We start from the raw sequence: 71,909 nt of genomic DNA on the forward strand, positions 1-71,909 counted from the left end.
TTGTGTCGCCTGTGTTCCAGGCTGGAGCAGCAGTGGGAACAACAGGTCAACTTACTGCGCAAGTGAACGGATACCTGGCATAAACTCAGCAGCCTCTGTGTCCCCGAAGCGCGCGCGCACGCGCATACACACACACACACACACACACACACACACACACACACACACACACCCCTTCGACATCTTGCAAAACCCCTTCCTTACAGGCTTGCACTGCTCTACTTCTCTGAGTGGAAAGTGGTGCTCAGAAAAAGTGTGGGGTCTACTCAACGCTAACACAGTAGCTAATGAGGATGGTGACCTGTCTGTCTGACTGTTGCTTGCACGACCATGTCTAGAACGGAGCCGCCCTCTAAACAGTTACCACGGGGATAAAGTAGAGACAGGAATGTGTGGCTTCGGGAAACGTTCAGAGCATAGACGCAACACCTTCTTCCCATCCCTGTGAAAAGAGCTTGAGGATGGAACTTGTGAACCTCTTTGCCTGGACTCCCGTGCTTACTGATAATTTCTTAAGAATTAAATGAGATGTTTATTTAAGACTCGGGCACCAGATATGGACTCAGTCAGCCCTTGGTGGCCAGAAATTTCTTCCAGGACCAGTTTTAAAAGAAAAAAAAAATAGTAGTTTTGTTTCCATGCGAACCACACACCACACTGAATGCTCGCATTTTCTCTAAATAGCCTAAGAAGCTCTCCTAATTAGCCAGCATAAATCAGATCTCGGATTTGGGTGTACTAGTCGAATGATTGACACAGATGCTCCTCCGCCCGTTCTCCCAGTTCTGCCCTCCCACTGACAGCCTTGCTGTCACACACAAAGTTCCACAGACTCGTGATCAGACATATAACCCATGCCTTAAGAACAGAGGTTCTCAACTTCCCCAATGCTGTGACCCTTTAATACAGTTCCACAGGTGGGGAACCAACCATAAAGTTATTTTGTTGCTGCTCCATAACTAATTTTGTTACTGTTATGAATTATAATGTAAATGTGTGACGGACTATCTGATATGAGCCCACCCCCAGCCACCAAAGGGGTCAAGATTCACGAGTTGAGAACATCTGCTTTAGAGTCAGTTCAGTGTAAAACCTGAGGGGATTCTCACCACACACACACACACACACACACACACACACACACACACACGGTGTGGCAGTTGCTCTCTAAGCGATTGGAGCTTTATTTCACCGTACTTCTTCATTTTTCACCAGCAAACACAAATTAAAAGAGTCAACAATACAGTAGCACTTAGGATTGTAGAAACGGAACCTGGGGGTGACCGTGAGGGCAATTTGAGGAGTAAAACTTCCCCTAGTGACTTTTGCTTTGGAGAGGTGTCCCCAAGTCTCTGGGCAATGGCCACTGCTCTTTAAAGTAGGATGCCAGCCATACTAAGGCTGCCTCGGGTGGCATCGCTTTGCCTGCAGTGCCAGTCCCCAGCAAAAGAATTCATATAAAGTGGGAGGAAAGGCTAATCGTGGGGCACCTTGGTTCCTTCCGACACTGGCAGCTACTCAAACAGAGAGATGTGATTGGAAATGCCTCTAAGTTATTAAAACCAGCCCAAACCCGTCTTCATCTTCTTCGCTGTCAGTTATCATTTTGCTCGCGATGTTTCTCCACCCCAGGAAAACGTCAGCCATCTTGATTGCCTACTTTCCTGAAAGAAGCTGGCGGGCAAATAGAAGATGCCCGTGAACAGCAGAGACGAGAGAAGGATGAGATGGACTCCTAAAGGGTCGATTTATCTCTCCTCTGTGGGAAACAAGAGTGTTGGATTGTTTCTCTAGGATTCTGTAATCCGGAAAGAGACACTCAGGACCCTTTCCGGTCAGGCTTCGCTCACTGGCATGTGAACACAGTCACTAGGAGGACCGGAAAGGGTAAAGGGTAGCTTAACTCTCAGGATTTCAACCATGCGCGGTGTGAACATCAGGGGGATCTCAAATTATGACTAGAGATTTGGTTTTTGTTTTGTTTTCTGCCCCCTGTCCCCCCCTTCTTTGGAGTCAAGGTGAAGCAAAAACCTTCCAATTTATTCTTCAAAACTCCCCCTACAAACGGTAAGAACATGAATATAAATGCAAGCAGGTATTAGCATTTGATCATGCCAGAAATGTAGACACAAACACAAAAGCATCTTTGTCTCCCAAATCAGCATGTCTTTGTCGGTATGCTGTGATTTATGCAGGGCGAGGAGGTAAAGGTTAAAAAGATGTTTTCAATAACTTTCTTTTTTATTTTAGGATCGTAAACGTCAGTGAATATAGAAGGCACTGTCAGACAAGCGCACTGTCAAGTGTTCTCGGAGGTTGCATGTAGGCAGTTTCTGGGATTATTAAAACTGGCTTGCTCCCTAAAATGGTTGCTTGCAGCGTTCGAGAAGAGTGTCGAGAGCTTGATCGTCAGCAAGGGACTGCGTTGCTCGGTACAGACAGTAACCCTGAAATCCCTAACCCTGTGCCCTGTTTTCGCCTTCGGTAGCTACCATACCACTTGAAATCAATGCGTACCCCTTTGGGTAAAAACTGACAGCGAGAGTGCCCACCGTATTTACTATGCTTCTGTTCTTCTTCCTCTTTTATGGACTTAGGTAAGGTTTGGTTTGGGGTTTCTTTTTCTGAGGTTGAAGTTACAACCTCCCCACACTGAGCAAGCACTCTGCCCCGCCCCCTGAGCTGCACTCCACTGCATCTCCTCTACCACTTAATCCTGTTATTCCTCTCTAACCTTTTAAGTTCACGATAGCTTCCTGGTTTGCACCTCAGAGAGAAGATCTTCCCACAGCCTGCCTCCAAGTGATAGGTTCGCCCGTATATACCCAGGAACATGATAATGGTATTCCTCCAGATCTCCTCAAAGGTTTACACCTGAAGAGTTGGACCTTTTTCTAACTTCCCGGGTCCTGTACAGATGCCCAGAAACCACGTGGTCTCTTCAGATCTTGCACTGGAAGTTTATTGAGTAGAATTAGACAATGTTTGATCTGAGGCTATTTTAATGTAACTGAGAGGGACATCTGAGTCCCTCTGCCCCGTGTGCAGTGAGTGATGGGGTTTTCTCGTCTGGCTGGTGAGAACAGGTACTGTCCATGGCCCTTACTCCATCAGATTCTTCTCAGTTGCATATCCTTATTCTTAAGGGGGGGAGAGGTTAGTTCTCTGACAAGCTCAGAAAAGATTCTCTAAAGCTATCACCATTCTTTCCCATTCTCGCTCTCTTTCTCTCTGTTTCTTTCCCCTTGCCCCCATCTCGCGGTTTCTAGCTATTTTGCTCTTGAATTTCTTCAAGTCTTCAATTTGGAGAGTCTCCCAGACTACACCATGGGTGGGAACTTCTCTTGAAACAGGAAGTAGATGCACCTGTCCAGTTCATCTCCCTGGTTTCCCATCATGGGGGAATCAGAAAGCAGGAACACCTGTTCACTCTCCACCCTGGATTTCGATCTGACTTTAATGTCCTTTGTTGCTTGATGTCAAGAAGTCAGGAAATATCTCAACTTTTACAATTTATCCTTGACTTTTTTTTTTAATTTAAAGCTATAATATCAAACCATTCTTGGTAGGCAAGTAGACCTGGAATAAAGGAATATGGGTATATGGGTATATGGGTGTATGTGTATGTGGGTATATGAGTATATGGGAATATGGGAATATGGGTATATGGGTATATGGGTATATGGGTATATGGGTTCTCTTCTGGATTTTTTTTTCTTTTAACAAACACATTTCTTTACATTCATTTATGTGTGTATGCAGATGCACTCATATGCCACTGCTCACATGTGAAGGTCAAAGGACAACCTATGAAACCTTTTTGTTCCTTCCATGATGTGTAGCATCCTGGAGATAAAACTCAGGTTGTCTCACTGAGCAGCAAGCACCTTTTCCCTCTACGCCATCTTGCTGTCCCATGGACTTTCTTTTTCTACTCAAACACTTCGTCTATCTCATGATCCTGGCCTGCTATGCTGTAGGTTGGAGTACTGGCCCCATCTATGGTAATGGCGCCCAGGTTCTCCTTTCTTCCATGAAAATCCCTTAGTTTTGAGAGGTGCAGGATCTGTTTGGTCTAGGCTGGCTTTTTGGGGTCAGGAGCATAGCTAATTCTTTATAAGAGATGCAATCATTGCGAATGTGACCGCGCAGTCTGTAAGTGTTTCTGAGTGTGTTACTGGACAGCTGCTAGTCCATGCGCTAAGACCACGGCCATAAGAAAGGAAGCATCTCCATAGTCAGAGACTTGGTACTTCAGTGTTAAACGATAGCTGTGTTTTGTACTGTGTAGTGCGGAACTGCCGTGTAGTTGATTTTTTGTTCCTGTTAAAAACAGATGAGCTTACTAAAAACAAAAAGGAAGGAAGGAAGGAAGGAAGGAAGGAAGGAAGAAGGAAGGGAAAGGGGAAGGAAAAGAAGACAGAGGAGGAGGGAAGGGAGGAAGGAAGGAGAGAAAGGGGAGAGGAGGAGGGGAAAGAGGGAAGGGAAAGGAGAGAAGGAAGGGAGGGAGGGAAGGGAGAGGAGAGGAAGGGAGGGGAAGTAGGAAGCCTAAGCCAGGCCAGAGGAAATGTTAATTCACAAAAATTATTTACTCTATATTCAGAGAGAGGTTTTTTGTAGCAATTTTATGGACAACATAGTAGCAAGAGTCTTTGAAATATGTTACTAAACTGGACTCTTCAGACTGAAAATGCCTGCTCTGTGGAGAAACTAAAGCTACAAGCGCTTCGGCTGGGCCCAGAAGATACATGACTGACCCCAGAGGGAACCTTCAGTCCAGAAGTAATTCCTGTGCCTAAGCCCATCCTGCTGTCCTTTCTTTGGAAAAAGCTAGAACCTTAGGAGGCCGAGTTTTGCTGAAGGAAGTAGGTCATTAGGGGTAGGCCTTAAGGGCTTAAAACTGCTTTCGCTCAGGTCTGCTCTGTTTCCTGGTCCCTGAGACCAGCAAGCAGCTGCCTCACATTCACACTGCCCTGCCTTCCCACCAGGATGAACTATGTCCCTAGACACCACTGGCCAAAATAATCCTCTCATTCCTCAAGTTGCTTCTCCTCGAGAATTTGATTACCGTGATTTAAAAAAAAAAAAAAAAAAAAGTAACTAGCTTTGGTGATTTGAATATGCTTTCCTTAAGGAGTGACACTATTAGGAAGCAGAGCCTTGGAGTGGGTGTGGCCTTGTTGGAGTAGGTGTGGCCTTGTGGGCGTGAGCTTTGAGAGCTTCCTCCTAGCTGCCCAAGGATGCCAGTCTGCCTTCAGATCAAGATGTAGATTCTCAGCTTCCCCTATACCATGCCTGTCTGACCACTGACATGCTTCCATCATGATGATAATGGACTGAATTTCTGAACCTAGAAGCCAGCTCCAATTAAATGCTGTCCTTTATAAGAGTTGCCTTGGTCATGGTGTCTGTTCATAGCAGTAAAACCCTAACTAAGACACTAAGACATGGACCAGCAATGAACAGGCAGACCTAGGGTTGAAGACTGACTTCATTACCATCTGCCTGTGAGAAGCCAGGTTTCTTCATCCTTCTGGCACCTTTACCTATACCTGAAAATGCTATTTACCACACAAGACTGTGAGGAGCAAATGAAGTTCTGTCCATGGAACACCAAGGATGTGGGAACCAGCCAGGACACATCACTTCCTAACACCCTGTCTTAGCAAAGGCTACTTTCAAGTGACCATTCGTTGAGTTTGGGGCATCTGGATGCTCCTTACTGAATAAATTTTCTTGATATGATAAAGTGGCCTGCTTAGCCTCGCTGTAGGGTAGACATGTGAGCTGAGGTTGAATAGCCAGGTGCTTCCCCCATGAGAAGAACAGGGGAAACAGAAAAATTTGAATGAGAAGCCATATGTCCCACCGATGTCACCCTGACCAGACTGCGTCTGCCTGGGGAATCTGCTTGTGGCTTGTTTACAGACACTCTGCACTCTGTGTGCTTTGCTTCCTGTCCACTCCCAAGCCACGCCCTTCAGCCAGGGTAGCCATCTTTGTGCTTAGCATAGCTAAAGTGAAATCTGTGACTCTTACCCAGGAAGCACTCTCTGATCAGAAGGAGGAGGGAGAAGGGTACATTCCACGCTTTAATTTTATTTAAATGAACTGCAGACGCAGATTTCATTTGCCTGGGCAGCAAAGAAAAAATAAAATCAAATGCAAAGAAAGGGTCCCAGGGTTTTCCCCTTGCAGACTAGCCTATGTAACTTACACAGTAAATATAAAAGTCACCTTCCCAATGGCCTATCTCATTTATAAACTTCCATTGTTAACAGTAAACATATGCAGTAGATTAAACAACCAAGTGGTGTACCATTTCCTTCCCTTGACCCCCTTACACAGCTACCACAGTGGAAAGAGAGTTTTCATTAACAGAGTTCTGTGGCGGCTGGTAGCGATGAGTCCACCGTGGCATGAATGTGCTTCATGTTGCAAAAGCGTGTGCTTCAAACATTAACATAGCGAATGCTGTGTTATTTTATCACAATAAGAAAAGCAACACAGAGGTGGTCAGGCAGTTCAAGGCCAGCATGGTCTACGGAGTGAGTTCCAAAGCCACACAGAGAAACCCTGTCTCAAACAAACAAACAAAGGATGGGGGATCTGAACCAGCAACAGTGGTCTGCAGAGCGACACCCCCTGCCAGGTTTTGTGGCTGCAGCCCACCCCCTCCACATGTGCACCCATGCTTTTCTGCTAGTCTGAAAGGCCTGGTGGACCAGCGCTCCTATCCTGCCTGCCGACTCCTCATCACCTGCACAATGAAGCCCTCTTGTGGCCTGAGACATCCAGTGTGAGCTCATTCCCCTGAAAGAGCTTCAACTGAAAAACTGGCAGCTGAAAGGTGTGTGGGAAGCTGCAAGCGAGGAGCACCCTTACTTCACTCTGTGCACCAAATAGTTTCTGCGGTGTGCACTCTTCCCAGGTTCCGTTTGTACGAGTGCTTGGTACCTCACTCCAGGTCGCCCCGTCTGTTCAGTCCCTACACACTTAAGACTTCTCGGAAAGTCTTGTTACAGTTTTGTTTGGGTTTCTTTGCAATACTCTCCCTGGGTGACAGGTATGCATGCCCCGGAAACAAGTCAGAACCACCAACAGGCAAAGTCCTGGGTTTGGGCCATGATGTAATATTCCATATGAATCTTGCCTAAACGGAAAGATTGGGGAAGAAGGGGGATGTGTTGGACGCATGGAATGGAGTTGCCGGTTGCATCCTGTCTAGTCCTTTCTGACTGTCCAGGCTACAATCTCTATTTGGTGAAGTGGGGATGTCAGTCCATCTTCTATTGCTACGATAAATCGGGACAATCTGATTTGGTGAACAGGACAGAGATCTATTCCTCTCACAGTCCTGGAGATTTGGGAGCATGGGCTTGGCTCTGGGGAGGGGTAGCCCCCCACTCTATCACAATGTGACAAGGTGTGAAAGAGGGAGTGTGTACAAGAAAGAAAGGTCACATGATGAGACAGAAGCCAGAGAACCGAGACCCAGGCCTGCTCTTTTCCATGTTCTTTTTTGCAGAAACTTAGAGGGATTTTCTAAGAGCCATGTTAATCCTTCCCAGGGTGATGGCCTAGGACCCCCTGACTTCTACTAGGCCTCATCCCCCCAAAGGTTCTACTGTCTTAGCACAGCACACTGGTGACTTCTAACACATAAACCTTTGGGAACACAATAAAGCCATCTCTACGCAAAGCTTAACATCCACTATAACAGAGTAACTATTCTGTCAGGCACTGGCAAGTCAAATCTGGCTCCTCAAATGGACAAGGACTCAAAATTACTTTAAAAAAAATAGAATTTTCTGACAAATGAAAGTGTGGAAAACAAATTCATAAATTAAAACAAAGCAGTCTTTATATCACCACATATTTTTCTTAAGTCTATATTGAGCATAAAATCACTGCGTAAGATTCAATGGCAGGACAAGAGGTCATTAAGTGAACTTATGAATTATAGAATTAATTAGTTGTGTCAAACTACATCGAGGCAAAGCCAGTTCCCAAAGGATGGGGGTTTCTGAATCAAAGTCAGTATAAAAATGCTTTATTTTCATTTCAGTGTGATGAGTGTCATTATTACTGTTTGAATTTGTTAAATTGAAACATACAAAAGCAAAATCAAAAAAAAAAAAAAAACACCATGGGAAGTGAATATCGTCTCATTGGTGCCCTCTATGGGCCAACTCTGATGCAAGTTTTATCAGCCTGTTTCAAACAGGAAGACACTAATATTTATCAACTGGCTTGATATTACTCACTAATAAGAAGCAGGATGGGGGGAAAACTGTCTTTCTCTATGGTCCTTCATTAATCTACACACACACACACACACACACACACACAAGTGTGGATATTTATAACTTGATTGCAATTGCTGTGAATTTCTTAAAAGAAAATATAAGAAAACACAACTAGGAATAACTTTGATCAGAGAGAACATTCACAGCTCTGCACACCTGTAACAGGATCCGTAGCCAAAGAAGAAAACAGGTTCAAAATATCACTTTGAAGCTCTGGCCTACTCAGGACAACATGGACGCTTCGTCTGCCACAGGCATGTTGGAATTATATGAGGAACTAACTGAATATACTCATTCCAAGCCTCTCCTGGTTTTCTCCCCTGTTCTTTAGGGGATCCGAGTTACAAAGCACATTCCCCAGATTACTTTGCAGGAGAGCTACCAGTTCTAGCTTGTTTTATCCACACGAAACTGGGATGTGATCCTGAACAATCCCGATCCAATGTGAAACTCTTCAGTGATGCAGGCTGACAGGCCAGACACCTGGTGCTCAGTGATGATGGTGACAGCAGCATTGTTTCCATTAGGAAACAATGTATCAGCTTGGATACAAGTGCTTCTCTCACCTGTATGAACATGGTTCCTAATCACTATGTAGGTTTGCAAAATATCCTTTGGCAAACTCCATTGTATCTACCTTGGGAGAAGAATCTACTGTTGTACTAGAGAACTCTGTAGGGTGATATGGGCTAGAGGACACTAGACAAAACCGATGGATCTGTGTGTTCAAAATAAACGGCAGATCACTAGGACACGTTCACACGGCCCTGCACATTCTAGAAGCCTCTGCAACATGTACATACAAGTGTGTGTGTGTGTGTGTGTGTGTGTGTGTGTGTGTGTGTGTGTGTGTGTGTGTGTGGGGGGAATGGATCACACACACACTGGGCAGGCAGTCAAGTCTACCTAGAAGATGGCTTGAAAAAAGTCAGACTCCTCCCCCAGCATTATGTAAATTAGCCAGCCACCTTCCAGCAAAACTTAGACACCATTGGACATGTTGACTACCTTAGAGACAGCCTAGGAAAACTGTTTGAAATTTGAGCTCCTTTAGCCCCCCTCCTTGGGAGAAGGGATACTTTGTTCTTTTAAAAATTGTTCTTCCTTTCTCTTCCTTACCTAAGAGGCCAAAACAAACCCAGTACCTCAGGGACTTCCCTATGGAGCAGACAAAAGGAAGGAGTTGACCCCTCAGGCTTGACTTGGCTACTTAAGACACATCCCCTGCACTTAGGGCTGCAGTAGGGCAGAAAGGCAGCAATAACAGCAAGTCTCATGTTAACAGAGGACCCTGAGCCAGGGTCTTGGCCCTACTGCTGAAGGCGACTGCCTTAGAGTGAACCTGTCCCCTCCTTGGGTCTTTTGAAACCTGCTTCATGGGGGTCATCGTTAGGGACCTGGAACTGGGAAAATGAGATGCAGGAAGCTGAGCAGAGAGACTCAGAAGGGCCATTTGGTAAGGAAAAGCTTCAGGGGTTCCTTCTCTAGGAACACGTTCAGGCCCTGAGTAAAGTCTCCGTCCTCTCTGTTTTTCTGAGAGAACATTGCTTTGAAAAGGACTTCCTGCTCCCACGCCTGCTGCAGGTAATGAATACTCTCTGCCCTTTCGTGCCATGGCTGTACGGACTTTGGTTTCTGATTCACCAAGGTGGGACACCCTACCACCCATTATGTTGACTAACAGAATGACTGGATTGGATCTAAACAGCAAGTGAAGTTGGGCATTCTCCAAAGAGTTAGGGAAGCACAGCAACAAGTGCTTAGTTAGCCACAAACAAAAAAATCTGAAGTACGGGTTACCGGAATTCCACCCAATTCATTAAGATTCATTTGGCTGGGCAGCAAAGATGGCTCAGTTTGCTGCCAAGCTGGGCAACTTAAGTTCAATTCCCAGTACCCGCATGGCAAAGGAGAGAACCAAATCCACTCCCACAAGTCATCCTCTAACCTGCTTCCTATGTGCCCTGTGGCATATGCACATGCTAATGTGGGTACACACACATACTCATACATACACACACAAATGTACATGCACATACACACAGATACACACAGACATAGACATGCAGAGATACACACACTCAAACACATACATGCATATACATACACACACAAAGATATGCATACACACAAACATAAATGCATACATACACCTAAATGCACACACAAAAACATGCATGCACACAGATACACACAAAACACATACATGCACACATACACACAAACACACACATAAACATACATGCACACATACACCTAAATGTACACACAAAAACATGCATACACACAGAGATACACACATATAAATATACATGCACACAAACATGCATGAGCACACACAAGCACATATATAACAATTTTAGCAACTTATTTTACTGGTAGATCAGCTCCCTCAGAGCCCATAATGGATCGGGTTCAGTTTCTTGGCAAAGACACCATCAGTTTGGCCTCTAACCTGTTTAAAAGACACAGGGAGCTTATTTCATTCTTCTTGTCACTTTTGCTTTCAGAGAGAAGGTCTCACTGTGTAGTCCTGAATGACCTGCAACTTGCAGTATGGACCAGCTGGCTTTTAGCTTGTGCATATCCTCCTGCCTCTGCCTCTTAAGTGCTAGATGATGAGCTCATGCTGGACTCAACCTCAGTACGACAAATTACTTTATTTTTAAAGGAAAAGCCACTCTGGGGGCTTTGCACAGGAGCCCTGCTAGACTTCCACTTGAACACAAGACTGTGTGTCAGATTATTGTGTGTTTGGCAAACAAAGGGCTTGCTCGCCAATCTCCGATACCACTAAGGGAAAAATGGCAGGTCACCATGGCCACTACTGTTAAGATGGTACAGAAAACCAAGACACACAACTCTAGAGGGATGATTCCCTGCCATCCATGGCTCCCTTCATTTCAGAGCACGCAGAATCCAGATTCTGGATTCTCTATTTGGAGAAGAAAGGGGAGTGTTTCAGCGTCTCCTAGCTGGTTGCAGGTGGAGCTAGTGCGGACCTGTGCAATAACAGTAGAGTCCCAGTGTCCACACTTCTCCCGGAGAATGACCTTGCTGGTCACATTGACAGTTTGCTCTTTCTCTCAGTTTCAAGTTCTCCTTCTGACCCTAGCTATGGCTCCAACCCCTTTATACCTTCATTGGTAAAGGAGCCCACACTGGCACCCCAGTATCCTTTACCTCAGCCCCACTTGAAGGCAGGATTCCTACCTGTCTTCTAGCTATCCTGCTTGGCAGAACTACACCCGGCCCTCCCAACCACCCAGGTCCACCTCACGCCCAGCATTCCCAACTGCTGCAGCTTCCCACCCACAACTGCCTGGAGGGGTTTCATGCAGTCACACACACTGGTCCCTCTCCACACCTCTTCTCCCAATTCACCCTTTGAACCTCAGGAAATCTGTCCCCTCTCCCTGAAGCTTCCCCAGTACACAACCCAAATGGACCAACTTTCTTCTCAGAGCCTGTCAGTTGCTGAGATGACCTGCTTCTTCCTTCAACCTGAAGATCTTGATTTGGATACTTTGAAACTCACCCCAGTATCCCCAGTACCCTCGATGAACTCAGCCTTCCCTAAGATACACATCTGAGAACATCGTGATTGCCATGGGGCACAGGGAACCAAGAGTCTGGAGCCTAAGGTGTAGACCAATCTCCATTTAACTATAAGCAGTCATATTCTCACAAATTTTTGTTCTTAATCTTCCAACGTAAAAAGTTATCAGGATACATATGTTATGCAGTCAACTTCTATGTGCAAGATGTAGAGAGACTCTCTTTTGTAGTGTATGGATGCATCATCTGTCAATAAAAGAATTGGAGGCCTATAGGAATTGGTAGAGTAGAATGTGGGACTTCCGGTAGACAGAAAGAATTCTGGGATAGAGTCAAGGGTTGGAGGATTCACCCTGGGACATGACGGAGGACAGATAATGAAGGCTGAGCAGAGTTGACCAGCCATGTGGCAGAACTTAGATTAGAATAAATGGAATATTAGGTTATGACGTAGTTGGAGAAGTAGCCAAAGCTTAGGGCCAAGGTATTTGTAAACATAGTTGAGTCCCAGAGTGGTTATGTCAGGGAACTTATGCGTAGATGGGAAAGCTTGCAGTGACAGCAAGGAACAAATTAGTGCCGAGGGTCACAGCCCTAATGTGTGACAACTTTGGGCTGTCTCACCCTTTGCTTAATAACAACTTAGTGACCAGCTTTCAAAACATTAGAAAATTTTGCATTAAAAAATCATCCTGAGTGAGCTAACTCAATCACAGAAAAACACACATGGTATGCACTCATTGATAAGTGCTCGAATTACCCTAGATGCACAGAACACATGAAACTCAAGAAGGATGAACAAAATGCGGATGCTTCACTCCTTCTTTAAAAGAGGAACAAGAATACCCTTGGGGGAATAGGGAGGCAAAGTTTAGAACAGAGGCAGAAGGAACACCCATTCAGAGCCTGCCCCACATGTGGCCCATACATATACAGCCACCAAACTAGATCAGATGGATGAAGCAAAGAAGTGCAGGCTGACAGGAACCGGATATAGATCTCTCCTGAGAGACACAGCCAGAATACAGCAAATACATAGGCGAATGCCAGCAGCAAACCACTGAACTGAGAACAGGACACCCGTTGAAGGAATCAGAGAAAGGACTGAAAGAGCTTGAAGGGGCACGAGAACCCATATGAACAACAATGCCAACCAACCAGAGCTTCCAGGGACTAAGCCACTACCCAAAGACTATACATGGACTGACCCTGGGCTCCAACCTCATAGGTAGCAATGAATATCCTAGTAAGAGCACCAGTGGAAGGGGAAGCCCTTGGTCCTGCCACAACCGAACCCCCAGTGAACGTGATTGTTGGGGGGAGGGCGGTAATGGGGGGAGGATGGGGAGGGGAACACACATAGAGAAGAGGAGGGGAAGGGATAAGGGGGATGTTGGCCCAGAAATCAGGAAAGGGACTAACAATCGAAATGTAAATAAGAAATACCCAAGTTAATAAAGATGGGGAAAAAAAATCATGACTTACGGCTTCGGTTGGAACACATCAGAAGAGGGGACCACATGGACCCCTTACCCCCACTGTGACAATGTGCTAAGTAAGCTAGGCAGACTCGGCCTGTGGGTGGCAGATGTGCTGGATGCCATCTTTACTTGGCTAAGCGCCAGCTCCTCTGTGTCTCTCATTATGACCCTCCCAGCCTCTGAGCCTTTGACCTCCAATCCATGGTATTGATTAACTTCATGACTTATATGCATTAATTAATATGAGAGCTACCCTGTGCTGCTCTGGACATTTAATACAATGAGACAAACATTTTTAAACTTTACCACAGACCAACCTTCTCAGAAAGTCAAATTGCCTTAAATCAATGCACTTAAAAAATCTTGGGGTTGGGGATTTAGCTCAGTGGTAGAGCGCTGGCCTAGGAAGCGCAAGGCCCTGGGTTCGGTCCCCAGCTCCCAAAAAAAAAAAAAAAAAAATCTTTATGTTTTGGTTGTTACTGACCTAGCTATATTAAGTCTGACAGCCAGTGGACATAGAGACTCTAAATTTAACTATCTTTGTGAGATCTTTTTATGAAAAATACTGATTCCACATTAATAATTTTATAGCATATATGTGCATACCAACCTATATCTTAAAACATCTAGCCTCATGGCATCATTGATAACAAAATGCATAGTCTAATAGCACTGGATTAACATGAGTGACAACTTTATCATTCCTGGAGGAAAAAATAACCTATCTCGACATTGACAAGATCTACATCTATTTTCTATGGCGAAAAGCCCAGAAGCAGTGTAAAGCCACTTCTACATATAGACCAGTTCTTCAATCTTTTTTACCATGGCAAACGGCCATGTTACAACTAGAGAAAATTGCACATTACAGCACATGCTCAGCTCATGGCGGGCATCCAGTTATTGTTGGTCTTCTCCCATCTGAAAGGCTCTGCTGAGTTGCTGAACCCAGAAGCTTTAGGCTTCCCCATCACTTAAGGGAAAACATCCAACCAATCAACAAAGCAAACGCAGACTCAGCGCTCAGCAACATCTTTGCTCAGAGCGCCAAACTTTCAGGATGCTCAGAAGCGCGCTGGGACTGTTGCTGACTACACTGTAGCTTTGTTCTTCCTGTCCCCTGAACGACTCAAAGTCCACATTCAAATGCAAAGTCCTCACAGCTCTCAGCAGGGTTAGGGAGCAAAACTCCCCAAGCATTCTGTTTTTTTCTGTTTCAATACGGAACAAAGGCCCCTCAGTCCCCAGAAAGCTACTGCCCTGGGGAAAAACAAAACAAACAAACAATAATGACAAAACCCATCTATTTAAAGCAATGGTGCAAACCCACTCTCTCTTTTAAGGCCTCCTCTCTTTTCTTCCTCCTTTGTTCACCTATGCCTTCTACTTTCTCAATAGTTCTATTCGACTTGGATTTTGCCATGAATTTCCTGTCAACTAGGTCTGGAAATCCAGCTCAAAAGATATGCTTGGGGTAAGGGGCTGTGGTGGTTTGAATATGCATGGTCCGGAGAGTAGAGCTATTAGGAGGTGTGGGCTTGTTGGAGAAAGTGTGTCACTGTGAGGGTGGCTTTAAGGCTAGAAGAAGTTCTAGCTGCTTGGAAGACAGTCGTCTCCTGGCTGCCTTTAGGTCGAGATGTAGAATTCTCAGCTTCTCCAGCACCATGTCTGCCTGCACGTTGCTATGCTTCCCGACATGAGCCCTAATAAAATGTTTGCCTCTGTAAGAGTTGCCTTGGTCATGGGATCGCTTCATAGCAATAAAACCCAAACTAAGATAGGAAAGGACAGATTTCTTGTCCCTGTAACTAGAAGCCCAGTGTTGGCTTCAGGATTGGCTAGGCTCAAGGATTGACATACCCTTCAAATTCCCTCTTTCTGCTAATTCACCTCTGCAAACTGGCAAAAAGGGGTTACTTGGCTTCTTTGACTGGAATCCTCTTAGCTTAGCACCCTCAATCTGTGTGTGGCAAAGGAACTAGATAGGATTAATGTCTCTTTTCCAGTGTTGACGAATTCAAGCCAGGAGTCTGTTTGACCCATTGTGGGCCATGTACCTGTAATTGAGGCAGGTCTAAGAGGATAAGTGATCATCAGACCATCAGATCAAATGGAAGGAGGGAGAGAGTCTATTTCCAGGAGAAAGGACAAAGATGCATATGACAGAATTTGGGGGACACCCAAGTCTTCACCTGCACAAAGCTGCTTGGCAGCTCCTGACCATAGGGATGTGATCTCTTCCTCCTGGTGACTGATGGTTTTGCCACTTGCTTGGACCCACAGAGTGCAGCAGAAAAGGAAGTGTGCCTGTTCTAAGTCTTGACTTCTGTCTTCCATCCCATCTGTTTCCCTGCTATGCAAACATGCCCAGCACAGCCCATGGGAAAAAAAGAAACCAGGGCAGAGCAAAGTCCCCCAACTGTTTTACCTAAGGCCTCCCTCGGATGCAGAGATGAGTACAGTCATCAGTCATCTAGGGATGAAGGAGCAAACTAGCAGAGAGCAGCTTAAAGAAGGGGAAACGCCCAGCCAGCACAGACTGGGAGACAGAAGACACAGTTACAGTTGTACCGCCTGGGGTTTTAGAGTTACGATATATGTGGTTACTGTAGCAACAGGAAATGGATGAGTTGTATCTACTAGGCCTTCTGTTCTGCTGCCAACGGGTGACTTGCATAGCACTTAGTTACAAATACTGTTGCAAAGATGTTAAGTTAGATAGTCTACTGTTGCAAAGTTCACAGTGGATTGATACAATTTATCTTAAATACTTGTCTACAATGTCTGTTTCCCCCAACTAGCACTTTGTAGAGTCCTTTTGTGTTTTGTTAATTATCTTATAGTTACTATTGCAGTGATGAAACACCAGGACCAAAGCAAGTTGGGGAGAAACAGATTTATTCGGCTTATGCTTCCTCATTATTCACTGTTCATCACCTAAGGAAGTCAGGACAGGAACTCAAACAGGGCAGGAACCTGGAGGCAGGAGCTGATGCAGACAGAGGCCATGGAGGAGTGCTGCTTACTGGGTTGGTCCTCATGGCTTGCTTGCTCAGCCTGCTTTCTTAAAGAACCTAGGGTCAGATGCCCATGAGGGTCATGATCCACAATGGGGAGGGGCGGAGGCGGGGGCAGGCCCTCACCCATCAATAACTAATTAAGAAATTAATTAGTGCCACAGGCTTGCTTGCAGCCTAATCTTATAGAGGTGTTTTCTCAATTAAGGTTCCTCCTCTCTGATAACTCTCATGTGTATCAAGTTGACAGAAAACTAGCCAGGATGTTGGGTCTTTGTTTTCCTTCTCAATCCTCTTTCAGTCTGTTTTCGAATCAGATTAGGGACACATGGAAGTTCTGCATATAATGAATACCACTCAAAATGTCTGGGAAATATTGCTCCAAGTTTTGCTCTCCGTGTTTGTTTTATGACTTCACTTGCAATTGAGTTCGTTTTATGCTGTCTGAGGCAGTATGTTGAGTGCATACCTAGCCTGTATCCCAGTGCCTTGTGATACAGTATATTCAGGAGCCACATATATGGTGGGGGATTGGTGGTCAGTAAAAGAATTCATGAAAGCCAGTTCTAAGTAGAAGGGACACATTTAATGAGCATAGTACAATGGGACAAAACAGTAACAGGCAATCTTTTTGGCTTAGTTTTGGACAGCCTTGGTTTCTTTTTCTGTTGCTGTGATAGAACATTCCGGGAGAGGTTTGTTTTAGGTCACGGTTCAAAAGCACAGTCCATCATCCAGGGGAAGTCAAGGCGGCTGGAGCCCGAAGCAGTGGGTCACATGGCATTCGGTAGGCTTCAAAGCAGCATCTCTTTTCTACCTATTAGTAGCTAATTGATCAGTGTGGGCTTGGGCACATTTTCCCCTCCACACTGAGAAGGAACACCGCTTTTCTTTACAATGTTATTTGGGCCGCCTTGGACTGGCCTCCCACAGTAGAAGCCCCTAACAAGAAGCTCCTCCTCTCTCTCTCTCTCTCTCTCTCTCTCTCTCTCTCTCTCTCTCTCTCTCTCTCTCTCTCTCCCTGGTGGCCTTTTTTCAGCCTGGTCTGGCATGTCTGGCTGGCTGAATGGAGCTCCTCATTGACCCTAGTACAGACACATCCTTTCTCCATTACCATTGCTCTGTGCCACCTTTTGTAACTGTAGGACGAGCTACTCCTTCAAAGGGTTTTCACTGTTTCAGGCTCTTTATTTTCTTAAATACATTTTACAGTCACCTTGTTGGGTTACAGACAGACAGACAGACAGACAGACACACACACACACACACACACACACACACACACACACACACAAACACATGCACATGCCACACATCAGAAGCCATACACGTACACAGTCCAAATTCACTTCGGAAATTCATTGCTGGTAGAGGTTATTTGAGGGAGAATTTGTGTCTTTAAAAAGTGGAATTTTTCTACCTATGCCCAGAATATAATTGGTTATTTGTTGTTTTGTGCTGGCCTTCAAAATTCAAGATTCTATGCATCTCTCCACATAGTCCAACCTGGTCTAACCAGGTCCAACCTGGCTAAGCTCACGATCCTCCAGAAAAGACCTCTAATCTGCACCTCCCCTGTGGTCCGTCTCTGTCCAGCAGCCAGTTACTCTTTCGGAGGTGGCACTGGTCTAGTTTTTCTTATAGCTCTGGCTGTGCCAAGCGCCACATTAAGAAGCATTAGCCCAAATGAATGGAGAGCAGTGGTGGTCTAAGGAAACCAAATTGGAAAACAGTGGCATTGACCTGGGCCGCCGCTAGGATGAACTTAGGCGTTCTCGGTGGGGTCAGAAGCAGAGACGCAGGCACAAGGGGCGTGCGCAGACTGCGGAGTTCAGCAGCCAAAGCAGTGAGTGACACCGAGGCAGAGGCAGGAACCTCTGGGCGGGGCCGCGCGTCGTGAGCGCGCGTCGGGGCCGCGCTCCTGGGGGCGGCGCGCGGGACCGTGACGCTTCCGGCAGCGGGAGGCGGCGCGGAGCGGGACCGAGAGGCGCGGGTGGCGGCCGGGGAGGCGGTGAGTGGCGGGGGGCTGCGGAGCGCGCGCGGGGAACCGGGGACGCGCGGGCTGGCGCGGTCTCGGGAACTGCGGGGGACCCAGCAGGGTCTGCTGTGCGCCCTGGAGTGTGCCTGGGGCGGGTACCTAAGCCGGGGGACCTCGTGGGTCCGCAGTTCTCGCCTGGGGCTAGGGAGGCCCCAGTTTGGAACTGATCTTATGGAACAGATGTGAAGGGGCGCGTCACGCACCGTGCCACGCGTCCCTGGCCACCGCATGACGAAACTTGCTGGGTGCAAGCGGCCAAGATGGCTGCCAGGGGACTGTCTCCACGAGGATGGGCGCGCGCAATTGCCAGGTGACCAGGTGGCTCTTGGTAGCTGCGACTCGGAGGTCGGCAAGGAGACCACCTGGTGGCTGACCTCCAACTCTTAATCTCTTTTAGGGACCGAAGTGTCCCAGGTAGGGCCAGGGGACCCGCACCCTCAGCTCCTACATCCCGTTACCTCTGATCATCTCAGGTCCAACCGCCCCAGAATGACAATGACCACACTAAGGTCTGTGTCTCCGGGGTTAGATCTCTGACTTTTGTGTTCACCAATGCCGCCAAATCCTTAGTACTGTCTCCATAATCCAGATTTGGAGTTGAGTCACTTGCCTGAAGTGTCACAGTTGATTGTTTCCATCTGTGTACCCTTACTGAAAATTTATTGAGAGACCTCATGGAAAAGCGTAGTTCTGCTGGACTTCAGCGTTTGAGCACTTACCCAGAACTCTTTATAGTTTTCTCATACTCCTGATTTCCTCCTCTGCTACCTACTTTGGGCGCCTCTAGACAGCAGCTCTCAACCGTGGTCACATATCAGATATTTATATTGCAATTCATAACAATAGCAAAATTATGGTTGTGCAATGGCAACGAAATAATTTTATAGTTGGGGGAATCACTAAAACCACGAGATGCTGTATTACATACAAGTTGCAGCATTAGGGAGGTTGAAACCCACTGCCTAGATTTTTTTTTCTTTCAGTCTGTGCTCCAGGCAGAGGCCGGAGTTAGGGAGGCAAGCACTCAGGTAAACAAGGTGATTTTTGTGGCTCTTAGAATGTTGGACTCAGGCTTACTGTGTGAAGGAGAGCTGTTTGGAGGACAAATGGAAGCTCGGCAAGAAGTCCCAGTGCCCCTTCCTCCCTTTTGGACTGAGGCTGTCACGTTCACAGGGATGACAGTGTTTGGGAAGAGTTTGTTAGTTCCCACCCAGCTCTGATAAGGAATTGCTCCATCTGTGTATTCAAGGGTTACGTGAAGGGTGCAGCCAGAGGTCTGCAAAATGGAGAGTGCACTTAGTTTTTTCTGTGAAAGTTTGGTGAAACACCTCCCACCCCCACCCCAGGTCTGCAGCAAAAGTTGGCTAAGAGGAAACATCCCCTTTCCCCTCCTTACTTCCTGCCAAGAAGGCTGTAAAGACAGCCAGGCCAAAAGGACTCTAAAAGCAGTGGGCCATGGTCTCTTTTATCTAAAGTGTGTGTGTGTGTGTGTGTGTGTGTGTGTGTGTGTGTGTGTGTGTGTGTGTGTGTGTGGATATGTCTGGGAACGGCCTATGTGCAAGTGCCCTTAGAGGCCAGAAGAGGGCATCAGCTCCCTCTGGAATTGGAGTTGCCCACGGTGGCAAACTGCCAGACGAGGACTGAGGAACCAGATTCAGGTCCTCTGAAAGAGTGCCCAGCCTGTTGACCACTTGGCCGCCTCCCAGACCCTCACCTTGTTACTATCGGGGTCTGAAAATGAAACAAAGTGTCACTGCAGAAATGAGACACAAAGTGTCACTGCTGAAATGGCTTCAGCTGTGCAAACAAGATGCCTTTAGCTTTGTGAAGTTGTGGAAAAGTCCAATTTACAGTTAGAGCCCAAGGTAAGATATCTAGAATGGTTTGTAATAGTATATTTTGGGTTTTTTTTTTCCTAGCTATTCATTTGAAAGTAAAAACTCATTGATAGGACTCCATCATTGTGCAAACTTCATATATCACTTAATGAGGGAGAGGGAGAACACCCAGGTCCTTTCATCTGTACAAAGTTCAAATTTATTGTTTAGTTGATGCTATTAATTGGTAACATAATTTTATAGACTTTGTTATATACAATCTATGAGTTGATTTGTTTTTCCCAGAGCTAAGGACTAAATTCAGGGCCTTGAACTTGCTAAGCAAGCATTCTACCACTGAGCCAAACTCCCAACGCCAAGTTGTTGCTTTTGAATGGCAAATCATTGGACTGAATATGTCCATAATATTCTGTTCATGGTTGAGTAGTATGTTACCATTTTTGCAGGCTAATGCCACCATCTCAAAGGCAAATCAATACAATTTTCATATGGTTTCACCCTATTCTGATATATATATATATATATATATATATATCATTTTAAAGAATATTATTTTAAATTTAATTTATATATAGGGGTGTGTGTGTTTTAAAATATATATTATAAAAGCATGTCCAGTTACAATGGGTTTGTTCTACAAACTCCTTGCTTTCAAGACACAAACTATAATTTTCATATCTATGGTTTAATCTCCTCAATGACTGTGACCATAAGGAGGGACCACTGTGGAGCAGGTGACTAGCTAAAAAAAAGCCAAACAGAAATTAGTAACTAATTGGCATTGATTTCATGTGATCATCCATTGCAGACACTTCACCTCTTACATCCAAAACTGTGGTAAGTACAGAACGTGGGGAGATACCTTAGGAGGCCATGAGGACTCAGCAGTCTGATGCTGCATGGAAACCCCAGTATCTGGACCTGAGGAGCCCCAAACAGTGGACCACAGTGGTTCTATTGGGCTACTTCACACCTGCTCAGCCCCAACAGAGCCAAACTGGATAATAAGCCCCACCTCCCTTTCAGTACAGGGACTAGAGCCAAGGCAAGTCTCAGCCAGGGAGCTATGTCCCTGCCCCAGACCTTTGCTTAGCTTCTCCAAAGTACAGTTGTTTTAACCAACGACCTGCCTTCTGGTTTAATAATATAATTACCATTGTTAATCGTTAGCCAGGGTTAAAGGTTTGTCACAAATCACTGAGGAAGCTCATTCCGTGTTCATTTTCTATGAAATTTCTAAGAATTCCTTTTCTAAGCCAATAATTGGACATTTTCTGGCATGTATCTAAAGGTTTGGAATTTGGTTTATTTTGAAGAAGCTTCTTTTGCTTAGGAACGTGTGAGAATCTCTGGAAAGTGAGTGCAGCCACTGCCAGTGAGGACAGCATCTTCCGCTCTCCATCATGGCTTGTTCAGTGACCCTACCTTTGCCACTTTCCATTTATGAGGTCAATACCGCCTTCCACAGGACGATCTTACCGGCTCTGCGAAATAGCTCCAGTGTCCGGTTTCTTCATCAGAAAAATGAGATTCAGGATAAAAAGTAACTCCTTTTTGGTGGGGTCGTAAAGTCCACGCTTTGATCCAAGTCATGTTCATTTGGCTCACTTCCCATTCTGTTAGTTATCAGAGTCCATCCGGCTCCCAGGGTAGGTCACAAACTTGGGGTCCTCTCTAGATGGGAGCCAGCCTGGAAAAAACAGGCCAGTAACAGCAGGTACAAAGAGTGGGGCATCATTGGAATATTTAGACTGCTCTAGCTCAGACCTTGAAGGTCTTCCCTAAGTCTGGGTCACTTGGTTGTTGTTTTAATTTTTCTCCAGCCGTGTTTGCCAGCTTGCTGGTCTTAGGAATATTCCCAGTGTACCTCTGACAAACTAGTTTTCCCTCAGCTGTTCTGTCAGACTCTCTACATCGATGCTGTTCCCCAGTCACAGGCATTTCTCAAGGGGACAGAGATTTTTGGCAGTAAGTGACAGGGGCTCACATCTGGGCGCTGGCTGAGTTAAGGAACTGCCTTCCTGTGCCGCATGAGGCTGGTGACAGGGATAGTTTAGATGGGGATGCTGTGAGGACAGCTTTTTGAGTGATTAGCAAATGTTAGTACTTAATGGTAGCTGGAAATCCATGTTTATAAATCTTTTTAAGACATTGAGTAGCACGGTTCAGTTCTCCAAGTAGTTAGCAGAGCTGAGGTTTGAGCTCTGCCCACAAGCATAAGTTTCTGCCTTTAGCTTTGCAGCAGCTCTCACGCATATGCCACACCCCTCCATCGCAAGCTACAGAACATCTGGCCAAGGTGGGTATGGCATCTCAGGTCAATGCAGGTGACTAGCCCACTGGTTAACAGTGCCCAATCATAACAAACGTAACTTGGAGTCCCAGAGGAGGACCTGGGAAGGAAGAACCCCAGGGCCTAAGTGTCAAGGGCTGGACCTTTCCCTTACCCAGCTATATGGTGCAGGGAGGATTCTCCCTGCCAGAGGAAGGGCTATGGTATTCTCACCGAATTGCTCATGAAGATTAGGACATGTTGTGTTGTAAACATGAGCAATCTGGTTCCCCTGTTACCTAGTGAGGCTAAGACCAGGAGACAGCGTGACCTCACTAGCAGCAGCAGTGAGTTTCCACACACAGGCCTTCCTGCCAGGGGCTTCACGTACAAGACTTACTTGGCATTTCTAAGGGGTCTAGTTTTTCAGCCAGGCGAGTGCCCAAGTGGTTGCTAAATCTTCCACTAGCCAGTTTTCTCGATGTGGTTTCTGAATTGTCAACTAGTCCTCAGGGATCCTCGATGCTTGGTGTGGGGGTGGGAGTAGGGGTCCTATAACACCTAAAGGAACATGGTCAGGTGGGATGAGGAGTGTTGTTCTTTGATATTTTCTTGTTTTCAAGTAAGAATGGTTTTCTTGGTTAATTATAATTTCTTTGGAGAGAATAGTCTTGACAGAAATGTGAGAGTAAGGCTTCTAAGTACCAGGAGCAAGTTAATTCAGTCATCGCTTCAGTTACCGTATGCGGTGCTGGGAGGGAGCCGACCCAGCCATTGGCCTTACGGTATAATGTTCTGAGGAGATACCGTCTTCCTGTTTTGCCTTGCATGTGACTTAGCTGTTGTGAAGTTTAAAGCAGTTTGAGCCCATTGAAATAAAGACTATTCTGACCAATGTGTGGATTCAAACACCAGTCAGTGCCATCCCAATCCCAGACAGGGTTTGCTGGGTTAGCGGTCTGACAACGCCCCTCCAGCAAGCTTGGATGAAGCCTGTGCATAAACAACTTGTTGTGTGATGGGTCTTTGTATGCGCACTAGAAGAGATTAATGCAGGATATGTTCCGCTATACTCTGTTTGCTTTTCAACCTGATGCTTTGCATGTTGAGAACGTTGGAAACAAGCCTAAGCCAGGGAAACCGCCTTAGTGTGCACTGGCCGTGTTTGTTAATGAATGTCTACAGAGACTAGAGAAATGTGTTTGGATGAGGCTCCCCGAGACTTGGCCAAGAGATCAAATGTTAGCACTAACAGAGTGTCCCTGTCCTCTTGGAAAGCTGCTTCGAGGTCTGACGCAATGATTCATCAGGTACCTGGTGCTGGGCCTGAGGTAGATCTCCAAGATCTCCACCTTCAGGAGAACCAACTATTGCGAGTTTTCCTCTGACTTGTATGTCATGGCACACATGCACACCTGTGCACATGCGCATTTACACACGCATGCACACGCACACATACACACATGCAAAATGGATAAATTTTTTTAAATGGGTGCCTCTATGGATAAGAGTGCTTGTTATGGGGGTCTCTGCTAACACCAGGGACAGCAGGGTAATGGTCAGTGAGAGCCTAGAAGGAAATTGGTTCAACACAGCTCAGTACCCAGGGTTGGTTCAAAATTTGCAAGTCTGGGGCTGGTGAGATGGCTCAGCGGTTAAGAGCCCCGACTGCTCTTCCAGAGGTCCTGAGTTCAATTCCCAGCAACCACATGGTGGCTCACAACCATCTGTAAAGAGATCCAATGCCCTCTTCTGGTGTATCTGAAGACAGCTACAATGTACTTATATATAATAAATGAATTAAAAAAAAAAAAAGGAAAAATAATTCGCAAGTCTGATACCAGGCAGTTTGGTTTTTTTTTTTTTTTTAGGCATATTTAAGGACAGCACAATTTGGGGAAAAGTTTCCTGGTGACAATGACCTCAATCCCATGTGCACAGAAAAGCTTAAGGCACGGAATGACTACATCAAGATTCTTTGTAACGCACATATGACATCTTCCGTAAAGATGAGTTCTATAGCCTGACTATATGTGCCATCCTAAAGGTCGGGGGTTGGGTGGGGGTGGGGGTAGGATCTGGTGTGGTCTCAGTCATTCAGAGAGTGCAAAGTCTCCAGGTCATAAATCACTCCCACTATCTGCCTTCTGGACAGAAAACAGGATCTCCAGTCTCTTCTTTTGAAGAGACCAACCGCGTGTTTCACATTCCTGGCTTTCCCTGGTGCTTCCCTCTGGACCTTCTCTCTCAAGGACCTCCGTGCCTCCTGCAATTCATCGCTCATGCAGAGCGCCTGGGTTTGAGTCCCAGCACCCACAGCGGCAGCTCACCACCATCCATAATTCCAGTTCTCAAGGCAGCATAGGGCTATAATTATTAATTACCCTAGTGGCCAACATCCTAAATTGTCTATGAGACTGAGAGTGGATGACTGGGAAAAGCTCATAAGCACTCACAGACAAATGGCTCTAAATCTCTTTGCTTCTTAGTAAGCTGTAGAAAATGCTTTACATCTCACCTCCTCTTCTTGTTGGTTGGACTCTTACAAAAGCAGGTGTTTTAAAAAAAAAAAAAACACCACGGTGCTAACTCTAAGAATTAAAATCGCTCAGAAAAAAAGATCCTTTAATAGGAGTCCATAGCCCAACTAACCTGTGGAATGAGGCAGCAGCGGGACAGACTCGGTTCAGAACTAACCCCCAGATGGCCCAAACTCCAGGAGTTACAGTTCAGTGTTTGAAATGTACAGGGAGACCTCTTGCCCCAAGTCTGTTTTCTGGTGTGTCAGCTGCGGGCAGGCTCGTGTGGTTGTGGCACTGGTTCCCTTTGGTCTGTGAAACGGGAGAAATCCGCCGATGTGCTATGTGAACCCCAGCACCGCTCCCCTGCAGCTGGTAATGCTGTGAATGCCTCCTCTGGCTGCTGTATCTAGTACGACCGACATGGGGTGTGACCCTGACGGTCTAGCACCTTTGCTGGTTGTCTGGAGGGAGAGCATTTTAACAGTCTGGAGAATGGTCAAAGCCTCAGGGAGACGTGACGAGAAGGTACTCCCAACCCATTGTCTCCTGTCTCTCTGGGGTATTTCATTTGCCTCTGGTGTATCCAAGCCGAGATGTTCTTGAACATTCTTGGCTATTGTGTGCCACTGACGTATGGCATTTTTCACTATCCGTGCCTCCATCTGCAGTTGGGAAGGTGTGGGTCCCCTCCGACATCTTGAACTATCTGTGGCCGTATGACATCGGTGCCTTCCCCAGTATCAGTGTGAGGCAGAGCACTGGAAGGCCTTTCTGCTGGCAGCCAGCAGCCTCTCCCAGCTGACTCATCGGATGGGGGACCCACACCAATGATTATCACACGGCTCTTCTTTTCTTTCCTGCCTCAAGAAAATCTCTAAAAACGTCAGTTTGAACTCTGCCCACTCTCAACCTTCAGGATGAGTCTGTCACTAAAGCCATTGGACGCCTGCTTGCTCCCTGGATGTTAACCAGACATTCATGAATCCGAATCCATCCTTGTTACTTCACCCATCCCCCCACCACAACCTCACATCTGAGATGTGTGTGTGGCATTCCCAGCAGGCTGACTAGTCTGTGCCAAGCAGGCACCCCATCTCTGTATGTCACTCAGGCCGGTAACCCGGGTAACCAGTGCCACCACCATCCGGCTGCTGCTTTGTTCACGATGCAGCGGTTTGCCCACAGTCCCGTGCAGCAGCCCCTTCCTTGGCCCCATGCTTGACCCAAAGTGAAGCTGGCCAGGCATCCTCTCAGCCTTGCTTCCTCTGTCCTTCCTCCACCTGACACATACATTGCTCCTGAGTACCCAGTACAAGAACAACCCTGTTCCTGCCCATGGCTGACCCAAGTGAACTTGGGAATCAGGGTGGAGGAGGGGCCGGAGGGGAGGTAGGCTTTCCAGTTTTCTTTTTGTTTGTCTGTGTTTTTTGTTTTGTTTTTTTAAAATAGAACCAGTCAGTTCCCGAAGAAATCAAAAGTGGAGAAAGTGAAAGCCCGGCTTGCTGGTGGAGATTCATACTTTAAAAAGGGTCTGGGCATCTGATCGCAGTAAAGAGTTAAATTTTATCTGGCTTGCTATCGGCAGTCGGGGTGCTGATACCGAGTTACTGATGAATCTGGTGGCCTGGGCGTGGGAGGCACAGGTTCCTGCATCCAGTTTGTGTCAGTAGAGAGCCACTTGAACTCACAGTGAGGGAATGGGGCCCTGTTTGTTCCGTTTGCCACACTAACAAACCACACACTTAGTATCTAAGTCAAGTTTATTTATTCTCTTAGTGTGCTGGAAGTCAGACGCCTGACTGGAGGCTCTGGGAAGAGTCCCTTTCCCTTTCCAGTCACCGGAAGCCCCTGAGCTGCTCAGCTGTCCGCCCAGCCTCACTCGGGCTCCAGCTCGGGACTCTGGACCCACTCGGATAATCACATACAGCATTTCCCCAGCTCCTGGGTACATGGTGTGCACATCTTGGGTGGGAGATCATTTTTCCGCCCCCAAGGACAAGGCCTTCCAGTGGGGCTTTGTGGTTTCTGAGGTTTGACAGTTTAGCCTGGGGTATGAAGGTCTCTGTGCAGGCAAAGCTGCCCCTGCTTCCTTCCTCTGCAGGTTGGGAATGGCCTCTGAAAATCTTTCCTGGGGCTGGAGAGATGGCTTAGCGGTTAAGAGCACTGACTGCTCTTCCTGAGGTCCTGAGTTCAATCCAGCAACCACATGGTGGCTCACAACCATCTGTAATGGGATCCGATGCCCTCTTCTGGTGTGTCTGAAGACAGCTCCAGTGTATTCACAAACAATAAATAAATAAAATCTTAAAAAAGAAAGGAAGAATGAAAATCTTTCCTCATCTGTAAGATGTCTGCTGTGTAGAAAGGACACAGTGGTTGTGGAAAATGGGCTGTCTTACTTCCGCACTGTCCTGAGGGGAGAGCACATCCTCTCAAGGATCCAGGGTATCCCTGTGTTTAATAGAAAACTGTTCACTTCCTGGCCATCTTTTTCCCTTAGAAGGGATATTTCATAAGGCCTCTCAAGTGTTCCTGTGGCTCTGTTGGGCTATGCTCTATGAAGTTTTAATGTCCATTGTACTAGAAGTTTCTTTCTAAGAAGTTTTCTCTTATTTAGAGAAAAAAGGGAACCTCAGAGACTCCATCCAGCTCTCTATAGATAGTAACTGATTTTATCCTTTAAAAAAAAATGCTTAAAAAGACCAGAGAGGAAAGGTGATGTGCTGGGGTCCCCTTTCACCTTCAGCTATGTCCCCTGACAGTATTTCCTTCCCTTGGGTCTCCGTTTTCCTGTCTGTATGATGACCTGGTTGGATAATGCATTTGTAAGGTCCTGTATGGTTCTTATGTGATACTACCACAAGGTATTCAGTCTGTTATAATGGCATAATGTTGGTTACAATTTAGCCAAAATGGTGCTTGCGCTTGACACATTGGACAAAGTGTGTTGTTAACTGGAGTTTTATGAAGGCTATATTTAAAATGTTGCCTGTTATCTGGCATAAAGGAGAAAGAATGCTCTAGAGAAAACCTAGGTATCCTGTGGCCCCTGGGGAAGAGTTTACTCTAGCCTGAGGAACATCAGAGGGAGGGCAGGAAGAGGACATCAGCCATATAGCCGCGTGTAGAGCATGGTTCAGTGTCCGCCCATCAAGCTGAAGGTTTGTGCCTAGTCACATGTCCTGCCAGCCTCGGGCAGGCCTACTGTGTGAGAATCTCTTGAAGGCATGTGTGTGTTTTTAAAAGCTCACCTCCACGTGATGCATCCTGTGCTTTAGAGCTTCTGTCTTTGACGGGGCCTTTGTAGGAAAAAACCGAGCCTTTGATGTGATGGCCATCTTTGCTTTTGAGTTTCTCTGGGCTTAGTGCCATCCTTCCATCCTTAGCTGTAACTCTGACAGTCGTTATCAACTGCTGCTGCTGCTGCTGCTGCTACTACTACTACTACTACTACTACTACTACTACTACTAATAATAATAATAATAATAATAATAATAATAATACTATTTGCCTAAGCAGTAAAAATTCCTTAATAACCGTCATCTGCAAACCGAAGGCAGGTCAGACCAGCTTGAGGTGTAGACAACCTTTGGGTTCAGGACTCACGTTCCTGATTCCCCTTCATTACGGAAATGCCTTGGCTAACTCTATGGACGAGTCTGGAAGCTTCCATACATATGAACTGCAGTTTTGATTTTACTGTTTGTAGGTTGCGTAAATAATCCATGTTTCCACACAGTGACACAGCCTTTCGATGTCCATGAGCCCCATTTTCCTGCTAGTGACCAATGATCAACCATGGTCCAAAAGCATTGAATGAAAAATTTCAAAAAAAAAAACAGCAAAATATTTTGAGAGGGAACACAGTCACACAGCTTATATTGTCGTGTGTATTGTAACATTCCTAAGTCGTGCTAACTTCTTGCTGTGCCTAATTTATTGATTAACCTTATTCTGATTATAAATATATAGAAAAATATATAGGGGTCCATACAGTCTGCGGTCTCAGATATCTGCTGCGGAATCCCACAGATAAGGGGAATTACTACGTGTCTCTGTCCCTGGATTTAACATATACAACTGTTTATTCTAATTTATACTTTGGGTCTGTTCTGCATTATAACCTTATCAGGGAACAGTCAGCTGCTGTCCAATGAAGGTGTACTTCCGGGCTCACCGTGGTAAGGGAGATCACTACCAGGGGAGTTGTGTGGTCTTGAGCCAAGCAGAGAAGGATGGTCTACCTCAGTACTGTGGAGAACAGTGGAGTTTATTGTGGCAGCATTAGGATGAGCAGAAACCATGACTGGGGAACGAAGCTTGCACTGTGAAGTGGACCCATATCCTTGTTTCCTTGGAAACGGCGATGTTGAGACGGACTTAGGATGCTGAGTCCAGAATGTCCCTAACGTGAAGCCCCGTGCCTGGGCTGGGAACTCAGTGACTCTCGTGCTGGGAGCAGAGGAGGGCGGGGTTGGCTGGTCCTTATGTTTCCAATCACAACGTTTGTGAGCATCTATGATGATACAGAGCCAAATCTGCCCGCTAGGATGGTGTCACTCAGACATGGAGCTGTGGGTTCTTCACAGATGGGAGGAAAGTGGTTTTCTATTGGCTCTGCGCCTGCTTTCATCTGGGCCTGCTGTCCCAACCCGCTTTATCAATAGCGAGATTTTACTCTCTTGCTTCACCGCCACTCTGCTTCAGGCTTGGGTGCCTGACTGACCTGTTCGATTTTGACCCAGTGGTCAGTGATGCATTATAACGAACAAATGGTAGGGCGACCTGACATTTGCATCTGATGCCTTGGTGCTCCCTAGAATTCATGAAGCATTAAAGAAAGTTGCGGTTAGCACTAAAGTTAGAAACAGAAATTAAAAGGTGTAAGATTATATGAGGCCTCCGTAGTGATTGGATCCTTTGACCCATGGTCACCAGAGAATTCAGCTGAGAAAATCACCAGATAGAACAGAGGAGAGCCCCAGACAAGGCTGTGGTGTTCTGTGTAGAGAACTAGCACAAAGCAGGACTAAAGGGTTATCGCGGGCCCACAGTCATGAGCTGACACCGCTGGAGGACTTTTATGAAACGACTATAAGTGGACATCCAAGAAAAGGGTGGAGAGGTTGTAAGAGGCAGCAGGGGTGGGCTGATCTGCTAGGAAACAGTGTCCTCTGGGTGGAATGGGCAAACTGCACCCACTTACTCTTAACAGTATGGGCTGCCTGAGTGAGACCATGCCAGTCCATATTCCGGATGAGGGAAGGACTCTGTCAGCTGCTAAGGAAGGAGTTTTCTTCAGGGTGAACCATCTGATAGGCTCCCATGCTGAAGTGGTTAGTATTACACCTATGTACATACCTGGACTTGAGATGTGTGTGTGTGTATATGTGTGTGTGTGTGTGTGTGTGTATGTATACATATATATGTAATATATACATATATAATACATATTTTTAGAACAGGTTATAAATTTGAGAGGGGGATGTAGAGGGGACACAGGACTGTTAGGGGAGGGATAGATACAATGAAAACATTATATTCATGTATGGAATTCTAAAATAATAAATAAAATTTAAAAGATAGCATATCAAAACTTTATATACTTGTAGACGTTTTCTACAAGGAAAGGAATGTCTAAAGGCAGCATCAATTATGGCAGAAAGGCTGGATTGTGGGAAAATTTCTTTATTTACATAGTAAGGTGGTGGTTTTCAGCAAACCAGAAGCGTGTGGTACAACCCTTCAGTGCAGTTCTGAAGTAAGCAATATTCTTCAGAAGTAAATGAGCAGTCATGGACCAGAGAGCAGGCATGCTGTGAGGGAAGGGGAAGGCGCCATCTTTGGTCTGTGGGGCAGTCAGCTTGTGTTGCTTATCTCTGTGTTTCTGGTAAATTAAAGAAGATGATCTTTAATTTTAGATGAGTGGTTCTGTGTTGAACGGGCTGAGAGAACCTGTCTTTTTCAGTTTTATAATTGTTAGCATCTGTTATCATTATTCATTATTGATAATTTTACAATCTTGTTATGTCGTCCATTACGTCCAGCAGGAATGACATTCGTTAGGCCAGAATGTGGTAACTTCGACATCAGCTGCTTTGCTCGGGCACATGCCTAGATCATTCTCCATCCTATCTTTTGAGACAGGGTCCCCTGCTGAACCTAGAGCTGGCCAGTTTGGCTCAACTCACCGGCCGGGAGCTCTAGGCTTGGTCCACAGTGCCGGGTGGCAGGCAGTTTACTAAGTGAGCCGTCCCCTCCCTGCCCCCAGTTCCCGTTATGTTAAAACTTTGTGTGTTTCTGTCTTATCTAGAGTCATTCTGACTTTCCTACAGGAAAACAATGATGAAACACTATGTCCTTTAGAGAGGAGAAAGATGTTGTAAATTTCTGACGTCTGTCTGAAATACATTGAGGTCTATAAACAGCTTGCTTTGGTTCAGAACAGTTTCCACCTTGCCAATTATGGGCCGCATGCACCCCATGATAGCTAAGAGTGTGACCAAACAAATCAAGACTTAAACGTGAAATTTTTTTTTGTGGTTTTTGGTTTTTTTTATTAACTGCTTATTGGTATGTGTGGAAGAGAAAGTGCGTGCTCTGTGTGGGGGAGGGAGTAAGCAATGGAAATCAGGGGACAAATTTGTGGAGTTGATTCTCCTACCTTTGATGTAGGTTCCAGGAGTAGAAAGCAGGTCACCCTGTTAGCATGATAAGCCTTTGCTGGCCGAGTGTCTTTACATGCGGGTTAAGCGTCGACTGGAAAATGGCTTGTAGTAACCTCACCTGGCTTGTCTTTCCCTTTTCAGGATCTGGGACAATGTCTGGGGAAGTGCCACCCAACATTAACATCAAGGAGCCTCGATGGGACCAGAGCACGTTCATTGGCCGAGCCAGTCACTTCTTCACGGTTACTGATCCCAGAAACATCCTTTTAACGAACGAACAGCTAGAGAATGCGAGGAAAGTGGTGCACGATTACAGGTAACGCCACCCCACCCAGGCTGCGCTTCCCGGCTTACCTTAACGCCACCCACTCTTGCATGGTGCGCGATTGCAGGTAACGCCCCCGTGCGTTTCTTGGCTTACCATAAGATAACGATTAATCAAGTTAGTTGTTCTCAAACTGCTTCGTGATTTTGTAGAACATTTTTTCCCAGTAAACGGCTGCTTACCAAAACAAATCAATAAATAGGAAGACTGAGTAGAACCACAAAGAGCCGGTGTTCGCTGTAGCTGTGAGGTTTCTTCCCCCAGAGTCCTGTATCCTTTTCTCTAACACAACTGTGTCAAGCATCCTTCTGTCTTTGCATAGAAACAGCCTCATTCAGGAAACTGGCTCCCGAGACCTGGGCTAGGGCCACTGCTGCTGAGACACAGCCCCAGTGAGAGAGACTTTCTGGGTGTGTGTTTAGATGGGAAGGAATCTGACTGCAGTCCAGGGATGCAGATGTGAGATGCACCCGGTCCCTGAGAGAGCCACACAGGAGTTTAAGAGGACAGCCACCCATGCAGAGACCATCTCAGCTACTCAGGAGACTGGGGCAGGAGACTCATCTAGCCAGTGTCCAAGACAAACCTGAGCAGTGTTGTAAGACCCCATCTCAAAAATTAATAAGGAACGTATGGAACTAAATGCAAATAAACATCATGCATTCTATAGGAAATACCCTAACCTCAGAGTTTGTATCCTTTGGGACGGCTAATTCAGCAGTAGGTGTATTTTCCTATAAGAGACTGAATAAGAAATACTTTAGGGGGCTAGAGGGTAGCTTGCATTTAAGAGCGCTCCTGTCCTTGTAGAGAACCTGCGTTCAGCTCCCAGCTCCCACACGGTAGCTTCAACTGCCTGTAAGTCCACTTCTAGGGGATCTGATGCCTCCTTCTGACTTCCAAAGGCCCAGACACACATGTGGTGCGCACACACATGCTCTTATACACACAGAGAGAGAGAGAGAGAGAGAGAGAGAGAGAGAGAGAGAGAGAGAGAGAGAATGTTTTGAAAGAATAAATTCTTCAGGCTTCGTTCACCTCAAGGAGCCTCAGTCACATCACAATTGTGTTAGCTCTTTTTATAATGTAAGAGCTCCATGATCCAAGGAACATCCAGGCCCTGGACAGTCATTGGCTGACTTCTGCTCTAGGGAAAAGCCAATCAGATACAGGGAATTGGACCATCAGGAGCTTTTCCAAAGGTCTACCTTTGGCGAGGCAGTTAGAAAGGGACCAGCACATAGTAAATAAAGTCTGACCGGATTCTGCAGGATGTCAAGAGAGGGAGGAAGGAAGGTAGGTTGGAAGCTTGGTCATGGAGCCTTTTGGAAACATACTCAGAAACAGTGCAGAGGAAGACCTCCCACATAAGCAGGAATTTGGGGAGTTCAGTATTCTTTGTGAGACTGAAACATGAGACAGAGAGATAGCAGGCTGACCACTTGGACAGAAGATGCCAAGACGAAGAGACCAAAAACTTTAAAATCCCATGGAAAAGTTCAAACCTCCGCTGGAAACAACGTTCAGGAACTAACAGCAGAGGAAGTAAGCCCAGCATGAGAGGTCAGCAAAGCCTAGCAAAAGGGCCAGCAGGCGTTTTCAGGTCTTGACATAGTCTCTCTCGGGGCTGTTCTGAAACTGTGACAATTGCTCTGATCACCTGAATCAGGCTCAGGATTGTCCTTGCCCTTCCCTGAACACGAAAATGTAAGGAGTGAAAGGATGTCTTTGTTACATTAGTAGTTCCCTTGGTGATTTTTCTGACCAAAATACCTGACAGATAACCCAAAAGAAGGCTCATTCTACTCACCGTTTCCATGGTTACTACAGAGAAAAAGGGAGGTCGGCTCTTCCCTCATGCATTCCTGTATCCCATCTCATTTCAGGAGACTGCTCTCTCTTCCCCAGGCAGCAGTGTTAAGGCTCTTATGACAGAAGTTCTCAGTGGACGGAGTACTTCTCGAATACCTTTAATCCTCCTGGATAGGATTCTTATAAACAGTTTTGGGGTGGGTCAAGGTCTGACAGCAGGTACTCCCTATTGGCTTGGTCTGAGAGCTTGGGAAGACCTCATCTATATATGGGAGGGCGTGGTCTTGCTTCTACTGTCTGATAGCCACAAGCCTCTCTACAGGGGGGTGGGGTGGGATGCTGTAGCTAGAGGGGTCTGGCCTCCTGGGAATTTAGGGGACCACCTACTGTCCCTTAGGGTCACCGGGGTAATGACCTTATCTCCACCGGGAACCAGGATACCTTTCACAGCTCCCCGCCCCACAGTGGTTAGTGAACATCTGGTTTGTATCATACCTTAAACACCTAGGAAGACTGTATTTGCCCAAACGTTTCCAGTAGCAAACAGTAGATACGCTGTGGGCAATTTCAGAGCTCCACTGAATTTGAATATTTTCTAAATTTCTGAGGAATATTCCATTGATGATAAAAATACGACAAAATGTGCACCGAAGGGACCCTAACCCGTTCGCCAACTACAGGCTTAAAGCAGTAGCCTTGAGTGCTGTAGTGTTGGTCTGATTGGCTGAAAGTGGTTGGGAGTTTTCCGAATTCAGATGACACTTTTGACACGTCATTTAAAACAACGAATGTCTTCAGGCTGAACACTCCTCGGTAGGCATGTTACTTCCTGTCATTTTCCGAATTACGGATAATTGAGAAGAGTGGGTTTGAGGAGTTCGCCGTCACCAGTTTCGTCCTATGCTCTAGGCTGCGAGCGTAGGTGGGTCAGGGGCAAGGCGCATGCTCAGTATGCAGGAGGCTCTGGGTTCAATCCTGAGCACCCAAAACATAAATATTTAACAAGACAATGATTACAACCCACGCTCTAACAGGCCTGCCAGGTCCCATAGGCATAATAAAGTGTTGAAAACCACATAGCCCATGGTCAGCGACGCCTGAAAGGCAGTTGCTGGACCGACTGTTGTCATCTTCCAGGCAAGGAATCGTTCCTGCCGGCCTCACGGAAAATGAGTTATGGAGAGCGAAGTACGCGTATGACTCGGCCTTCCATCCCGACACGGGTGAAAAGATGACTCTGATAGGAAGAATGTCGGCTCAGGTCCCGATGAACATGACCATCACGGGCTGCATGATGACCTTCTACCGGTACGTTCCTGCAGGATGGTACTTATCTCATGTTAGTCCGTGCCCTATTGCAGTCGTCCAAAGAGCATTTTAATATGAGTTCTACTGAAATGAGTGTCACAGTGACTATGTTGACACGAATGATGAGTTCATCCCTACAGCGTGTCAGAGCATGGTGTACCCCATAAATATAGTCAGTAAAAACATAAAAGAAGGTGTAGGGCGGGCGAGATGGCTCTTTGAGTCAAAGGGCTTGCCACCGAGCCTGAACACATGGTTTCATTTCTGGGAACCACTCGGAGCGAGCCGGGTTGTTCTAAGTCATCCTCTGACCCCCATGTGCGTGCATGGGCACGTGCATACAAAATAAGTAAAAATTCAAATTAAAAACTTAAAATAAAGTGGAACATATGACAGCCGGAAATAAGATGGAGGTGGATAGAGTGGTTCACCCCTGCAAGCATGGCTCTTGGGAGGCTAAGACTTTGAGTGTGAGGCCAGCCTGGCCATACAGTTGACACCTGTCTCAGACTAACAAGCACAGCAAACAAAAGTAATTACGAAGACAAAATGAGGCAGTGTTGCTTTTACATTAAGATATCATTTTTGCCAAGCAACCAGAGCTTCCAGGGACTAAGCCACTACCTAAAGACTATACATGGACTGACCCTGGACTCTGACCTCATAGGTAGCAATGAATATCCTAGTAAGAGCACCAGTGGAAGGGGAAGCCCTGGGTCCTGCTAAGACTGAACCCCAGTGAACTAGACTGTTGGGGGAGGGGCAATGGGGGAGGGGTGGGGAGGGAACACCCATAAGGAAGGGAGGGGGAGGGGGATGTTTGCCCGAAACCAGGAAAGGAATAACACTCGAAATGTATATAAGAAATATTCAAGTTAATATAAAAAAAAAAAAGATATCATTTCATCTTTACTTCCGCTCTCAGCGAATGCTGCTGCTCTCTTCAACAGCCTCTAGCATGAAATTTGCAAATAGACATCCGTTTTATCTGGACACGGAGGCTCGTGCCTGGGATCTTAGCACACAGGAAGGAGACTAAGGCGCTCAGAGGTCACGAGTTTGACATTTGTGGCAAACAAAATAAATTAATTATAATGATGATAATAATAACTCAATCATTTTATTTAAATGTGTGTTTTGCCTCGAATGATGCAAAGCGAGGGGCCAGAGAAGTGGCCCCGTGACTAAGTGCACTCCCTTGCTGCACTTGACACTAGCTCAGCCCCTAGCAGCTCGGGCAGCTCACAACTCTGCAATTCCAGTTTCAAGGGACTAGCACCTTCCGACAGGCACTGTACACACATGGTGCACACACATACAGGCAGGCAATATACTCATACACCAAAGATAAAAATAGAGATTTTTTTTTAAAAGATACTAAATAATACCTTTGTGTAAAAGGAAGTTGACATTTTCCCCAAGTCTGAAGGTCTTAAGAAAATGAGATAGGAAAAAAAAAAAAAACCCAGAAACAAATTCTTCTGCTCTTTCTCTCTGCAGATTCAGAGGGGATTAGGCATAGCGATAGACAAAAGATACAGCGTCTTCATGGATTAAATCCATAAGAGCCAAGCCTGCTTTGCTTGCAAATGGTTTTGTTTTACCCAAGAAAAGAAATCTGTTTATATCTACTCTTTGCAAGTCTTTTTATAAGTTTTATTTATTTGTGATAGAAGACATCCTGAATAGTCTTCTTGTCAACTTGACACAAGCTAGCGTCATTTGGGAAGGGAGGCTTTCAATGAAGCAAATCTTATCATAAAACTGACCATTAGGCAAGTCTGTTAGGCATTTTCTTGATTAATAATTGATATGGGAGAGACCAGCTCACGGTGAGTAATGCCACCCCTGGGCCAGAGGTCCTGGGTTCTATAAGAAAGCAGGCTGAGCAAGCCATGAGGAGCAAGCCAGTAAGCAGCACCCCTCCATGACCTCTGCATCAGCTCCTGCCTCCAGGTTCCTGCCTTAAGTCCCTACCCTGACTTCCTTCGATGATGGACTGTAAATGTAGAAGTGTCAGCTGAGATAAACCCTTTCCTCCCCAAGTGACTTTTAGTCTTGACGTTCACCACAGCAGTACAAACCCAAAGTCAGGAGTCTTGTGAGCTTGATAATAAGGAAACAAAGTGTCAAGCTAGATGCTCTGTAGACTTACCCCAGGCTATCCCCCTGCATAGTGCTTTTCCTTGCTGATAGTTGATGGTTAGCATCTCTTTACATACTGAGAGATGCTCACTGACGCTCGTGGTAGGTGATAACTTGCTGTGTTTTAGGACCACACCGGCTGTGCTCTTCTGGCAGTGGATAAACCAGTCCTTCAATGCCGTGGTCAACTACACCAACAGAAGCGGTGACGCTCCCCTCACTGTAAAGTAAGTCTACGGGGCCAGCCTGTCCTCCATGAGCCCCTGCTTCTTACCTAGCTGTGCACTTATACACACGGCTTGCTCATGCAATGTCTCTCCTCCTCCCTCTCTGTCCGATATTGTCCTGCCTTCTCTGATGTCATTTGTGCTATTAGCTGTATAATGCTGTCTGTCTTAGACGCCCAAGCTCAGGGCCCTGCAGAATGCCTACCAGACAGCCCTCAGCCCTGCCTCTGTGAAATAGCTCCCTCTGGGCTGCATGAATCAAAGCTACTAGTCTCGAAACAAAATGAAGGGACCTTGCAGTTGTGCGACATTTGTAGATGCTTTGCTTTTAAAAAGTGCCTCATTTCTGGATTCCAAAGAAAGCAATGGGCTTATGAATTTGTCTCCTGTGGGGGTGGGAGGTGTGGACAAGCCAAGACTGAATAAATAAAACCATAGACATCACTCACACAATATTTGAAAGAGAAATCGTTTTCCTGTTTATTTTTGAAAATTGCCTTTGACTCCTAATACTTCCTATCATCAAGAGAAGCAAAGGACACTGAAACCTGCCACCCAGTGGTGTTTCTCATGCTGAGCAGAACGGTTCAGGCTCGGCTGCACATTAGAGATGAGATTGGAATTTTTATACAGTGAGTTAACACTGTAAGAGTGGCAGTTCTGCCCTTTGCTTTCTGTGTGTACGTTCAGATCTTGAGCAATAATTTTGGTCTGTGCAAATGTGCCTCGGACACTTAGCCCAGAGGCTTCCCTGAGTCTGTGGCTTTCCTCACACTCCCAGCTCTGCTCCTTCCTCACCTTCCATGTGTGCCTCATCTGCGTGTCTGCTTGTCTGGGGTTGTAGCTCATTTTTAGGAATGTGTTTGCTTTGTTTCTGGATTCTCACGCTGACGGAGTGACCCCAGATTTTCTCTACAGGCTCTCTGTTTCTTCATGTTACCTGTCATTTACACAGTGGCTTATTCTTTTCAGTGAGCTGGGAACGGCTTATGTTTCTGCAACAACCGGCGCCGTGGCGACAGCCCTTGGACTCAATGCCCTAACCAAGGTACTGTAGCTTTATTTCCATGGTAACATGTCACTCTGGGTGCCTCTGTCACTTTTCAGGGGTTCCCGTCACTCGGTTTTCTTGTAGCCATCTTCAACTGCATATTTTAATTGTAACTTCTGGTGGATCCAGGAAGGGCTGTACTTAGTAACATCATCCAAGACTGGTCTGTTCCCGGCTCTGAGGAGTAACTATTAAATGTTTTTTTCTAAAAGGCCCTCCTGAGACCAGAATGGGAGTCAGGGCATGTGCCCTGAAGAGGTAGAGCTGGCATCTGAAATCTAAGTTCTGGAATTTGGTCCATGTGCTTTCAGCTCTTAAACTAAGCTATCCAAGTGTCTGAGATGGATACATTGTCTCTGCGTCCTTGCCAGTGATACAAAAATACTTCTAAGCCAAAAGTTTGAGGGCCTCTTGGCCTGGCTCTATCCAGCCAGGATTGCCGTGCTTTTAGAAGGACATAAGCATTTCCATTCAGCCATCCAGGAAAAGTAAGACAATGCTTCTGGAATTATCTTTTCTATAGCATGTGTCGCCGCTGATAGGACGTTTTGTTCCCTTCGCTGCTGTAGCTGCTGCTAACTGCATTAACATCCCACTGATGAGACAAAGGTAAGATGAACACTTAGGCCGGGCAAGGCGGCCCCTGTGCTTGACAATAGAATTTAGAAAGGAAATGAATTCTGAGCTCTGCTTTGAAATACTCTGGGATGGGGATTGTAAGGGCAAGTCCATTGGGTTCTTACTTACTGAAGTGGGCCTAAAAGTGCCTAGAGGCTTAGAATGCTTGCCCTTCCTATTTCAAAGGTGTGTTTGTAACCTACACTCTCTGCAAAGAAAGAATTCTATAAGATCAAGACCAGAGAGCAAAGCAAAGGTTTCTTGGTTATTTTTCCCTCCTTGGAATTTTCTTATGCAGCTTAAGGTGATTTCAGTCTCTTAGAATGGATAGAAATAGAAGAAGAGTATTAAAACCAGAGCTATAATAAGAGTTGGGCTCCCAGTGTTGGGAACTGTAGCTAATGAATATCTAACAGGGCTATGTTGCACTGACTTCAATGCCTGAGTTCACTCAAAAACGCTATGTGCTGTGTCTAGTTCTGATTTAGAAAGTTGTTCAAATCTGTACAGGAGCATAGAAATTAACCTCACCTTTGAGCTAGCATATCCACCCCTCAAATCGTATCATTACTGGAAAGGTACATCCTTGGGGCTGGGAGGTGGGGTCCTTGTATTATTTTCCCTTTGTGCCTATCACGGGAGGCTTCTTGAACCTGTTAATGGCATTTAAAAATAGGCTTATCAGTGCCAGAAATGACACTTGAGTGGGAAAGTGGATGAAGGAGGCACTTGATCTTTCTCAACAGAGTCCTCCTTCAGGATGCTCCCCGAAGGCATCTGTGAACCGATTTGTGTGTGTTCTACCCTTCAGGGAACTCAAGGTTGGTATTCCTGTCACTGATGAGAATGGCACACGCTTGGGAGAATCGACCAACGCAGCAAAGCAAGCCATCACGCAGGTGGTCATCTCCAGGATCCTCATGGCGGCCCCTGGCATGGGTGAGTGAGGGTGGGGCTCCTGCCCTGTGGTTTATACCAAGCGCTGATGTATCAGTAAACAGGGCAGCAAGGGATTCCGCCTTGTGGAAATTACCTTCTGATGGTTCCAGGAATGACCAAGTAAAAAAAATGTGGACTACAAATGGAACAGCCTTTACCCAAATGCTTGGGGCTTTCAGAAATGTCCCAGATTTAGGATTTGTTTGGGTTTTGGAACATATAACAAGCTGTCTTGAAGATAAGGCCCAAAGTTAAATTCGAAGTTTAGCCATGATTCATATGCGTCTTGTACATGGGGCCGAAACATAATTTCATGCAATCTTGCTAATGGTTTCATGCTATAGTGGGTGTGTGTTTTAACTGATGTGTCATGTGACCTGAGAGTGGCTGACCATTTACTTAGGACATCAGTTGGTTCTCAATAAGTTTCTGATCTGAGAATATTTCAGAGCTAAGAGCTAAGGAAAGGGGATGGTGGGGAATAGAAGAAGCATGGCCCACAGGCAAGGGACAGGGTAGACATGATGAATCAGAGGTAGAGTGGGCATCACTGGGGAAGCAGGAACTTGCTGTTTGTGTGGGAGGCATTCTGCAAAGGCAGGTGTAGCTGGAGGAGAGAGGCTTTTAAGAGACCTCAAAGACTGGAGATTCCTCGAGCCAACTGTGGGGCTGGCGACTGGGACATTCTAAGCTCTGCACAATAGAGGACCATGCACAGTTTTGAACTTGGTAATTGTGTGAACATGGGTGCTATGTGAGATCAGGTTCAAGGGGGGCTTCAGGGGTGAGTGGAGACTGTTCAGAAAGCTGTCTCAGCACCACAGGCAGCAAACCATGCCTCGTTAGACCAATGTGGGGATGAGAGTGAGTGGAGTGAGCTGTGGATTATGTAAATGTTATGAAGATGTGTCCAAAGTCTGTGGAGAATACTTTCTACTGAAGTTCTCCCCGGAGCATGGGACAATGTCATGCTGAGGACAGTTTTTAGAAAATGCACGCCTGACCCCTACTCTGGTATTTACATGGTGTGGGGTCAGCATACACTGAGAAAACATCTGTGTCATATTAAGACCCTTGGAGAATCTCTTGTCTACCCAGTGGGCTGCTTAGAGGGCCTAGAGATGCTTAGAATCAAATGGAAGTGGCGACCTCTGCAGGAAAAACAAAGGAAGAAAGCCAGGAGTAAATGTGCTTGAACTTCTTCGCCTAAGCTCCGTGGAAACAGCACTTGGCTATTAGGAGATGCTCTCCCATGATGGGTGTCTGTCAGCTGCTGCCTGGTTTGCTTGCTGATATTTTGACTGTTGTCACATGCTGTGCTGAACTGGCTAGTCTGAATGAGCAACAAAAGAAGAAAAGTGCAGGAAGTAAAACTGAGGAGTTTCCCATTGACCCTGTGTACATCCAGAGACCTAATCGACTTTCAAAAAGGAAAACACTTGTGGATTGAACACACTCCCGCTTTCTTGTTATCCCTCGGGGATACAATGTAACATAGTATAATGTTATACTATGTGCTGCAAGTCACCTAGAGATGACCCAGCTATGAAGGCTGAATATCCATGCACTTTGTCCCGATAAGGAGACCTGGATGCAGTCCCCTGTAGATACTGAGAGACGAGCGCTATTGCATATCAGCTAACTCACCTCTGTCTAACCGATCAGAAGAACCCCTCTGTACTCTAGTGGGATGCCAGTGTGGTCTGTGAAGGTATCTAGGAAACTACAGCCCCGCCACATACAGAAACTCCATTGAGTCCAAGACCAATGCTTGTCACTGCCAAAGAAAAGGCTATGAGCCCCCAGCACACCTCGGGAGCCCTGATTTCCAGACTTCCTTAAAACAGCATTGTGCCTCAGTGTCCCCTCAGCTTCAGCCCCGCATGTACTTTGGGTTGAGGCTTTCCCGTTTTCTGAGATGCCCTCCTGCCACAGTCAGCCAAGTCAGCGCCTGTGCTTCCAGAAGCTTGGTTATTTTCCACGCTGTTTCTTCCCCAGAGAAGACCCAGTCTCTCCGTGCTATTGGCATCTGTGAGAGTCATGGGCATGCTGAAACAGTCAACGTGTTGTTACACCGCTAAAGGCTCTGAGCTAACGAATGGGTGCTGTCTCCCACAAAACAGCCAGGTTAATGTAATGGTCCCTGTTTCATAAGTGGGAAAACAGGAAACTCAGGCTCTGAGAAACTGGGTAAGTGCTCCAGGATCTCCAGCTGCCAAGGTGCCTCAAATGTCCAGAACAGTTTTCATCTGAGCCAAAGCAGGACCCTTGCATGGTAGACACCCAAGGAAAATGACATTTATTTTGCTAACAAAGAAAGAAAAACATTCCTGGTGTCTAATATTATAAATTTAAGGCAAAAAGTATCTTTATGTATGTGCATGTTGTATGTATGCTACATGCATGCAGTCATGTGTGTAGAGGCTAAAGATTCCCTGGACCTAAAGTTACAGCCGATTTCTGAGTGGCTGAGTGTGGGTGGGTGCTGGGAACCAAACCAGATCCTCTCTGAGAGCCACACCCATCTTAACCACTTAGCCATCTCTAAGCCCCCATTCCCTTCTTTATTATTATTTCCGTTGGATAAATCTGTGAGGCGTGCTGGGATAACTCAACTTGCATCTGATGTATAACAATCAGTAAACCTAAATTCAATCATTTAAAGATTGTTCCAGTAGATTTCATTCTGCCCAGGTAAAACTAACCTAAAAGGGACACAGCTTTCTCTCAGATTGTTGTGGGGAACTCCACTGCAAACAGGCAATAAGTACAGATTTAAGTGGCCCTGTCTTTATTACAGCCATCCCTCCGTTTATCATGAACACCTTGGAGAAGAAAGCCTTTTTGAAGGTAAGACGAGTTCCGTCTGCTGTCATTCTATGAGTCCTTTTCTTCCTTTTCTCTGTTTGTTTCTGTGTTTTTCGAGGCAGAGTTTCTCTACACAGTCTTGGCTATTCTGGAACTCACTGTGTAGACCAGGCTGACTTTGAACTCACAGAGATTTACCTACCGCTGCCTCCCGAGTGCTGGGACTAAAGGTGTGCACCACCACGCCTGGCTGTGAGTCCTTTTCGGTTCTCTTCAGACTTCACACTGAACAGAACGGTTTGAGCGACTGTGGGTGCCCGTGCTTACTTACCAGGCCAAGGTTACCTGATGTGGCTGGCGAGAAATTAAGCCAGGCTTGGGTTGGTGGCGCCACCGCAAGACTGAGGCGGTGACAAGTTCGTTAAGCATAATCAGACTTTTTATACCTTTCTCAGAGACAGAATACAGTGACAGTTTCCATGATCGATACAGTTGGAGCTGCCCAGATACAATGGCCTTTGCAAGCCATACAGAGTACACAAGGTTAATATCTACTGTCCTGGCCAGCTTCCCTCCTCCCTTAGCTTCTAAGGGAACACACAGAGACACACGACACTTCACTACCTGAAGGCACACAGTGCCCCAGGAACCAGGGACTCTAACCTGAAAAACCTATGGGGCAAGCCTCTCCAGGCAGCTAGGCCAGGCTAACTTTGTGCTTTTCTACAAGTGTCCGTTAGAAAGTTACAAAGTTGCTCCCAAGTGACAGCTTGAAGGGCAGTTTCCCTTGGAAAGTTACAAGTTGCTTCTGAGAAGGTCTCTCTACTTGGCTGTATCTGCTGCATACCTAGCTGGGTGAAGTGGGAAGATGGCAGGGACTCTGGAGTGTGCGAAGTTACATTGGTAATGGAAAGGTCTGGAGAAGTAGCTTCATGGAACACTGGATTTAGCATTTATTTCTCTTTGGAAGTCAGCGCATCTAACAGTTTATTAATCCATCAACTGTTTGACCTGAAGGCCTAGAAATATTCCACAAGGAAGTATGTATTGTGCTCACCTTCTCTGTGTCCCTCAGATTGTGTGTATGGATTAACCCCATTGGGATGGCTCTTTCGTATCCTGCTGTGTGTGGAGGGTACTCAGGAACAGAGGTCCTGGCCCTCCCTGGAGGGACGGGTAAGCACAGCAGCTCCCTTGGGGTGGACCATTTGAGTCTTAAAAGCAGAACTGTGAGAACAAGGGTGTGTCATTCATAAAAGTTGAGAAAAGGGGATGCTGTCTCAGACCAGGTGCTTCTGGATGAGGCTGTTATGAATATTCATAGGTTCATGGACCCCATTTGGACACCTAGGGAAAGGAAGACCAAATGACAGGTGAAACTTTCTCTGTATAAGCCAAGAAAATGCACTGTGAGGAGACAATGTGAGCACCTCACCGGGCCCCTGTAAGGGAAAGGAACTCTAAGCCGTGCTCCCAGAACCCCTGGGGACATGAAGAATTGAAACCCACAAGCTATACTTTCTGAAACACCAAGGCTTTGTCACTCTAATGTGGCAATGTGCAATAGTGTCAGACTGCTAGGTACTGACAAAATGTCTCTTCTCTCTTGGAGCATTGTCAGAGGAAGCCCTCCTGCTTCTCTGGAAAACCATACCCGGGAGGCTGCTGGTGGCCTTAGCCTCAAATTAACAAAAAGGCAAAAGCAGTAGCTCATACTTATGCAGTGAGCCTGTCAACTCGGCAGTGGATCCCTTAGGTCTCAGTTACCTAGGGTCACCCACAGTCCAGAAATACTAAGTGGAAAATTCCACGAACCAGCGATGCATATGTCTTAAATAGTGAATGGACCTTTCTGAATGGTCCTCTGCATCCCGTCTAGAGTGTGAATTAGCTTCTTGTGCAGGGTGTCCGTGCTGTTCATGTTATCTGCCTGTCAGTCACCCGGCAGCCACCTCTCTGCTCGTGTCAGCTGCCACAGTTTCACAGTGCTTGCTTCTGAGTGTCCCTTAATTATTCAGTAACGGCCCAAAGGCAGGTTGTGCTCCTGGCAGTTTCATTATGTTGTATTGTAATAATTCTTATTCTTAGAACTAATAACTGTGTAATTAGCTACTGCCAATATTGTTATTGTTAGCTCAGTATCTCTGATTTATGTTAAATGTGGTCATAGGAAACTATATGTAAGCAGAAACGTGGTACATGCCCGGCTTGGCGCTATCCAAGCTTCCAGGCAACCACTTGGGGGGCTTGGGTAAGGGGAATTGACATCTAGAACAAAATGACATTGTGTCCTCTTTTGCCACTAATCTACTTCAATAAATTGTTATTTTGAGGATACCCAAAAGAACTTTTACTGAAGTCTTTTTCTCTAGTACAAAGTTTAGGAACTTTTTTATTTTATATACTTTTATATATTAAGTGAATAGAATCTCTATCTATAAATTACCGAATGGTGGCATCGTACACAGTTTGCCAGTCAGAAATCTCCATAGCTTTCAGATAATCTGAAAACAAACCCATGTGCCCTCCTCTGTCAGTCTCTGCTTGATGTACAGGAACGGATTCAGACTCTGAGGGAGCGGGGTGGCGAGGGAGCCTCCTGACAGATCCACACGGCAGACACGGAGTCAGTGTCCTGAGCTGTTCTCTGCCGGCTCTCGATCTGGGAAGGCACCCCATCTTCACCATCCACACTGAGGATGTACGTTGACCCGATCAGCCTTTTAGCTTGCTTGGTCCTATCTTAAGGCACTGGCGTAGATAACTTTGAAAATTAACAGAGAATCGAGAACATATTAAATAAGGCAAACACCCCCTCCTGTCAAAGGCAAGTGATATCAGCCTTTAAAGGCAAGGCTAGGTCTGGAGGCATGGCTTGGTGGTTAAGACTGCTCTTGCTAAGGGCTCACTTTCTTCTCCCAAGCACCTACATCCTTTAACTCCAGCCCCAGGAGATACAGTGCCCTCTTCTGATCTCCAGGGACATCTGTATCTATATTCATGTATATTTACCCATATACAGACACACATAAACACACACACACACACACACACACACACACACACACACACTCTAGATTTCTTGACTATTGTCATCTCTGTTCATTTTTCTGGCATAAAAGTAACAGCCTTTGCAAGGAAAGAACAGCCAATGCTAGTCTGAGCTGCAGGTCACGGTCATCACGATTTGTGTCACTATGGAAAGCATACAGGCTGCCTTCAATAGCAGCGTCAGTCCTGGTAAGCTTTCCTGGAGTCACCCCACACCCAGTTAGCGGTAAACACCCACGATTCAGTTCTATAGGGTCACCCGCAGTCCAAACATATTAAACGGGAGACTCCACAGACAGTGCATAATGCACAACTTGACAGTAGCGTAGAAGCTGAGAATCTCACCACTTCTAGGAAGGACATTATTCAGAAGAGTCTGACTCCTGGCCGAGGACACAGAGCATGCTGGCTGCTGGTGTAGATCTGATATCATGGCTCGGAGTGGCATCCGTTCATAAGAAAGTTTGCATCTTTCTGATGGAGGACAAATGGCCGTGGGGGTGTAGGGGTGGGGTGGGGTAAGACATGAAGTCAGTTCTTTGTGAAGTCAGTTCTTTGTATTCCAATTCGCTCATGCCTTTCAAGTCCTGGGATCTCGGTGTTGGAATGGTTACCATGGTAACTCTAATCTTACCAAGGCAGACACTGGACAGAAGATCTAATATTGCACATTTTTTTCTGGCTGTGATAGACAAAGTTCCTGGATGTGTATATCCTGACAATTTCTTACATGAAAGACATTAGACAAAACAAGCACTCTGCTCATCGGAGCCACACCATCCACACCGTCCACATCATCTTATACTTGTCAAAGACACACATGTCATGGTCACCCCACCTCGCCCTTTTTAATTTTTAAAAATGTATTGTTGTGTATTGGAGGCCAGAAGACAGCTTTTTAGAGTTGCTTCTCTTTCTATCTTTATGGTATTGGTCTCAGTCTTTGCCCACTGAGCCATCACTGCCCTCCACCCATCCTACGTTATAGTGTGTGGCATAACTTGTGTCCACAGTCTACTGTAATTTGGAAGTAACCCACCTCACTCTTCCTCCATCACAATTCCCAAAGGAGCCACTGGCTTTGGAGTCCTGGTGGCAAACTAGAAAGATGTGGCTAGAATAGTTCTGGATCATTCCATGAGCAGCTACGGAGAATCTGGTTGTAGCTGAATTGTTTCCATTCCAAGGGAACACGCTACTTTGAAACCATAAAGCCACGTGTTCTTGAAAGAACCGCATGTACACAGTACTCCCAAGTTCAAAGCTGGCCCACACACCCCCATCACTCCCAAGTTCAAGGGTGAAGTCCCACTTACATATTATCTTTGCACTTGGGGCGTGTTTAATAGTGTGACCATTATGCAAACATTCACCGCAGACTACATCAGCATTCCTGTTTGAAGCTTGAAGCATTTTTTCATCGTTTATTTTGGAAATGCAGATTTTTTTTTTTCTGTGATGACCAAACTCTTCTACGAATGTGAAACCGAATTGAACATTCTCGGCTTTTAAAACAAGTCTCAGGGAGCATTCAACATGACTCATCCTCCCCCACATCTCATCTTTTCCAAGTGGAAGGCTGGGAAAACAAGCCAGCTATGGGCTGGTGACTCATCAAAATCCCTACAGCTATTCCCTGCCTAAATTACAATGTATCCTTGAAGAGTTGTCTTGAAGGAGAGGCCTCAGCTGGCTGGTACTTTTCATTGGGAGTAAAACTGATAGATTTGGGTCCCAATGTCACTTTTAGGACTTTTCATTCTGGATCTTTTATGTTTAATAACAGACTATGCTGTGTGTGCTCAGTAGCTGTTTGGGACTGTTTGCTAATGGACATGACCGTCTTGGACATGGACATTCTTTACTTATTCATAGGCAGTATTTATCTAGTCTTGGGCCCTTTGCTAGAAGCCTGTGGTAAGCAGTGTTCGGTGGTAGAATCACAGAAGTAGAAATCAGACAAGCAGGGCATGAGCCTTGCTCTTGATGCAAGAAGGACCAGAGGCCACAGCACAGGGTGACTTCAGCTTGGGGTAACAGAGAAAGCAGAGGAACTGTGGTTGGCGTAGACTTACAGAGGACCAACTGGTGGCACGTATCCGGTAACTTCCTGAGAAGAGAACATGGCTTCGTGGGGACTTGTGGGTGGTTGGGTCGTACAGAAGGAATTGATTCTATCCTGTATGCAAATTACCCCCTCCACAGTTTATGGAATCTAAATGTAAAAACTCAACTGTAAAGAGAAAATATCATTGAACAACAGTTTGGGCCAAGATTTCTTGAATACAAGGCCAAAGGAGAAAAAAAAAAAACAAAAAACAAAAAATTAGACTATTTCAACACATTTTTAAATTCTGTCTTTCAAAACCCACGGGGTAAGACAAGTAGCAAGGAACTCTTTTTGGTAAGAAAGTAAATCAAGAATTCTGTTAAGAACTTAAAACACTCATTCAAGAAAAGTAACACAATGCAAAAATGGGCAAAAGAGTTCAGCAGAAACCTCGATACCCACATACAAAGAGCACATAGAAAATTCTTGGATTTTTGTAGTCATTGGGGAAATTCAAATTAAAACCACATGAAATACCTGTTGGAATGGCTACAGTTGACAGTTGACAGTAATAAGTGTTGACGAGTCTGTGTAGGAACTGGAGCTCTCAGAGCCATGTGAAATAGGGCAGCCATTTTGGAAATCGTGCTAGCCGTTAATACGAACATACGCACAGCGCAATCCAGCCATTTCTAAGGGTTTCCCTGAAAGAAATGAAAGCAAATGTCCACAAAGGAGCAAGTTCATCACAGCTTTGCTTATGTCAGCCTCCAACTGGAAATATCCCAAAGTCAACTAGAAAGTGTGTCAACCTGTTCAGAGGAACACTTCTTACTTCCTCAGTGAAAAGCAATGAATTATAGACTCTTGTAGCAGTCTGACTAATTCCCAAAGTAACAACCCAAAAACATAGACATTGTATATAAAGGCCAAGATTCAGACCTGGTAATGTATGCCTGTAATGCCGGCCATTGAGGGGTAGAGATAGGAAGACCAGGAGGAGTTCAAGGTCATTCTTGACTTTGTAATGAGTTTGCTTGGGCCACTCTGGACTACTATGTGAGACTCTACAAAAAAAAAAAAAAAGTATACTCAAACGATAGGGAATATTAATATATAGTAAGATCAAAGATACAACTTTACCAGGGAACAGAGACTAGGAAAAGAGAGGAAGGGCATGGGGAATATGGAAGGCATTTAAGATGATAGATGGACTTATTATTTTTTAGTGTGATGACATTGCTGTGCATAAGGTCACAAATTACATTGTACCCATCAATTGATTGATAATGTTGATTGTGTGTGCCGATAAATTTAATGGAAAAGGAGCTGTTAGGGGAAAGGAATTGAGACTCACATTAACATCGAAAAGCAGCCACGTCACTATATGTCCCAACCCATATCAGCCTGAAGATAATAGATCTTCTAAACTTACTGTTATCTTTGATTCATCTGAAGGTTTTTGTGTGTGTAATATACCCCCTTTTCCAGTCTGTTAAGAGAGATTTGTCTCTACTCTGAGGGATTGTGTGTGTGTAGTAAGAGATCCAATAGCTTCCATTCTTTCATTTCTGGGCCTCAGGCCAAATTCTCTTTGAGGCACAGGCAGGATGAGGTAGTGGAGACAGGGATGATGATGTGTTCCGTTTTGCAAGCAAGTCAGAATTTTCCAGCGTCCTTGTCACTATGAAGAACCCTCAACGTAAGCTGGCCTTCAGTTTGTGTTTATCTATCCTGAGGTGACATACAAGTGCGCTCTCTTGGATAAGTCTGGCTCTGTTTACTTAGGCAGACAAGAGGCCACAAGAGGCCTGAGCTTACAGAATCGAGTTTATCTGCCCTTACGAGCTCACCCACCAGTTAATCAGGCTGGGTGCCATCCTGGGAGTCTCATGTCCAAGAGGATCTTGGGTAAGAATGTATCATCTCCCTGTGAAAATCCCTCTTTAAACAGCCAGTCATTGGTATAGAGGTAGGAGGACCATATGTGTTGAGACCATATAGCCCAGTGACCTGAATTTAGGAATGGGTCCTAGTAAGTACCCAGACAGCCTGGCCCCAGGATGCATTTCTCAAAATGTATCCTGTCTTTCAGTGACACATGACAGTAGGTTGCTTTTTCAATCTTTTGGGTTAAGGCATATCCTGTGTGGGTTAGTTTCATTTTGCTGACATTTTTCCCTTCGTCTTCCTTCCTCCTTTTCCTCCATCCATGTTGACTTTCCTGATGATCCCTCTCACCAAAGGAGTCTCCTTGGGCACGAGGGTATGCCTCCTATGCACGTGTCTGACAGCAACTGCGTGGCTCGGAACTGAGGTGTCTGATTACATCCCAGCCGATTCACAGCTCTCACAGGGATTTCTGTGGTCTTACTTAGATAACCCTGGATCCTATTGCACTTTGTGTTGTACTTTTTTTCCCCCTTTTAAAAGCTAAATGTCTAACAGTGTTTATTCTCTCAAGTACCAAACTACACCTTCATTGGCCTGCAAAGATAGTTCACTCTGGAAAGAATTTTAACCTACTGACAGCAACTAAATCTGAGAAAGAATGTGCAAGCAGGTGGAATATGGCGTCTGCTGGGTTCCTCTCACATTTGGACACTGTCTTGGGCTCCTGGCTGCATCCTCACCCTTAGAGGGACTGTTAGTTTGCATCCTAACAAACCCTGGGCTCTCCCTGCTTTCTCCACAGTTGGTGGTGAGGCAGAGATTTTAGTGCAAGTTCATGTCTCTTCAAGTTTGTATGTTGGGTCCTCTGCCTCTCTAGCAGCAGATAAATCATAAATGCTAATGAGCCAGTCCCCTACCTCGTGCACCGAGACAAATAACACTTGGGGGTGTGGTGGCTGCTGCCTGGTCATCGCACGTGTCCCTGAAGTCGGGACTAACCCGCGTGGCACTGCTGCCCTGGATCTCACTAATCCCATTGCATCCGGTGTGCATGGTGTTTAGTCAGCAGAGGACACTGCCTTGAAGAAGCACATGGAAAGTATTCACCCTTGTGTCTTTCTCAACACAGAGGTTCCCGTGGATGAGCGCACCGATTCAAGTCACGCTGGTTGGCTTTTGGTAAGTGGAAATTAACCTTTTAAAGAAATTGGCTACTACTGTTACATGTCATACATGTATTTGTTCAATAGGTGTGTGTATTCTATATGATTATGATAGCCAACATGGAAATTACACGTATATTGTCTTAGTCAGGGTTTCTATTCTGGCACAAACATCATGACCAAGAAGCAAGTTGGGGAGAAAAGGGTTTATTCAGCTTACACTTCCACATTGCTGTTCAGCACCAAAGGAAGTCAGGAATGGAACTCAGGCAGGTCAGGAGCAGGAGTTGATGCAGAGGCCATGGAGGGATGTTACTTACTGACTTGCTTCCCCTGGCTTGCTCAGCTTGCTTTCTTACAGAGCCCAGGACCACCAGCCCAGGGATGGCTCCACCCACAATGGGCTGGGTCCTCCCCCCTTGATCACTAATTGAGAAAATGCCTTACAGCTGGATCTCATGGAGGCATTTCCTCAAGAGAGGCTCCTTTCTCTGTGATAACTCCAGCTTGTGTCGAGTTGACACACAAAACCAGCCAGTAGGTATATAATTTTTATGCCTATGGAAGGTTGGATGATACAAGAGAAAACTTTTGAAAATGGCACCGACCTGGAGTGCCTGGAACGTGTGGCTCCAGTGAATAGAAAGGTGGAAACTGTTTGTACAGGAACCTCCTATATATTTAGGCGTCCTGTAAACCTCAGCTAACCCCATCTATGGTTTCGCTACTTTTGTCATTTTGGTGATCAAACAGTCAACATTTGTAAGGCAATCTTGTGCTCTAAAGAAAGGGAAGAGATTGTTATTAAAATACTTATATTGAGAAAAGGAAGCCGGAAGTGACCACTTCAGCCTGCTGACCTGCCATTTCGTTTTGTCTTTTAAGTTTGGTGTTCGCCACCCCCCTGTGCTGTGCTCTGTTTCCTCAGAAGAGGTAGGTGGTGATTTTTTTTTTAAGAATTCTTGTCAATTTTGATCCTACAAACGAGTTGGGGACACAAGTGCAGTTATTTGATTTCAGTGACAAGAAATTGTCTCGCTAAAGGGCCTGGACAGACCACACCTCTGAAAGGAAGAGGCTGGAAGGCCAGCTCTGGTCTGTGGGGCCTCAAGATTGTCTATCCAGGTCTCGTCTGCCCCCTACTGTTACCTCTGGGAACATTTTTAGCCTTTGTGAGAATCAGACTACCTCCTGTAGGGTTGCTTTGGCTTCTATAACCCTTAGTGTGACTCATTTCTTTGGAGCCATGGGCGGGCATTTCTGAGCATTCATCCACTAGTGAGGATTCCCTGACCATAGCTCTGTTCTTCGCTTGGGTAGCCATCTACAGTCCTAGTGCTGTAGTCATCCAGGTCTATGAATATCATTGCCCTGTGCTCTTGCCAGCAGTGAGACGGTTTCAGCTAGAAATAAGAAGTAAACAGGCGGGCTGGAGAGATGGCTCAGCGGTTAAGAGCACCCGACTGCTCTTCCAGAGGTCATGAGTTCAATTCCCAGCAACCACATGGTGGCTCACAACCATCTGTAAAGAGATCTGATGCCCTCTTCTGGTGTATCTGAAGACAGAACAAAAAAAAAAAAGGATGGCTTCTTACAGTTCTTTTAGTAGCAACCTGAAGAGAACAGGATGCTCGTTTTTGTAGCAACCTTTCTGCTGTATGTCATGCACCAACCCTGGGTCTCTGAACCTGTGTCCTCTCCCTGCGTTTCCTAGCATGGGGGGTTCCCATACTTACCCACGTGGTAACCTTCTTCCTTCTACCTTGTCCCAGTTCCATGTCTGTGACAAGCTTGGAGGATGAGTTGCAAGCCAGCATCCAAAAGAGTCATCCTGGATTACGGCGTGTGTACTTTAACAAGGGCCTGTGAAGCCAAGATCAAGTGCTGGAGGCCCCTCCTGCCATCTGTGAACCTCCCGAAGCCAAGCAGTGAGGAAATACGTGTGCTGGGCACTCCCCACTACAAAAACCTCTGCAAAATCTGTTAGAGTCAAGCTGCCGGTCAGGAGCCTAACATTTGAATCGTGTTGTAATTTACAAAAAATACCCTTCTGGTAGATTTTAATGATGCCGTTTTTTCCAAAGCCCCCACCTTGAGCTTTCAAAAGCTCTGGTGGGCATAGCATATATGCTCCAGTTACACACTCAGTAAACACTGGTTATCAATCATTGGAAAGGTTACCAGCTCAACTATCACGTTCTGTTTCTACTTCTCTCCCACTGGGGTCTCAGCAATGAATTGGGAAAACACAAAAGGTCTAAGACAAAATATCCAAATTTAAATGCTAAGGAAACTATATCTCCAGTTTGGCAATGGACCAGTCCAAAGTAGAACCTCAATTACAAAAATTGAGGTTTAGAGCATAAACACTCCATACACCTTCCTGAAGTCAGCCATAGACCAGGGTAGGATGCTTTCCCTGCCATCCTGGATTCTTCAACTCTTCAATGTGTTTAGTGTTCTTAAAATATTAATTGTGCCTCACAGGTACTTTATAATCATGAATTTCCATCAAATAATTAACTGAAATGGTCTATTCAGTACCAGTACAATGTGACATTGACTGGGTGACCGGGTTTTCAGAAGTGAAACCATAGTCCCTATACACCTTTTTCCCCCCATCCTTGTAGAATTTCTTTGGCTTTCAGGAAGATATACAGAAACCACACAAACTAGTCCAGCATCTGTGCGCATTGTGCTGCGTTCCACCCTGTTTGAAGACCATGAAGTCATGTGGCATCTCAACATCTCTATGGTGATTTTTACATGTGACGTATTAGGTGTAGCTGAGGTCACTTTGGAAGTCTGTGGCTGTTCCACGTCATAGACAAACCACTTGTTACGCTGAGTGAAAAATCATTGTTAATTCAGAGATTTGTATGTGGAAAAAAAACCCACAAAAATAGAGACTATCTAGTTTCTGTAGATTCTTTTTCCCAATAATGTTTCCAGATTGAATTTCCTCATAAAGAAAACATGGTGTGCCTTGTGTCTGTGCTTCTCCTTCCTCTGAAAGGATGGATGGATCTGAAGCCCTCAGCCCTCCCCCACGCTGCTAGAATCTTCTGTAGCGATGACTGCCAAGCCACCTGAAATGCAGTAGCTCCCTGTGACACTCTGGCCTCGGACGAGCCTCGCTGCCTTCAGTGCTTCTGTTTTAAACGGTGGTGAGAGCCTGGAGCTCAAGGCAGAGTCCACAGGTGCTTAAAGGACACTTTCAGAAGAAGCTGAGGCCTCGAGATCTGCCCACCCAGCCAATCTCAGAGTCCTTGCCCCAGGGCGTGTGTAGCTCTGAGAATGTGAAGACTCAGTTGGGAGATGGACCAACTCACCAATTGTCGGCCCAGGTAGTGAGAAACGCGCAGTAGACATGGAGCTGGGCTCTTTTGAATTTGTTTTGTGAAGTGTCGGCCTCTTACTGCTTTTGTATAGTGATACTCACTGTGTGGTTTAATCATGATTTATAAAAAAAAGAACAAATGAATGAAAATTGGCAATCTTTGCTGATCTTCTAAAAATACTTTTTTTTTTTCCTGAAGAAAAAAGCCACATGAAGTGCAATAATGTTGTGCGGTGACTTGTTGATAGTTCTCTGACGAGAGATAGTTATGTGTGTGTGACTGGCTGGCAGATATCAGTATTAGCGAGGTCTCTTGCCAATATCAGAGTCAGTGTGTCATTTCAGTTTAACTGGATGAACTGTCAAATAAATGCAGAATGAAAATAAACGGCTCTTATTTGTCCGTGAAGCATGCGGCTTGAGTGTACTTGCCTTTGTCCAAGTATCACAAATAACCCAGTCGCAACATCTGTTAGTAACGGTCCCTTAACAGTGTGTTTCCGCTTTGGGCTGCTGTCTTCCATCCTCTTGAACCTCACAGAAGCAACACCCCTCTCTCCACAGCCAACGTGCTCAGAGATGCCCAAAGGAAACCCGAAACAGCCCTCTAAGAGTAGGGTTTTGCCCGGTATATGTATACTAGTGGTAAAATAGCATTGATAGCTTAGACACAGGTTTAACAGTGGTAACTACAATGATGAGAGGTGAGCTATAACAGTGTTCTAAGATGTTATTTAAAACACACGGATTGTTTATTTCTGGACTTTTCTGTGTAATCTTTTTTGGACTATGGTAGATAATGAGGGAAAACAAATGTACAAAGAGCCTGCTGTACAGGGAGGCCACACCCTGGCCTCACACAGTGTAAGTCTTCCCATCCATAGCAGTATAACCATCCATAGCACAGCACTCTACCATCTCTATAGTAACTCTCCATAGTTACAGTGTAACTGTCTACCATCTCCATAGTAACTCCCCATAGTTACAATGTAACTGTCTACCATCTCCATAGTAACTCCCAGAAGGTTCCTCTGAGCATCTTCTCCATTAAAAGTTAAGAACTGTCATAAAGAAGTGTAAACCACAATGACAGCAGAAGTCAGGAATCAAGAAAAGATTGATTGTAAGGTTCCTGCCGCACAAGCAGAGGACCTGAGTTCTAATCCCAGATCCCATGTAAAAAGCCAGGGGAGGTAGGCGATGCCTATAATTCCAGTGGAAAGGAGACAGACAGCTGGTCCTTGAGTCTCATTGGCTGGCCATCCTAGCTTAGGGAGCTTTAGGTTCAGGGAGAGACCCTCTTTCCTTAAAAAAAAAAAAAAAAAAAAAAATCAACCAAGCAAAGATATTTGAAGCCTACCTCCATGTGCATGCACACACATACACACTACACAGTAACAAGTATGTACAACATGCCAAAAAAAAGATCACCACAGACCTCACCTGAAACACCTAGAAGACCATGAAAGGGTCTGTTTTTCTGTTCCAACAGAAGCACGTAGTTTATATACAGAGTTTGAAATCACCCCAGTCAATGGCAAAGCTAGGTGGTCTCTGAACACAGTGTGGTTCCTGTTACCTCACTGGAGACTGAGAACTACCCGTTCTCATCCCCACTCTATACTTCCCAAATCAGACACTATAGATAGACCTAGTTGGCTCTCATATACACCCTGAGCGGTTCTGACAGACACAGACCTGAGAAACACTGGCTGGGAGAATTCAGGCTGTGGCTGGACCCTGCTGGCTTGGATTCAGCTCTGGTCCTTAAATGGATGCAGGTTAAGCTCTTTAAACCACAGTTCCTGCCGCTGTAATGCGAAGACAGCACTTCCTTCCTTGGGTGGTAAGGAGGGTTCAGGTGGCATGTAGCCTGGCTTCCTTCCCTGCATGGTAATGAGGGCTCACCATAGCATGCTGCCTGGCATGGTGTGCGCTCAATACTCTGAGTTAGAGTTCTAGGCATTTTGTCTGTGGCCCTATTGGAAAATGGGTGTTCCCGACTACAGAATGCAACAGTTTGACAATATCTGTCAAGATTAATAAAACTTGCATGCCTCCTTTTTTTAAAAAATTATTTCAGTTCTACAAATAAATACCATTCTCATGCCCTCTGGCTTCTCCCATGCCAGCCGTGTGAACTAAATATGTTAGGGAAGGGAGAAGGGGTCGGGGTAGGGAAGACATTGGACGATGTTCCCCAAGGGTGGTAAGATATTTCCTAGCAAAAACTAATAGGCATGTACTATGATCGGAATAATCGAAGATATCAGAACCCAAGTCCTTTAGTATTTTTTAAAGTCTTGCAAAATAGACATATAGATACATTATAGTTGACTGTCACCGTATAAACTAAGCTGGGAAGAAAGGCTGCCACTGGGCACTAAGACTGATGGTGGCCTGAGGTCTCTTCTGTTTCTTGAACTCAGGACATATTTGTTGTTATTAAAAAAATAACTCTATGGTAGAGCACAGTAGTACATACTTTTGTTCTTAGCACTAGAGAGGCAGAGACAGGTGGATCTCTGCAAATCTGAGGTTGAAGAGAAAAAGAGTCATAAAGCCATGAAGACCTGAGTTCGATCCCCAGTGTCTGCATAAAAAGCTGGGTGTTAGCCGATAATCACTTGTAACCCAGAAGTGGAGAGACACAGACCAACAGATCTCTTCACGCTCTCTGGCAGCCAGCCTGGCCTAATAGGTAAGCCTCAGGCCAATGAGAGACATCTATCTCGAATCCCCTTGTCAGGCCAAAGCCAGGCTTTGAGATCCCAGCTCTGGATCAGAAAGGAACGGCAGTACTTCGAGGTGACACCAGAGGGCAGCATTGCCTACAAGATCTCAAGGCTGATGCTAGCTGCTTACATGAGCTGTCTGCTGGTGGCCAGAGGCAGCAGGCCAGCCCCAAGCATGGGCCCCCAATATTCCAGGTCTGGTAAGCAGATGGTCCTGGAGATTCGGAAAAGACAGGACGCCTCCAGCAGTAGCTATTGCTGTAGCGTGGAGTCCATGGGCAGGATGGACTCTTCTCTGTGCACATTTCTTAAAGGTACATTGTAAAGAGGGTCTCAGTAGAAGTAAGAGAAAGGCACGGTCACACTCCGGACTAAGGTGGGCTGGGCCCTGCTGTTGCCCTCTGTGTCATCAGTGCTGACAGTATTTCAGGAGCATTGAACCTTTTGTGGAAGGGGACAGAGAGCGAGTTATGCCCCCAGCAAGCCCAAGTTGTCACTAGTGAACCATCCCCAATGGAACAGAAATCACCAGGAAGGGAAGGAACTCCACTTGTGCGAAGACCCAGAGAGCAGCATGCAGCAACTTTGGGAAGAGTCCACGGATCCCAGTCCTGGGAGCTCTGAGCACCTGAAACAGCGTGACTTCGGCCTCAATACTGGGCTACCTTCCTTCAAAGTCCAGTGCTGGAACTGCTTTTGCGACATGAGACATGTCAGTTTGGCTCTCGGAGTCTTTATCCTCATCTGTAACGTGGGCCAATCCGTTCCACTGAGCAGTCTGAACATTCAGATTCCCAGGGAACCCTGGGCCAGTGGCCTGTTTATGTCACCCGGTCCCTTGTCCTTTTCTTCTATAATAACATCCAAATGGAAAAGCTCCCTTGCTGCTTCTGGGAGCTTCGGGTGGTCCTGGAGAGTCATCCAGCTGCTTTCAGGGCCAGGAGCGCAGATCCGACAGGGCGGACAGCAGTCAGGAGCCAGGCTCCGTTCTCTTCCCTTTTTATAGTAGACGGTGTGCCACTCTGATAATGAAAATGCTGACTACAGGAGTAGCGACTCTGACAAAGATGGTAATATGAGAGAACAGCCTTTTAAAGCTAAAAATAGGGAGGAAAATACCAGTTCTATTGAAACAAGGACGGGCCCAACCCCATGGTACAAACTGAATAATAATTTCAGATGAGAAAGGAATGGCTGGGAATCCACTTTCAGAGAGGAGCCACCTAGGGTGAGGAAGGGTGGGAAGTCTTAAAGGCGGCGTGTGGGTGAGTCACGGGCCAGGAGGCATCAGAGAAGGTGCTGGTGGTGCTGGTGGCGGGAGCTGGTAGTGGTGGTAATGGAAGAGGAGGGGGAGAGGGAGGGGATGGAGGGGAAGGGAGGGGAAAGAGAGGAGGGGGAGGGAAGGGGAAGGGAAAAGAGAGGAGAGGGGAGGAGGAGGGTGAAGAGGAAAGGAGGAAGGGAAGGGGGGAGGAGAAAGAGGGGGAGGAAGATGAAGCCACCATGTGAAACAGGTCTGCTACAGTGGGACAAGGCAATGTCTTGAACTTAGCACAAGGAACAAAGGAATCCCCAGGTGCTTAAGCAGAGCCTCCCAGGAAACACTGGAGGAGGCAGGTCTGAGTCCATTCACCTGAGAACAGAGCCAGAGGTTGGGGCAGGGGTGAGGGGGTGCTGTTCTGGAGGGACAAGGACAGAGAGTGGCAGGAATGGGACATCATTGAAAGCTGACTGAGCATTAGAGCACTTGATGTTTGAGTACACAATCAGCAGACATCTTTACCCCAAATTCCATTCCAAGCTCATTTGAGAGGGAATTAAAGGGGTCTTTCCCTCTGGTCCCTTCTCAGTGAGAGCTTGGGCTGGGGACTAGAATTTTAAGCTCTGGGACTCTATTTTAAGATGCATCTCTGGCTGAGACCTTCTAGTAACAGGAACAGACCAGAAATCGCTCGGTGGTTTTGGCAATGCTAGGAAGCAGATTAAGGCCCACACAGTTGTACTCAGCCCAGCACTGTGGAGAGCTTCCTGGCACGCGCTCTCTCTCTCTCTCTCTCTCTCTCTCTCTCTCTCTCTCTCTCTCTCTCTCTCTCATGTAAATCTCAACCATCAATGAGCCCCATTTTGCAGAAAGTCAGCTTATTCCTCTCTAGAGAACATGTCATTTCATCCCTCACAAGCCTGTGAATGTCTGTAGAAATCGCCACCTCACAGGTGGGGGCGTGGGGGAGGGGCATGGCACTCGAAAGACCCAGCAGCCACCCTGAGACAGAGAGAGCTCTGGACAGGGTACCCTGCCCAACACAGCGCTGTCTGCCCCAGCCACCTCCTTCCCCACCCAGCCCTCAGCCTACCTTCTGCCACTGTCCAGATGGACAGGACTAGTCTCTGTCCCCGTGTTAATGATCAAGACATCCCGGAGCTGCCTAAGGCAGACAGCAGATGTCCCTAAGGCCATAGCTCACTGTCATGCTGCACAATGGCTGGGGACTCCAGTGTAAGATTTCAGCAAAAGTATCTTTTCTCCTAGTAAGGTGCCTATTCTGCTACATGGAAGCTCCCCGTCTGTTGCTGCATAACAAACCATTACAATCACTTCCTTCCCCTCCCCACCCCCTCCTGAGGACCGAACCCAGGGCCTTGTGCTTGCTAGGCAAGCGCTCTACTACAATCACTTCCTTTAAGAAGCTCCTACTTCTGATCCTGTAGCTGGCCAGGCTTTGCCTCTCCTGGTCTCACCCAGACTCGTGCGAGGAGCTGAATGTGGTTATGGGAAACCAGACGTGGCTTCAGTCATGTGCATGCCTGGTAGTCAAGCCAAGGTATTGGCTAGGGCACCTTAGTGCCCCACCACCACCATGGTCTCTCACCATCTGTAAGGCTGGACCTCATCGTTCCAAGTCCTCACCACGCTCCTCATTGCGCTGCACTTGTCTATGTCCAAAGGAAATCACTCTTGCAGCTAAACCCCAGAACCATGGAGGGAGGTGTGTAGGAGCTCACCTCTTTTGAGACAGGATCTCACTATGTCACCCAGAAGCCTCATCATGTTTCGAAATGCCACTGGCATGTGTGCTAATGGCCTGCTCTCAAAGCCCCAGAATCCCAGTTTCTTCTGCACCTCAAGATCCTGGATCCTGGATCCTGGATCCTGACTCATAGATCACAATCATCCAGAAATTCTCTGGTTCATCACCACCGCGCCCCCACCGTACACCACACCTATTTAACAAAACAACGGAGCCTATGGCCTTCCCAGCCACAAGTCTTTATCTTGTGGCACTAATTGTGAGTTTCTTTCTATAGAGTGGATCTCACACTAAGCAAGAAAGCAGTTAGTTACAGCCATAACAATTGTGCCACTACTGCACCGTCAGGCACAACTTGCCTTGCTTGTTGATGATGCAGCAGACAGGATCCATACTTGAGAAGGGTGGTCAATGCCAACTCGTCCCCAGCAGAATTCAGAGCTCCCTGTAGCACTATGCTAAAACGTAGTGACCTCATCAGTAGCATTTAGTTCAAAGAGGCACCCAACACCAGTGGTGATAGCCTATGTGAGGAGAGGGGACTCCCCCAGCTAACAATTTATAAAGAGGAAGCCCATCCCTGCCACTGAAACTGTTACCTGACAGTCGTGTATGTCTCTTGGCCATGTCTTCCCCCTGCTCACATGTGGTTCTTTCGTTCAACTCTTCAATCACTATTTTTACAAGTTGTCGAGATGCTTTTCTAAGTCTGTAAAACATTCAAGGGGTAGGTAGCATTATGTAATAAAGTTTTGTTCAGAGGATGAGAAAGATCTCTGATGGCCCGTTGCCTGTCACTTCGTAGTTTCTCTGCCCAGGAGGAAATGTTTCTCAGTGGGGAGAATGGTTACAAAACAATCTGCTTTAAAGCCAAGTCCCGGCAAAGACTAGATGCCAAAGCACAGACTCTCTTACATCTCTTTACCCTGTTCTTGGAGTGGTATCTAGTCAGCCATTGGTTTGAGTTGTCCTGTGTACGACTCTGCTTCTGGAAGCTCAGGGTCCAGAAAAACAAAGACACAGGATGACACGGTCATACATACCACAACGTTATCGAAGTATACTTTGAATGTATTCCACCTTTGCGTGTGCATTTTGCATTGTACGTTTGCAGAAATGGAGATTAGGCTCAGGGCCTCTTTCCTCAAGTAAACCTTTTTTTTCCCCCCTTGAGTTGATTGAGCTCTGGAGAGCCGCTCCCAGGCTTCTACGCACTGCTGTACTGTGAGTCAGCACTTTGAACCCACCATGGATCTAAGTTCTGGTTTTGGCATCTGCTGAGTGACTGCCTGTCCTGGGCAAGTCTCATGCTGCTCACCTGGAAAACGAAACGGTCAGAGCAAGAGCCCACCTTGCACAGCTGTGGGGAGGAGAAGACGATGTACTGCGTTAAGACAGCCTGCCACCGTGCCTGGCACACAGGAAGTGATGGGTAAACCTGTGAGCCGTGCCGTCTTTCCTCAAGTGGGAAGCAAAGCTCCATCCGGTCCGGAATGATAAAGTTCGTGGTAATGAAAGATTGGTTGGTTCTGCTTTCAGCTTGGGCAGAAACAATAATCGAAAAGAGAATTTCCCCAGGGAATATGGACCAGGTTTTTAAAGAAAACAACGGAAGCGATGGGGGTGGGAGGGAGACAGCTCGTTGGCTTCTGAGGAGAGGGGACTTGAGAAATGCTGTGTCTTCTCTTCTGCCTCAGAGCTCCATTTATCCTGAGAGGTTTTGTTTAATTATGCATGGAAGGTAGACTCAATGGGAATCTATTTGCATAATAAAAGGGGTGATTGAATTCAGTGCTGTGATGCCTTTACCTTTCAAGATGCCCAGACCCAGTCTCTTTGTCTCCGTTCTAATCATTTCTGGCCATTTTTTTTCTAAAAGGGTAAGAAATGTAGCTTAAGAAGAGATATCAATTCAGGGAGAGAAGGTGCCATGGTAACCAAAGGGGTTAATTTGACTTATGGCCAGGAAGTCTTTCTTCTTTTACTTTTCCTGTAAAGAGCAATAGCCAAAGAAAGAAATGACTCAATTCCTAGGTTGGCTGGTTAGCCTTTCTGTCTCTCTGTCTGTCTGAGTCTGTCTGTCTCCCCATTCCCATTAGGGAGTTTCCTCAAACAAATCTAGGTGTAAACTTAACATTTGTTGAATAAACTTGCATTTATTCAGGAAATCCAAGAAAAAAATACCTGACATTGATTCAAGTTTCAATGTTACAACCAGTTTGCAGGTGCAGACCTCTGGGTATGTACCTCCCAGAGACTACCATCTTCTCAAGTCCTTGGTACGATGAACTGAAGTTCCCAGTTGGGGGTTTGGGGGAAGAACCACATCTATATGTTAAGGATTCTACAAGACTGGTTGACTGATTAGAACTTTGTTAGTTTGGAGAGTTGGAGTGTTACAGATCAGGGCCAGATTATAATGGTCTATCTTTAGTCCCCTTAGTAGCCATTCACTGCCCATCTCTGTGTCTAACCTAACATTCTTTCAACCATCAGTTAAACCTTTAAGATGTGCTAACTTTCCTGAGTCCACCAATCCAGTAGCTAATTATCAGATAGCATCTAAAGCCTCTCATTGTCTCTACTTTGCTAGACTCTACTTGTCCTTTTGCAGTAGCTTTGACCAGAGAGCTCTGTTGAAGCTCATTAAGGAAAAGCTATTTCCTTCTGGCCTTAAAGCTACCCAGAGTTAATCAATTTGGGCTGTCAATCACCTGGCTGAGACAACCCATCAAGAAGGTGGATTCGCCTAATGCCATAAGGTGTTGTCATTTATGGTGAGATGCATTTCTTGCAGTCAACAGACAGTTGGGCCTTCAGCTAATGTGCATCCTTTGATGAGGAATGCAACCCTTACCAACCAATTATTATTGAAAGGTGTATATTGTGTCCTGTCATTTTGTTGATTTGCAGTGTTTGGTGTCTTCCCTAGTCCTCTGTTGATTATCTACTATTCAAGAGTGGTTGGTTCCTCTCTGTGCCTCGTGAATGTGTTTGTCTTTCTCTTCAATCCAAGAAATTCCTCCCAGCATCCTCTGGAGAGCTGACTTACAATGCACACGATCTTTAAGCTGTCTTTTCTCATAGCAGGCTCTGCTATCTCCTTAAATTATGACAGGTAATTTTGTTGACTATATTAATTTGGGTTGGCAGTTGCTGTCTTTTAAATTTTGGAAAGCCTCCTTCCCAGCCCTCATGGCTTTTGACATTTCTGTTGAGAAATTTGTTGCTAATCTGAGGGGCCGCCTTCACATGTGACTTTGTGTTTCTCTCTTGTTTTCTTCAGTATCTTTCTTTGCACTGTGTATTTAGTGGTTTAGCTACAATGTGGCCAAGGGAAGCTCTCTTCCAGTCCTGTTCCTTTGGTGTTGTAAATGACTCCTGTGGCTGGATTGGCATCCTTTCCCCTCATTTAGGGAATTTTTCTTCTATAATTTTGTTGAAATTATTTCTGTGCCTTTGTGATGGAATGCCTTACGCCTTTTATCCTGTAATTCCTAAATGTAGTCTTTTAAAAGTGTTCCAACCATCTGAAAAGCTCTCAGTACTATCTTCAAATTAATTTACATTTATCCTTGTTGGAATGTTCTGACTCTTCAACCTCGTCCTCAAGCTCAGATGTTCTATCTTCTCCCCCAGCCATTGCATTACTGAGGCTTTTCACAACACATTTTTCAGTATTTCAGTTTGATTTTTCTTTTGTATTTCTAGCTCCTTATCAAGTTCCTCTTTCATATCTTGCATTGACTTCCTTATTTCATTAGCCGTGTATGTCCCTTTGTGACACATTCGGTATTTTTTTTTCTTTGAACTGATGGACCCACCTGACTCCATTTTTAGATTATAAGCCATCTCGTTACAAGCCCAAGCTGCAAATAGGTAGCCTAGCCACAGGCCTGACTATCACCTGCCCCTTAAGTGAGAAATATCTCCTCCTCCTAGGCCCACCCAAGATCCAGAGGAGTAACTAAAAGAACAATCACAAGATATTTCCACTGCCTGGGCTGAAGATATTCCCTGGCCTAGTCAAGCGCATATCCCACAGTTACAGTCTGACCTCGAGGACTATGACCATCCAAGTTAAACAGTACCCTATTAGCTCAGAGCCCAGAGGTTGGTCAGGATCCACATCTGATGCCTCCTCAAGGCAGGCATGCTCAACCCAAGCCTGGAACACTCCTTCATTACCCCTTCAAAAGTCAGGAGCCCAAGATGAGAACCCAGTACAGGACTTAAGGGAGGTGAACATGCAGACTATTCACTCAGTTCTTCCCAGTTCCTGTGCTGCTGCGTATACGATTACTGGACCATCAGGTCTCAACTGGGATGCAGTTAAAAGATTCATTTTTCTCCATTCCCCTGTCAAAACTAAGTCATCTCATCTTTGGCTTTGACTGGGTCTACCTTGATCTGAGAAGATCTGGACAAGTGACCTGGATCCAGTTACCTTGGGGGCTCAACAATTCCTTCACCATCTTAGGTGAGGCCCTTAACCAGGATTTAAGCTGTCTCCACAGTAAGTACTCAGAAGTTGCCTTACTCAGTTTTGTGGATGACTTATTATTGGCTGCCAAGGGTGAAGAAGATTGTTTAGAGATTACTTGACTCCTAAGGACTCTAGCTCGTTAGGCTATCAGGTCCCCAGATGGAAAGCTCAGATTTGTACACCTCAGATTAGAGGATGAATTAAAGGAAGGGAAAGGGCTAAAAAGCCCACATGGAAAACATAATGAGAGTCCCTACCCTGTAGAATTTGACCATACCCTGAACTCTACCCTGATAAGATGTTCCGCCAAGGAATCTTGACGTGTCCTGCCAAGATGTTCTGTCCAATAATCTTATCTGTTGTCTGCTTCTGTAAATCGATTGTGAAGCCCTTACTTTACCAAATTCCTCTGGAAATCCCCAGCCTGCACTTTATTTTTTTCCCTATAAAAGAGACCTAAAAAGTTTCCCCTCACTGTCCTTTCAAATCCTGCTTTAGGGAGACAGCCCTGTACTTAAGGAAAGCTTGATCAATCCACCACAAAATGGGTCGGCAGTCTTTACTCTTGTTTAGTGGAATTAACGGAACAAATTTATAATTATTTGGGGGGGGGCTCTTTCCTTTAATTTCTTAGATGTTTTTATCTAATTCACTCTCAATGGGGGCCATGACAGTAAGATTATTGAATTCTAGGTGAATTTTGGTTGCCTTGGGTTTTCACATTACTCATGGTTTTTTGTACCAGGACTTGTGCATGCAGAAAGAAGTTATTGGCCGAATTCATTTATTTCCTCAATATTTATTTTAACTCCTTTTTTTTTCTTTCAAAGCAAGCATCCACCTTATTCAAGAAGAATGACTGTAGCATTATGGTGGTGTTGCCCTGTGTTGTAATGGTGGTTGGGGCACGCAACTCTAGTTTTATCCTCACCACCTCCACTCTCTTGAGGAAACTCTCTACGCCCCTTCAGTGTGCCATTCACTGGTCAAGACATCCTGATGCACCATACGCAGAGCGTCTGCTGCGCCAGCACTTAGGGAGGTTGGAGTATCATTACAGACAGGGGTTGAAGGCACCTACCTCATCTGGACTCTGATTGGGCTGACACGCTTCCCTTACCTGGGTGGTTTGCTGACCTCGGGGGAGGGGGGCATCACACAGGGTCTGGAAGCTTGATAGACACCTTCACCTTTCCCAGGTGCCAGGCAGAGCTGAATGAGCCTTGCAAGTTTGAAGTCTTCTGGGTGATGAGTAGGGCTGGAGCATTTAATGTGATCCACCCTTCCTAGTGGTGGTGCCACACTCTCCCGAGGCGTAGCTCCATGACCAGGAGCTTCGTAACAGCCCAGCTAACTCCGTAATACTACGGGTAGCTTGGAAAGTTAGGTCTCCTCCCAGGTCAGAGATCTCATCTTCCGGAGCAGAAGAACTGGTCTCCATTGATGGACCTTCTCTAGTGTTAAAACTATAACATTATTTTCAAGATGAGGATGAATCTTTGTGATATTAGATTAGGCAATATTTTTTTGACATATGACCACAAAGGGCAAGGACAAATAACAAAAATAAATTAGATTTTACAAGATCTGAAGCTTGCTTCAAATGGATATTCTATGCCTCTGTTATCCCAGTATCAGGAAGGCGAGGCAGAGGGGTCAAGAGTTCAAATCCAGCATGAACTACATACCAAGACCCAGTCTTAAGAGCCCAAGGATTGGAGATAGAGCAAACACCAAGCTCCGAATCCTATTACCAGTACTTACGAAAAAGAAAATCTGTCCTGGGGTGATGGCTGCATGGGTCATTAGGCAGGGAGCTAGAAAACATGGAAAGAAGACTTTCTAGAGATTAACATAGGAAAGCAGCTTCAGACAAAAGACTAGCAACCATAGTTTACCTGTGCTTCATTCAACCAAAAGGAGATGCTCAGAAAAACTAACAATACAGGAGTTTTGGAAAGTGGAGTACGCGCTGTGGAAATCACCCATAACAGGTCCCTGCAGGCTTTCCCCTTTTTGCCTTCTTGGTGCCTGGGCACAGGGGAGCTATGGCAGACCTCCAGGCTCCTCTGCATCTCTCCTGTAATAAACTCTCTCCCTTCCTTCCATGTGTGTCTGTACAACTCATGGTAACTGGTGACTCCACTTGCCCTCCAGACTCAGGGTGGAGTGAAAGCATGAGGGCTCCAGTTAGTAACCTCAGTCAGTCAGTCAGTCAGTCTGTCTGTCTGTCTATCTGTCTGTCTCTCTCTCTTTCTCACACACACATTCACACACTACACACACACATACACACACACACACAAATTAAAAAAACCTTTGTACTTTAAAGGGCACTCTTACTAAAATTAAATGCAGAATGAAAGGTGTTTTCAAGTCATGTATATGATACCAGATTTGCATCTAGAAATCTAGAATACAGAAGAACCCACAGAATCACAACAAAAAGACAAGTAACCCAGTTTTGTTGTTGTTTGGTTGGGTTTTTGTTTTTGGTTTGTTTGTTTGGTTTTTTTTAATGGACTTAACAGGCATTTCTCCAAATACGATGGCCAATCAATACAGGGGGGAAAGTGCTCTATATTATTAAGCAGTGGAGGCATGAACATAAAAACCACAAAGAGATACTGCTTAGCACCCAGGGCAGGCCAGAACGAAGACTGTATGCTTCTGAGGTGGCTCCCATATTGAGTTCCTTTGTTTGCTGATCCATGTGGAATGTTGAGTCACGGATGTTGGTGGGCCCTGTCAGCTACAGTTCACCATATTCAGTCAGCTCTCCAAGTTCAGAGCAAAATGGAGGACATACAGTGAACACCAATCAGAAATAACCTAGCTGCTGTCCTAGGAATAAAATCCAGCCACCTCTCCAAAGCTGATCCCAGAAGTCTGTCATTCAGTCATATTCACAGACCGTCTAAACCCTGTTCTTTGACTTTGTTCTCCTTGCCCTCGTGGAGCTGAGACACTATGCCGCTGATACTTAAGGGACTAGGTCTGGCTACAGTGGGAGGCAAAGTTTGTCTACTGTACGGTGGGGTGGAGACTGAGTGTGTGGACAGGGCCAGCTGGCAGCTCCCAGGGTGCTTTGTTCTGGAAACATCGTCCTGACGTCACTCACCTGCTGACGTCATTCCCTCAGCTATTAGGAAAAAAGGTGCTTTGAATCTATGGGTTCAGGGTCCCAGCTGGCAAGATCTTGCTTGCCTGTGTGTTTCCACCATATTTACTTCTCTCCACTTCTTCAGAGGAAGCTCCTGAAAATGAACCTCTGGCATGAGGCTTAGCACACAGTAGAGTCTCAGTGATGTACGTCCAACGAAGAAATAGATTGGTGCACACCTATATAAATGGCTTTTGTTGTCAAGTTGTCACAGCTCTCCAAGTGTCTTGATGACATTCTGCCAAACCCACTGCCTGTGTCCCTGAACAATATTCTCTGAAGACGCCTTAGTCAGTGTTCTGTTGCTGTGAAGAGACACCAACCAAGACCAAGGCAACTCATAAAGGAAAGCCTTTAATTTGGGCTGGATTACAGTTCAGAGGCTCAGTCCATTATTGTCACGGCAGGAAGCATGGTGGCACACAGGCAGACATGGTGCTAGAGAGATAGCTGAGAATTCTACATACAGATGAGCAGACACAAGGAAGAAAGAGAGTCACTGAGCCTGACTTGAGCTTCTGAGACTCCAAAGCCCACCCCCAGTGACACATTCCTAATAAGCCACTCCTTGGTGGGCAAGCATTCAAATCTATGAGCCTATGGGACCCTTTCTATTCAAGCCACCACATTCCACTGATTGACCATCTTGTGACTTGATTGGGACTGTCCTTCACTGCTGAGATTTGATGTGCCCCCATTGATCCAATCTGTCCCTAGGTTGGGAGAGCGGGGTGCAAAGCAAGAGATGTCAAGGACTTAATTGCCAACAAAACCCTTTATGGCCAAGTTTGAGCAACAGGAGGTGCTGGAATGACTGGCTTTTAGGCCAAGCCCACCTGGATTCCTTTCATCCATTTAATGATTTCAGCCCTGCGGGTGATGTCCTAGAATCTTTTCTTAGAACTTGTGCTTCTGCAGAATGTTAACTGACAGCTGATCTGAAGTCTTGCAGAAAACACAAGCAATTAGAGCAAATATTTAAAGAGATCGAGTCTGAAAGTTAAATGATGTATTCTTCAGATATGGAGGAATGTCCAGTACTGTTTAACTAGTAGGCGACCCAGCTAGGGACGTGCAGGGTTGGGGACGGGAAGCCTAGCTGATTAAAGAGAGAGAATAGTTACAGTAGGATTAGGAAGATATGAACATTGCTTGGGGTGGCTTATTGCACTAACAGTTTTAGCTTAGAGGAGATCAGCTTGGTGAAGCGCTCTCCTAAACTACGGAGGGCTTATGTTCTCCACCAAGGACATGGACTGTGTTTACACAGAAAAGGGCTGGCAACGGCTAACATCATTCCTGCAGAACCACAGAGATGATCTTCACATAGCAATGTTCCAGTTTTACATTTGAAGCAAGATGTTTGGAGTCTAGGATCAGGTCGGATAGTAGGACTACAATACAGACACAGATCAAATCTTTAGACACTTTGCAGTTTGAGGGAACAGCGCTAATGACGGTCTCATTCTCTGATGTCCACGTGTGTGGTACATACACACAAAAGCAAAGCACTGATTTAGTCAAGGCAAACAGACAGTGTCCAGGTGTGATGTGAGAATCCAGACCTGAGTGCCACTGAGGCCACAGTATCCACACAGCCACGCCCCTCCCAGAGACCCACGAGCCTCCTACAGAGACAGTGGAGTCTGTGGATCTCCAGCTGACAGACTTCATGCTGGAGGGTTTAGTGGCCAACCAGTGTTTCTGCCTTCTGCCTGAGGATCAGAGACCCTGGCTGCAGGATCCCACTGTAAAATGCTGCCTCTCCCCTTCCTCCTCCTCCTCCCCTTCCTCCTCCTCTTCCTTCCCACCTTCCTTCTCCTCCCCCTTCTCCTCTTCCTCTCCTTCCTTCTCCTCCTCCTCCCCTTCCCCCTCCTCCTTCACCTCCCTTCCTCCTCCTTCTCCTTCTCCTCCTCCTAGATCTATAAGGATTCCTACCGTCTCATGTGCCTGGTTCTCCTGAGGGCCCCACTATACTGTCCATTTCTGACTCTTGACACCTGAATTTTTTCTCAGAGTTTTTGCCCTACTGTTATCTGTCTGTCTGCCTAGGCCAATAGTAACTCTTCTAATATATTTCTTACTTGCAACAATCTGCCTCAGTTTCCCCTTGAGCACCACATCTGAGTACTTTCAGTTAGGTCTTAACTGTATCTAAATGCTTTGTTTTTGTTTTTCTGAATGGCATTTTAGCAATGGCAGAAGAATTTCATTGGACATTTCACACATTCAAAATCCAGATATAATGTATCCCGTTTAAACAGGAGTGTTTATTGGCCACCTTACATGTGTTAAGAATATGCATTTAAGTAAACTTAAAAATGTGTATGAGTGTTTTGCTTTTCTTGTATTATATAATACCACATGCATGCAATGCCTGCAGAGGTCAGAAGAGGGCACCTGATCCCCTGGAACTGGAGTTACAGAAGGTTGTGAGGAACTATGTAGGTGCTGGGAACTGAGCCTGGGTCCTTTGGAAGAGCAGCCAGAGCTCTTAACCACTGAGCTATCCCTCCAGTTCTTAACTTTGAAAGCTTTTACATGTATGTAAAGTTTAGATATATAGCTGTGCAAATTTGCTGGATATATATATCTATATGTGTGTGTGTATGTATGTATGTATGTATGTATGTATGTATGTATGTATTGCACAGGCATACACCCCTACAGAAAAATCACCTTAAAACAGTTGATAATAAATTTAAAAGACCTTAACATAGGCAGGTATGGAAGTGAACCTTGACTTTGATAGGACATAATTTCCTGGGTAGCAAAAATAGTCAAAAACATAAATAGCTTAATAAAATATACACTGGAGAACCATACACTATACACATACACCAACTCAGATATTGAATTATCCAGTCTTGTAGCATTATTTATAACAAAATGTATCGTCTCCTAGTGATACGCTATCTTAGCATTAGAATTGATCCTAGCACAGCTTTACTATCCAATAATAAAATTATCTCCTCTGACATGGACAAATATATGTGTGTTTTATATGGAGCAGAGCCCAGAAACCATGCCAAAAAAAAAAAAACTTATGTAGAAAGAAATGTTTTAAATCTGCCTAACAAAACACCAGCTTAGATATTTCCTGAGTATTTTAACCATTTAATCGCTCTTTAAGGGAAAGCCATTAGTTATCTATCCTTGGGGTAACATGTAACAACATGGCCTTTTTCCTATTGCACACAGTCAGTTTGCAAGTCCTGAAGGATGGCAGGGTTGCATCTTCTGAGTTCCCAGCACAGAGAGAAAATAAAGCTTAAAGACGTTTAACCGTATGGGAGCCATCACTTCCTGTGCACAGCACGTGTATTCCCACCCCATATTGGTCACTTGCGTATTGAGAATATTCTCTCTCAAGAAGATTTCATTATAGGATTTTCAAGAACCTATCTGATCCTGAAAATCCTACAGGAAGGTGGTTTTTTTCCCCCTGCAAGGATCAATTAATTCTGTCCCCATGCTGCTTTAGACACAAGTAATTATATTAATGCAAAGTGTACTTTTGGGCAAATCATCATGAGTTTACGAAAGACTGGTCACTTAGAAGTCCCACTAGGAGACACCACGATAATGCCCACTTACTGGACTAAGCATCCATGGCTACACAAATCACAGTCAAGTTCTCTTAAGCACCTTGTTTCTCTGTGTCCCTATGAGTGTGTGAATAGATGTGTGTGTAGGTGTGTGTGAGTAAGTATGTGTGTGAGCATATAAGTGTGTGTGAGTGAACGTGTGTGTGTGTGTGTGTGTGTGTGTGTGTGTGTGTGTGTGTGTAAGTGAATGTCTCCTTAGGTGAAGATATTCACCTGTCATGACAGTTCAAGGTTCAAGGACCATTTGTGAAGATCTGGTGAGCTGAGACTTATAAGGTCAAATGGTGATTTTTCTTTGTGTCATAAAGTATCCAAGTGAGCACAGGGGAAGGTTCAGATTTGGGGAAAAGGCTTGGATATGAGCCTACAAGAGGAAGTGTCAGATTTAGGTCCTGTGACCAAAGTAAATAATGTGCTGACCACTTGAGGATGTAATGTTCATTGCAAGTCATAAGCC

At 45.7% G+C, this 71,909-nt stretch overlaps 1 protein-coding gene across 2 annotated transcripts; it reads left to right on the forward strand.

The window, feature by feature from the left end:
- The first annotated feature begins 18,102 nt into the window (after positions 1-18,102).
- Positions 18,103-54,085, forward strand: Sfxn1 (sideroflexin 1). 2 transcript variants are annotated; one of them, XM_032884570.1, is made up of 11 exons: positions 18,103-18,211; positions 31,846-32,020; positions 34,979-35,149; positions 37,423-37,521; positions 38,494-38,569; positions 39,096-39,181; positions 40,002-40,129; positions 42,930-42,979; positions 51,061-51,110; positions 51,980-52,027; positions 52,867-52,963. In XM_032884570.1, exons 2-11 carry the CDS (start codon positions 31,857-31,859, stop codon positions 52,961-52,963), a joined length of 969 nt encoding a protein of 322 aa, XP_032740461.1. In that variant the 5' UTR covers positions 18,103-18,211; positions 31,846-31,856. The 2 variants fall into 2 exon arrangements, with proteins under 2 accessions (XP_032740461.1, XP_032740462.1); XM_032884571.1 differs by lacking the exon at positions 18,103-18,211 and adding an exon at positions 18,273-18,376 and having other exon boundaries at positions 52,867-54,085.
- The last annotated feature ends 17,824 nt before the right edge of the window (positions 54,086-71,909 follow it).

Source organism: Rattus rattus, chromosome 14 (assembly GCF_011064425.1).
Source record: "Rattus rattus isolate New Zealand chromosome 14, Rrattus_CSIRO_v1, whole genome shotgun sequence".
Taxonomy (NCBI): Eukaryota; Metazoa; Chordata; class Mammalia; order Rodentia; family Muridae; genus Rattus; species Rattus rattus.

Coding starts and splice junctions, on each gene's coding strand:
- Sfxn1 (XM_032884570.1), top strand. CDS start 31,857: ATGTCTGGGGAAGTGCCACCCAACATTAACATCAAGGAGCCTCGATGG. Junction 39,182..40,001: donor ATCCCACTGATGAGACAAAG/GTAAGATGAACA, acceptor TCTACCCTTCAG/GGAACTCAAGGTTGGTATTC. Junction 51,111..51,979: donor GTCACGCTGGTTGGCTTTTG/GTAAGTGGAAAT, acceptor TTGTCTTTTAAG/TTTGGTGTTCGCCACCCCCC.